This window comes from Panthera tigris, chromosome B3 (genome assembly GCF_018350195.1).
Source record: "Panthera tigris isolate Pti1 chromosome B3, P.tigris_Pti1_mat1.1, whole genome shotgun sequence".
In the NCBI taxonomy this organism is placed as follows: Eukaryota; Metazoa; Chordata; class Mammalia; order Carnivora; family Felidae; genus Panthera; species Panthera tigris.
In genome coordinates, this window is record NC_056665.1 from 123,708,582 (window position 1) to 123,780,670 (window position 72,089).

The window sequence follows — 72,089 nt, forward strand, 5'->3', positions numbered from 1 at the left end:
GAACTGTGAGATACGACCTGAACTGAAATCAAGAGTCAGATGTGGGCACCTGGGTGGCCCAGGTGGTTGAGTATCTGACTCCAGCTCAGGTCATGATCTTGTGATCTGTGAGTTTGAGCCCCAGGTCAGGAGCTGTGCTGACAGCTCAGAGCCTGGAGCCTGTTTCAGATTCTGTGTCTTCCTCTCTCTCTTCCCCTCCCCCACTCACTCTCTCTCTCTCAAAAATGAATAAACGTTAAAAGAAAAAAAAAGAGTCAGATGTGTAACTGACTGAGCCACCTGTGTACCCCAAGATTTTATTTTTAAGTAATCTCTACACCCAGTGTGGGGCTCGAACTCACAACCCTGAGATCAAGAGTTGTGTGTTCCACTTACTGAGCAAGCCAGGTGCCCCCTAAATAAGTTTTTAAAAGCAAATGGTTATTTGAGTAATAAAAACATATTATACTTAATATGCTTTAAATAAAGGCCCAGTTTGTGCTTTGTGGGATTTGACTTTTTTTAAAAATACCTATATTTATAATTTTACAAATAAGTTCTTTATATGAAAAGAAATTGCCTATAGTTATGAGTAGCTTGCTTAAAAAATTAAGCATCCAATTGTTTGTATCATTATTTATAATATTAAATAAAATGAAAAACATATTCAACAACAGGGAATTATTTAACTTATGTTACACCGTTAAAACAATGCAATTAAAATAATGACTTGCCTTAGCAGTACTTATTTAAATCATTTTAAAGACATTAAAATTCATGTGTATAACAATTTATCTATATGAGAAAAAGCTTTTGACATGATATTAAGTTTGAAAACATATAAAACAATAAACAACTGATGACAGGTACAGCTATGATTAGTGAAACAAAGATTGGAAGGCAAGTGCATCATGTTTCATTATTGCCGTGTTTTCTTGTTGAAATAGCAGGTGGTACTACCAACATTTTTAATAAAAATTACAATGATTACCATAATAAACATCCTCGTGGGAAAATTTTTGTTCTTATCATTTGTAATTGCCTTACAACAAATCCTATAAATAGACATATTAGATCAAAGAATGTTTCCAAAACTTCTTATCTAGTGCCAATTGCTACTCAGAAATTTTTATACAAATGTACAGTCCATCAGGCAGTAAATAGGATGCCCCCTTGTAACTTTCATTTTTATTTTATTTATTTATCTATTTCTGATTTATTTTTATTTACTTATTTTTTTATTTTTAATGTTTACTTTTGGGAGAGAGAGAGAGAGAGGCAGAGGCAGAGAGAGAGAAAGAATCCCAAGCAAGCTCCACACTGTCAGCTCAGAGACTGACATGTGACTTGATCCTATGAACTGTGGGATCATGACCTGAGCTGAAATCAAGTGTCGGATGATTAACTGACTGAGCCACCCAGGTGACCCCCACTGTAATTTTTAAAAAGAAAAGAAAAATGAAGTAAACCATCAACATTTGAGCCTTTTTTTTCCAAATGTGGTTCTAAGATCTACTGTGTTTTATGATTACTATGGAAAATATGCAAAGAAGTTGAGAAGACATCATTGTCATGTACTGCTGCTTTTCAGCATAGTAACAAGTGTGTTTGGAAATTGCCTGTTTTCTCTGATTAGGAAGCTTTGTAGAGATCTGCAGGAAATATATTTCCAATAGTTTCTGTAGTCAAGGTGAAGGAAGCCATGACTGCTCTGAGTGAGACCATTCTGTAATTATCGCCCCTTGAAGACTACTTCCAATCTCTGTAAGCTAGGTAAAGTAATTTATGTCTGAATATTTCTCATTTTTAAGAACAGTTCTTACTTTCACTGAGTTCTGTTTGTCTGGTTTTCCCATGCTAATGTTTAAATACTTTATAGAATTTTGGCCAAGTCCTTATTTATATCTTTTAATATAACTGTAGGATTTTTAAAAATGTAATCACAATATAATCACTTTGCATTTAGTCCTTCAGGAAATCCTAGGAAAATGACAGAATACCTGTTCAAAATGAGATGTACAGCTTTATTTAATTTTTTTGTTTGTTTGTTTCACCACAAATTGCCACACTTATCTTTGCTTTGGACACCGCTGCCTGAAATTTTCTGTAACTGAAACACACCGATGAAATGTAGAGTTTAAGGAGACATAATAACGTCTGGAACCAGGATACTTATATTTGACTTTTTCTCTTTATGAAGTTCCGGTTCCTTCATCTAACATGAGGATAATAATAGTAAGTGCCTCTAGGGATTTTATGACTTTCAACAAGATAATGTAAAACATACATTTCTACATATCACTAAGTGGGTGCCAGGTCTTGCTTCATTTATCATCATTATGATCACCACCATAACCAAACCTGTGGTGGATAAGCTTCTTAATCAGTAGGTCTCAGATACTGAAAAGTGGGTTTTGTTTTTGTTTTTATTTTGTTTGTTTGTTTGTTTTTTGAGAGAGAGAGTGCAAGTAAGCAATGGACAGAGAGAGAATCCCATGAGGGGCAGATAAAGAGAAAGAGAGAGAGGGAAGGAGAGAGAGAGAAGTGAGGCTCACTCAATGCAGGGCTCAAGCTCACCTGATGTGGAACTTCAACTCACGAACCATGAAATCATGACCTGAGTCTAAGTCAGATGCTTAATGACTGAGCTGCCCAGGTGCCCTGGAGAGGGGTTTCAAATGAAGATTCTTGGACCTCATGTCCAAAGATTCTGATTCAGCTTGTGGGGCTGGGCCCAGATAATTCTGATGTAAAAAGGTTCCACTGACTACATTTTGAACTTCTGACTTACAGCTGGTCTAAGAATTAAAATGACATGAGACAGATTAACAGGGGGAAATAAAATTTAATTTTGTAAATATGATGAATTCACACAGACGTGAGGTTCCAAAGACAGGCAAAATGAAGGACATATGCCGTCCTCATCTAAGAAGGGGATGAGGTATGGGACTTCAAAGAAAAGGAAAGCAATTCATGGGAAGATGAAAAAAGAGTAAATGTTTGACAAACAAACATTCACTGACCCACACGGAAACAAGGGGACAAAGAAAGGAATTTTAACAAACAGACTTTGCTAAATTCCTCCCTGTCTACTCTACCTAATTCATATTTTACTGTAGTTATCTATGGTGATAGCTTCCTTCCTGGAACAGGTCCTTTATCTAAATTATTTCAGGCAGTTAGGGGAAGATCACAATTTCTTCCTGGGTCATTTGGACCCTGATTGTTTTCTGTTTGAAATATAATCTGCATGCCAAAGTGGCACACTATGGAGCAACTTGCCCTTGGTCCCTACAAGGGTTAAGGTAAGGAGTTTAGCTCTCCTTTTTTTTTTTTTTTTTTTAAGTTCAATCACATGGAAGTAGAAAAAAACAGAAAAACTGTTTCAACAAGGCAACCTGTTTCCAAACTGATTATCCCATGTTAAATGTGAATAACTATTGATGATCTACCAAATAGTACACATGTTGGGAATAGAGAGCCCTCTTGCTTTCCTCCTGTTGCTTTCCTTCTGGGGAATTTTATTGCTCTGTGGGTGGTGGATCAGAACAGAAAAAGGAGTGGACCCATAGCGGGATGCCATCGGGAAGCACCCAAACAGTGGTCAAGATTGGAATACAGATGCTGCGTGGCCTAGGTACATTCTTAAATCCACTGTGGCTTAATCACTTAAATCCACTGTGCCCACTTTCTCATCTGTAAAATAGGGAACTAATACTATCTACCTTATAGCATTGTTGTAACAATTAAATGATGGGATTTTGAAATAGGATGACTAAAGTTGAAGTGCATTTTATTTAATCATCTTTGTTCAGCTGTCTTCCTCCCTAAAGGTTGGCAGTCATTGATCAAATAATATGTCCTATCTCTTCCTCTCCCCAGCCAAAGATGGTGCCTATGATACTGAATACAAATTATAAAAGGAAACATGGAACACTGGTCAAGCAAAATGTATTGCTCTGCCTGCAATTTCCCCTTCTCTACTCCAGATATTAAAAACTAATTCTCTCAGTTATTCATTGCTGGCAGAGATGATTAATTTAATCTTTATAGATAAAGTAAAATGTTTGGACGAAAGGAGCAAATACTCTGCTGAGGCTAATTGTAAGGCACATTCGGGTGAATAATTCATTGTGTGCAGTATAATGATATCATAGATGGTTAGCCAAGAACAAACATCAATTCTATAAAGAGAATTAAACTAAAACCAAGTCCATTTGGCAGCAGAAAATGAATATAGTCCTTACAACCAATATGGATCTCGCTTTGGTAGATCCTACCAGGGCCCAGAAGGATTCAACTATTAGCAATTTATGATAGTCTTCTTTCATGGTTGCCTTTATTTCTCAGTGCTGACTTTTCATATTCAACAAAATATTTTGAGTATCACCTGGTGTTTAGGATTGTGCTAGTGTAAGAGGGACATTGGAAAAATCCCATACTGCTGCTATGCGTGGTGGCTGTGTATGTGACTTAATCTCGATGAGCTTTCAGTTTCTCACCAGAAAAATGGAGAAAACAAACATGGGATTGTTATGAGGATAATATGAGATTTATTTAAAACATCACTTAATATAGTCCTGAGACTCTAGCAAATACTTGATCAGGGAGAAAGATGGAGACATGTAATATGTGTACATGGGTATATCTATAAAAATATACATGCATATTATAAATAACATTTCTGTCTATCCTACCATCCAGCTATCTTCCCTTTTACCACCCAGCTTTGTTCATTTTTCAAGGTATTTTCCTTTCTTCCACACATTTTATAATCCTCATCAACAAATACAAGAAGAAAACAGATGGAAAGATTCTTTTCCTCATTAGTAGTTAAAAATGCAAATTATAGCACCCTGGAAATGAGGATTTAAAAAAAAAGATAACATGAGCTGATGTGGCTAAGATAAACTAGTTCCTTACTAACAATACTTTACAATCTTTTTGTAAAGCAATATTTCAAAAGTAAGAGCCATAAATGTGCTCTTAGTCAGCATCCCTTCTCAAAAAGTATATCCAAATGTGCCAGAAGCAAAAATTTAGTGACACAATTAATATCTTCATGGGTAAACCTAAGATGGAAAAGTTTTAAAAAACAAACACCACAAATGGAAGACTATGTAATTTATGGCACAACCAAACAATGGAATGTAACAGAACAATTAAAAATGGTAATAACATATAAAACATGTAAAAACATGAAAAATATTTATGACAATGTAAATAAAAATGCTTAATAAGTTCTATATCAAGATTATGACTAGACTATGCATATGTGAAAGTTATAGCGAAAAAAATATATGAGCTTTTAACGAGGTAGAATTAGCAATTTTTGTGATGACAATTTTTTGGAATTTTTAAAAATCTTGGCATTTTTCTTTATTGAAAAGTGAAGATCAAAGTCTGACCTACTGTGCCACAGCTTCTCACTGAACTGAAATTATATGTACTTTCTTCCCTTTTTAAAAATAATACAATGCCATTTAGTTGTACTTCTTATTCTGGACCTTCCATATATTATTTTTTATTACTTCCATTGACTTCCTGCTTATTTATTTCTTCCCAGAAAGCCTTTAAACCCTTTAAGGACGGAGGTTGGGTAATTTCCATTTTACAAATAGCTCACAATATCTTGCCCTGACCCGAAATTCAGTAAAGATAAGATAAACTGAAGAGAATTGGCAAAAAATATGAATGAATCACAAAAGTATTACCAATAAATTTAGATAAAACTAATTTATCAATTTGGGAGTTGGTTAACCAAACCAAAATGCTTATTAGGCACCTTCATGCAGGATAAGGATAAGGAAAGGCACTTGGGGCTTTGTTCTCTTGATCCCTCAAGGTTCACCTTAAGTCTGGTGTCACTAATGTACTGTCTCCTGCTGCTGTTCTTTCCATCCTGGATTCTTACAGATGTGTTTATTTCCTTGATTTTCCCCAAACACCATTCAGATAAGCCATTTGCATCTATGTCAGACTCACTAAAGATTTGGCAAAATAGATACACACACTCACACAATGGGAACTTTTGAAAATGGAAGGTTAGATACTCTTTGTATCAGTCACATTCTAGTCAGGAAAGCAGAAAGCACACTAAACATTTAAACAGAGAGGACTTAACAGGGAATTATATGAACAGGCATTTGAGGTGAGCAACTGGGTATACAAATGAACAATGGCCTGGTATGTATTACAAAAGAACTCTGACCCTTGACCTCTGTAGAAGTCAGCCCAGCACAGTCAAGACTCGACCAATGAACACTAGTTTCCCTATTTTCTTTATCCACTATCCACCCTTCCCCCAACTTTGGGGAGTATGTCCCAAACCAAATATGCTCTCCAAATCAATCCCATGATACCCTGCTTCTAACTAGCCTGCCTCCAAGATTCCTCATTCCAACAAGCCCCAGTCAGAGCACACCTGAAACCTTCCCCTTCTTTCACCATAAAGATTCTACACTCTCAGTCTGTCTTGGAGTTGCTGCCAAGTGCAAGTGATGGTGGTTGACTCCTTTGCTATGGAAAGCATTGGATAAATAGCCTGTTTGTTCTCATTTTGGCGTTCTTTGCTTTTTTCCACAGTTTGGAATTTAAAAATGAGGTTACACTGAGGTAATACAAAGTTAATAAGCACTGCAAGTCACCACCACCCTTAGTGTTGGAGGAGAAAAAAGGAGATATTACAGCCTAGAAGCTCAGACCCCACACAGTTGAGGAAAGGGTTACCATCTGGCTGATGATAGCAAATCAGGATCTTGGAGAGGGATCTTGGCTTATGGCTGGGGCTGAGCCCTCTGAGACAAGGATGCTGCCCCTCTAGTCTGGTACATCTAAGAGGGTACAATGAGGCTGGTCCTGGAAATGCCAGAAGATAGACACTGAAGCTGACTGATGCTATTTGAATGAAGTTCTTTGTCAGGTGGATGGTTATAGAAATAGCAAATGGCTCCAGTGACAAGAATAGCAAACAAAGAGGAAGGAGCAAGTTCCCAGCAAGTCCCCAGACTCATTGTGGCAGAAACTAACAAAGGCAGCTGACAAAAGAAAATGCTTAGATATATAGCATCTAAGCAACACCATAGCAAAGTAGAGTATAGAAAGGCAACAGAGGAGAAAGACAACCTCTTAATAATTAACACCCTCTGTCCTTAAAAGAAGTTTAGCCACCCACATTGCCCAAAGCCATTATTAGTTAGCTTTTTCTTCCTTTGTTTTCTTCTCATTCCTTCCTGAATCATCTTTATTTTCTCCAAACTCCCAAGAAACATGACTCTTTCTTTTTTTACATTGCATTCTCCAAACTATGCCCTGGGAGACTCACTGTTTGTACCCTAAATCTGCCAAATGGAGGCATTTTGCTTTACAAAAACCTGCTGCTCTAGAGGGAAAAAAAAAAAAATTATACTACTCCCTTGGGAGACAGAAGCAGCTGCCACCAATTGGGACTTCTAAAAGCCTTTTTGTCCCTGTTTACTTTGTTATACATGTTTCCATGATATCTGTGCATATGTGCTGGCAGATGCTAGGGTGACTGCAAACGTGAGGTTTCTAGGAAGTGGCATCTCACTGTGGGAAAATGCATGTTAACAAAGGTAAAGGCAAGAAGATATAGTGGTAGGGGAGGGTAAAGGAATGCAGATATGGGGAATGAGGTCAAAGTTGGGAAACTCTCAGAGTCCATACCTGCGAAGAATGTTTTCTTCTGTTAACTTTTCAAAGTAATATAATTTGAAAAGATAATCCATGTTCATTGAAAACAACAAAACAGCATTGTTGGTATGTAAAGATGTTAAAATCCTCCCTCATCCTCCATTATTTCCACTTCCCAGGTATATCCACCTTTTATTACTTGGTATGTATTCTTTTTTTCAATAGGTAGTCCCCTCCCACACTGTCTTGGGTTTAGCCACATGACTTTAGCCAATGAGATGATAGCAAATCTCATACAAGTAGGAGCTTGAAAAACGCTCCTGCATTAAGGTTTGCCCTCTCCTGCTGTTGGCAACCTTTCTACCTCATGTGAACAAGCCTAGGCTGGCTTCCTGAAAGGTGAGAGACCACATGGAGGATGGCCTCAGTCACCCTAACCATCCCTGACTTTCCAGCAGAGGCCTGGGCATGTGAGTGAGGCCATTCTCGACCATCCATCCATCCTCAGCTAAGTGAGAACAACTCCATTCATTGACTCATGAGAATAGATGTTTTAAGTAACTGAGTTTTGAAATGGTTTGTTGCACATTGTAAGTTAGTTCATAAAGATGAAAAGATATAAATAGATTTTTATTTCTGTATATAAATATTACAGGTTTAAAAATATTTTTTTATTTATAGCCACATGAGTAATATATGGTTACATTCTTTAAAAATCCCAAGCATCCAGGGGTCCCTGGGTGGCTCAGTCGGTTAAGCATCTGACTCTTGATTTTGGCTCAGGTCATTATCTCACAGTTTGTGGGGCTCCTCTCTGACAATGCAGAGCCTGTTTGGGATTCTCTCTCTCTCTCTCTCTCTCTCTCTCTCTCTCTTCTTTTTCTCTCTCTCTACCTCCCCCCCCCCGCCCTTCCCCTGCTCTCTCTCTCTCAAAATAAATAAACTTAAAAAAAGAAACAGAAAACATTCTCTCTCTCCCTTTGCCTCTCTCCCCTTCTCATGTGCATGCTCTCTCTCTTAAATAAAAAAAAAATTTAATTTAAAAGATCACAAGCCTACACATAAGGTGAAAGAATCCCTTTAATCAGTAGCCACCATCCAAGTCATCAGTGGGTATGTGTTCTTCTGGATCTATACCTGCTTTGTGAATTAGAAAACAGAGATTTTACTTTCTTCACTTTTTACTTTATTCACTCAACAGTATGGCTTGGAAATATCTCCATCCCAATGAACTTAAGTCTATTCCTACACGCATGCACACACGTACCTTACTGCTTTACTACCTAAATCTTTATAATGTGAAATCTGTTAAATCAAGTTACTCTCAATTTATTCTTTTACAAAGCTGCCTTTACCTTCTTTCACATTTATTCTTTCACTTGAATTTAATATTCATCTAGTCAAGATAGATGAAATATCTTGTAGGGAATTCTGGGGGATTACACTGAATTTATTAAGTTTGAAAGACTCAAGTTTATCGTATTGCACCTCCCATTCACATATTATATTTCTCTTTTACTTAGGTCTTTTCATCACCTTCAGCAAAATTCTATAACTTTCTATATATTATTATACATTTATTTCTAGACTCCTTTATCGTTGGTTTATATATTGTGTTTCCATCAGAAGAAGGATCTTTATTTTGTTTAATGCTTATTTATTATTATTTATTTTGACAGAGAGAGAGCAGGGTGGGGGGGGAGAGAGAGAGAGAGAGAGGGAGAGAGAGAGGGAGAGAGAGAGGGAGAGAGAGAGGGAGAGAGGGAGAGAGAGAGAGAATATCCCAAGCAGGCTCCATGCTCAGCACAAAGCCTGATGTGGGGCTTGACCCTGTGAGATCATGACCTGAGCCAAATCAAGAGTCAGACACTTAACCAACTGAGCCACCAGGCACCCCAGAAGGATCAAGTCTATTATGTTCCACTGGTACATAGGAGAGCCCTAGATTTTTTTGTTTTTTGCGTTTATCTTTTATCAGGCCACAATACTGAACTTTCTTATTCATTCTAATAGGAAAACTAAGACAATCAACTGACAAACTCTAGAGGTAATCTTATCACTTGTAAATAATGATTAATTCTTCCTTTCACTATGTATATCTCATATTATTATTTTTTTATTTTATTAGATTAGAACTCTGGTGTAGAGTATTAAAGGTGTTAGTAGGCATCTTTAGCTTCTGACTTTGATGGGAATATTTCTAGTGATTCACCATTGATCATGATATTTGCTATGGGTTACTGGTAGAAATTTTATATCAAATTAGAGTTGTTTCTTAGTTCTCATTTTCTTGGAGTGTTTTTTTTTTTAAATAAAGAATGGTGCTGAATATCATCAGATGCTTTTTCACTATCTATTGAGATAGTGCTTTCCTTCTTATTTATGAGCTGAATTATCATAATAAATTCTATTATTAAACTACTCTTGCATTTCTGAAATAAATACTAATTATGTTGTATTATTTTCTAAAACACTACTATGCCTTTTTAGTAGTATTTTACTTTAATAAAATACTGTTCACAAATGAAATTTTTCAATAGTTTTATTTTCTTATTGTCTCCTTATCTACATTTAATAATAGATTATAGTTGACAAGAGGAACAAGAGGATTCGAACTGGAAGAGTCCATTTATATGTGGATTTTTTTTGATACAGTGCCGTAAATGTATTTTCTCTTATTATCTTTTTTTAATGTTTATTTTATTTTTGAGAGAGAAAGAGAGAGTGTGCACTCACAAGCAAGCCAGGGGAGAGGCAGAGAGAGGGACAGAGGATCCGAAGCAGGCTCTGCGCTGACAGCAGAGAGTGTGATGTGGGCTCAAACCCATGAACCATGAGATCATGACCCAAGCCAAAGTTGGGTGCTTAACCGACTGAGCCACCCAGGTTCCCCTCTTTCTTATTATCTTCTTAATAACATTTTCTTTTCTCTAGCTTACTTTATTGTAAGAATACAGTATATAGCATAACAAAATATGTGTTAATTGACTATTTATGTTATCTGTAAGGCTTCCTTCTGGTCAACAGTAGACTGTTCATGGTTAAAGTTTTGGACTTTCAGGGTGCCTGGGTGGCTCAGTCTGTTAAGCGCCCAACTTTGGCTCAGGTCATGATCTCGCCATTCATGAGTTTGAGCCCCCAGGTCGGGCTCTGTGCTGACAGCTTCAGATGCTGCTTCAGATGCTGTCTCCCTCTCTCTCTGCCCATCCCCCGCTCATGCTCTGTCTATGTCTCTCAAAAATAAATTTTCAGCTGCATGTGGGGTCGGCACCTGTAACCCTCATGTTGTTCAAGGGTCAGATGAAATTCAGCTCCTTTATCCTTGATGGTGTAAGAGTGGCTTATGGTTATCTCTAGGTATAAGGTACTGTGTTTGTATGTCTGTTTGTATGTGTGTGTTTTGTTCTGCCAGTGACATATCTACATTAAATTCATGCAAAGTCTTCTCATCTATCTCTCTATCCACCATCTTTCTCACTCTCCCCGTCTCTATAAATCTATCAAGTATTCATCTATATATATATACTATTGCCTCCTCTGAGTAATTTTGATTTTCATCTTCTAAAATAGCTGCTGAAATTTTTATTTGTATCTTCAGTGCCTCCCTTTTTTCTTGTGTTTTTCTCGGATTTTTGAGATAGCATTTGAAAATGGTAGTGAATACTCACATAGCTCTTTATAGACAGGCACTGTTCTCAGTGTTTTTCATGTATTGACTCAATTCAATCTTCATAGCCACCTACTTCTGGTTGAACATGATAAACTATATTAGTTGGGATTGACTTGGGAAAACAAAACACCCCAGATATTTCAGCAAAGAGTACTTAGGGTATTGGTTAAACAAGTTTGGAACACTGAAAAATCAAAATGAGAACAGTGAAGTAACCTAGAGCCATATGGAAGTAATAGTGGCAGAAAGTGGCTGCCACTTATAAGTGTAGGGAAATTTATGAAAGAGTTTCAGAACCTAGAAAGTCCATAGAATTGGAGGGCAGAATTCTGAGCAGGAGATGCCAGTGTAGGTCAGGTAGGCAGAGGAGGGGTCTCTTGGAGATGAGGCAGTGCCCACTGTATGGATATTGATGAGGGAGAGTGAAGAAGCTTGTTCTGGGATGCCAAAAGAAGGTAGAAGACTAGAACCAACTGCTATTTCCAGGATTACCTCCTATTGTTAGGACCCTGGTAACATTAACTACAAACAAACCAGGAAATTCCTACCCCTGCCTCTTAGTTGTGCTTTTTGTGCTCTCTGTGGGCATAACTTTATAGTTCATAAAATGACAAAGAGAAATAAGTTTACAAATTCATAGCTCCAGCTTCATAGAGAAAAGTATTGTAGGATATACTTAGAGTTTAAAGAAAAAAGCTTAATAATGAGCACCAAAAATTTAAATAATTTTTCTAATGTCACACAGCCAGGAAGTATAGACCTAGTATTCAAACCTAGGCAGTCTGTTTCCAGCATCTGTGCTCTTAACCACCACACAATATTACCTCTCCAACTGTTTAAATTCCAGAAAACTACTTAATTCTATCTCACTAGTTCCTCTCAAACTATGGTCTTTCTTCTGTTCTGCCCAACTACTGAGTATTATTTCAATGATGAGAGTTTTGTTTATTTTTAAATTTTTAAAATTTTATTATGGTAAGAACACTTAACATGATGTTTATGCTCTTAAATTTTGAAGTGTACAATACAGTGTTGTTAACTATAGGCATAATGTTGTACAGATCTCTAGAAGTTGTTCATTTTCTATTATTGAAACTTTATACTCACGTAATAGCAACTCCTCATTCCCCCCACCAGGCCCTGGCAACCACCATTCTACTCTCTTCTTCTCTGACTTAAACTATTCTAGGTAGCTTATATAAGTAGAATCATGAAGTGTTTGTCCTTCTGTGGCTGGATTATTCTACTAAGTATAATGTCCTCAAGGTTCATCCATGTAGTCACATATTCTTTTTTAAGGCTAAATAATATTCCATTTTTTTCTGTATAACACCCTTTCTTTCCCCATTCATCCATCAATGGGCATTTAAGTTGTTTCCACATCTGGGCTATGTGTGAATAGTGCTGCAGTAAATATGGAAGTACTAATATCTCTCGATTCTTTTTGGATAAATACACAGAAATGAGATTGCTGGATCATATGCTAATTTTATTTAATTAATTATTTGTTTGTTTGTTTAGTTACTTATCCTCAAGCTAGCTAACAATAGTGTAGTCTTGGCTTCAGGAGTAGAACCCAGTGATTCATCTCTTACGTATGACACCCCATGCTCTTCCTGAAGAGTACCCTCCTTAATGCCCATCACCCATTTAACCCATCCCCATCAACCCTCAGGTTTTATGGTTTGCCTTTCTCTCTGTCTTCATCTTATTTTTTCCTTCCCTTCCCCTATGTTCATCTATTAAGTTTCTCCACATATGAATGAAATCAGATGATATCTGTCTTTCTCTGACTTATTTCGCTTAGCATAATAGCCTCCAGTTCCATCCACATTGTTGAAAAGGCCAAGATTTCGTTGTTTTTTGTGAGAACTTCCATAATATTTTTCATAACAGCTACACTCTTATATTCTTATCAACAGTATTCAGAGGTTCCATTTTTTCCCCATATTCTCGCCAATAATGATGACAGCTTTTCTTTATATATTAGGTTAATTTTATTATGGGTCAAATATCTTCTTACATTTCTGAGGATATAAATAATACTTACCCTAAACTTCTTGTTATGATTATTCTAAGTCCCTGTCCTCATGATTAAGTTACTCTTTTATTGAGGAACAACAAACTACTAGCTTTCCTCAAGTGGTCGATGACTTTTTCTAAGTAAGTCACTTTAATGTTTTTTGTTTTTTTTGTGTGTGGTTTTTTTCTACAGTGGAATAAATAGTTCTCTTGGTAATTGCAGACATATGAGGCTCTTGGGTAGTATTAAGAAACATCTCAGTAATGCTGGTTTTCCTGATTGGCGTGTAGTCTTCAATAATTGTCAGGAGTTACTTATATGAAATTGATGTCAAAATATAGGGCCACATTTATGCATCCATTATTTTCAAGATTGCTGGTTACCTGTGGGTATAATTTCCCCCAATACTTTGCCTTCTTGTGTCCCAAGGTCCAACCTGCTCATGTTCACCTCAGTGACACTCCTTTGGTAATGATACCCAAAGTTGCATATAGTGGGGATAGGACATTCTTATTTATACCAAGTATTGATAGGCAAAAGGTGCTGTTCAGTTCAGGATGAGTTTACGTGCACTTTTGAAACATAAATCCATTGGCTTAATGAGTCTTTCATATTTAGGTGGTTTTTGAGTACAGCTATTTCCAACAAAGCAGACTTTAGTAAATATCCTCTTCCACATCTTCTCCTTTCTCCTTTCTGTTCAAATAACTTAATACTTCTGTTTCTTTCCAGACAGGAATTTGGGCAGAACTTTCCTGCTCTCATTTTTTGTTTTTGTTTAATCATATTAGAAAGTATTTTAGCTCAGGACTGTTCCCTTCTGTCCAGTGGATTTGTAGGTACTGCTCCTTGTGGAGTCTTTTTTTTAATCATTAGTTTGTTTGGTGCTTCTCTTTTCCTGCATCTTGGTAGTTTTCATTTGTATTTTCTCAGCATGGCTCTGTTTATGGTAGAGCTTAGCATTCAAACCAATCATCATTTTTGCCTTTCAACATTTATGAGCCTCTTGACTTTCCTTCTTTCTCCTTTTCTCATGCTAATCCAAATTCAATATGTTCCTTTTGTGGCATGGTGATAACTGCCAAGTGATCAGGTGTACCTGCCAGGTGCAAAGAAGCTCTCAGTTTTGGGATCTCAGAGATGTATGAGCTGACTCCACACCAGCCACCACAGGAAGGGGACAGTTGTAAAATGACCAGTTCCAGAAAAAGCATGATGTAATTGGTAACTATTGGTGTGCTTTAATGTCTATAGCCGAAATACCTTGCTGGATTGACTGTCCACTTATGGGGAGAGGTGAGATGAATTGCTGTGGCCTGGATTTAGCAGGTTTCTTTCAGAGTAGAGAGGCTTGGGTGCAATATGGCAGCCTTCAGCATTATCCCATTTCCTTGACCCCAAATTCTCACAGCCTAATACCCTCCTACCTCCATCTCACCTGAGTCTGAAACCTCTGTGGCTGTTCTCTGGACTAAGAAGGTAGGTTATGCAGAATCTGTCCTGCTTGGTTCCCTCTTCCGATAACCGTTTGGTTACTCTTAGTACCTCTCTTGAACTCAGAGTCCACTACACTTGGTTATGAAGCTCCCTTGGGACCTTTCCCAACTTTTCTAGAAGCAAAATATGTTCTATGTCTTGGGAACTTAAATTTTTTCTCACTTCATTCTTCTCATTTCCCATTTTTCAAGAATTTTTCACATGTTATGGTCCATTAAGAGTTTTCATTCTTGATCGACATACCAGATGTGAATTTTAAAAAGACAATACATAATCATTTGTAGAGATATTTTATGACATGGAGTGGCTAAAGTAGTGCTAAGTCTGCCATCCAGAATGAAATTTTACATCTTTTTTTTTAATGGGTTTTTTACTCTTCATAATATTTTGGAACATTTTTTTTTAATTTTTTTTTTCTTCAACGTTTTTTTTTATTTATTTTTGGGACAGAGAGAGACATAGCATGAACGGGGGAGGGGCAGAGAGAGAGGGAGACACAGAATCGGAAACAGGCTCCAGGCTCCGAGCCATCAGCCCAGAGCCTGACGCGGGGCTCCAACGCAGAGACCGCGAGATCGTGACCTGGCTGAAGTCGGACGCTTAACCGACTGCGCCACCCAGGCGCCCCATGGAACATTTTTAATGAATCAATTAAACACACTTCCATGAAAGGAGGTACATGTTATTTTAAGGTTGCAATAGTGTTGTAGATACGAATATACCACATAGACATTCCCATTGATGACCATTTTCATTTCTTTCCAATTTTTACTGTTATAAACAATACTGAAATAGTGCATCACACACTTTTGAAATTGTCTCTATAGGATTGATTTTTCAGTGCAGATTTATAAAGTCAAAAAGATATATTCATGCGATGTGATTTTCGGAGAAAGAGATCATTCTTTTTTCTCCATGTTTTTGTTAACCCCATTTGCATTAGATCGAGGTGCTTATTGTTCTGGCTATTTCAGTCCAGGGAGTTGAGTGACGGCCCGTCATCTCTAAGTATCCTCATTTAATCAGAGTAGTAGAACCAGGACAGAGATGGGTATTCAAACACACAGAGAAGCATCATGCAAAAAAGAAGCATCACCCATGGATTCCAAGAACATTAAAATGGGGCTACAATATCTGTTGATAAATAAATGACAGTGTTTTTCATTAAAATGTTTACTTAGAAATATGCAGAAAAATAACATGTCCTGAAGTCAAACAACTAATTTCTAAAAATTATCAGAAGCTTTACACACACCAAGAAACATTTAATCCTTTTCAGCAAAGAGATCTTTTCTTCACATCCTAAATCCTTTTTCTCAATAGACTCAAATCCCAACATCTGTTTTCATTCCTCTTTTAAACATCTTCTTACCCATTCTGGACTTCTTTCCAACAATTAACACTTTCAAGTTCTGTTCCTTTCTCTTATCCTCATGTATAAGCTCCAAAATGTCTGTGTCAGAACAAGCATCTGATAAACCTACCAGAATAACCCTGGGTACAAAAGTTATTAATCTGAGATGAGCTAATTCATAACAGATGACCAAAATATCACTAGAATTTGCTAGAAATGTGCTGTGTGTGACTTGTTATTTTTTCTAGAAACTATAAGAAAGCACAGGCAGGACATACAAACACACACACATACACACAGGAAAGAAGAGAAGGAAAAAGAAAAAGAAACAATTGCTTTGGCAGATGGTGTTTCAAAAGCCATGTTTCCAGTTCTACAATTGCAGAACCTTGCCATTTCTCCCATCAGAAGGTAGAGTCTAATGTTCACTCCTTGAATGTAGGTCAACATTTGTGACTGCCCAATAAACAGAATGCAAAGGAAGAGATACTATGTGACTTTTGAGGCTAGGACACAAAAGGTGATACAGCTTCCATCTGGGTCTTTCTCTGGGACCCTCCCTTTTGGACCTCAGCCACCAAATTTTGAGGAATCCAAGGCTCCATGAAGAAGCCACCTGTAGGTGATCTGGTTGACAGGCCTAAACCAAGTCCCAGATGAAAGCTATTATCAATTGCCAGGCATGCAAGTGAATAGCCTCCAGATGATTCCAGTCCCTAGTCTTCCTTGGTAGTATCTTCCAGATGAGGCTTCATCAATATGGATCAGAGACAAGCTATCTCTCCTGTGCCCTATTCAAGTTCCTGACACATAGAGAATCTGTAACAAATGGATGTTTTTGCCTTATTTGGGGAAATCATGGAAAAACAACTTTCACCCTTATAAAAATGGAATACTCACGTTGAGTTATTGAAATTAATAAATATTGAAGCATATATGTTTAAAACATCAGGTTTGAACAAGGCTGGACACATTCACACCCTTCCATCACCAATGCTGGTTCTAGTGTAGAATTAATTATTTTACTAGAGATATGAATCAATATCAATGGATCTCAGATGTTTCAGGTGGGCACTTCTTCCTGTCCTTTGGTATTTTCTCTCCTGTGTAGCTGAAAATGTTTAAAATTGCAATAGATTCTCCTAATGTTTAATTGAAAATTTCCCTTCCTATGTTTTAAGGCATTGTCTCTAAGGTTCCTATCTAATGTCAGCCTTGACCCTCCTATTGCATGCTGTATACTCTACTGAGATTCATTTCTCTTTCTTGGCACCTGCATTCTCTGTTAGGTTGGTAGAGTTGAATGAGAATTAATAATTTATTCATTTGGAAGGAATTGATAAGTTTATTATTTAGCAAGTATATTTCAGAATGCCTTAGGCTTATCTATTAAGGATTCCTACTCCTTTAGATCATAAAAAAAAAGCAGTAAGGTTTTACCCAAGACACCTATTAGGTCAGCCCTGCAAAAAGAAATCAAATTGGGTAAGACCTTGTTTTGTTTTTAGTTTTAGTGAGCAAGACTCTTTGCTTGGACTCAAAGCTTGGTGCAACAGTTAATGGGAAATTTTATCTCTTTCTGATGATGTGCAAATAGTCACACAGGTGAGTGTGAGTCTTATATTCAATCAAAGATTAAAGCCTACGTTCATTTATGGTGTCTCGGGTTCTGTTTTGGTAATGAAATTCAGTGTTTTAAAAAAATTTACTCTGCAGCTTGTTCTAACACAATTGCTATCTGACTACATTTATAACCTACACCATACCATTTATGGATAAAATAATGAAATTTCACAGAGAATTAATTTAATGTTCTCAGGGGAATTTTCCATATCTGTTTTTTTCTTTACTTACCAAATATGGCTGTGTGAATAAGGGAGGGGAAAGACATGGGAAACTAGATTCTATTCCATTGCTGCGGTTTGATCTAAAGCAACTAAGAGACATTCTTTTTTCAGGTTCCTCAGATGGAAAATTTGCTACTCATGTTGGTCCTTTATCTTCCTAGGTGAGGTATAGATAATGAATGGGATACTGTTGCTGATTTGAAGATGAATATGTTAGAGAGGTGTTAGGATTAAATAATAATTTGTAATTTGTGGTATTAAATAGTCCAGTGTTACTTTTAAATCACTACCTCATAAATTAGAGTTGCCAAAAGTGATCTAAAATTGGAAATATGTAGGGGCATCTAGGTGGCTCAGTCGGTTAAGTGTCAGACCCTTGATTTCAGCTCAGGTCATGATCTCACAGTTTGTGAGATGAAGCCCCATGTCAGGCTCCATGCTGACTGCACAGAGCCTGCTTAGGATTCTCTCCCTCTCTCTCTCTGAAAGTAAATAAATAAACTCTAAATAAAATGAGAATATGTAGCATTAATACTCTATTCCTTGTGTCTTGAAAACCAGACATGTTTGCTGCTACAGCTACTTTATGATTCTTGGTGTGCATGTATATATACGTGTGTATGTTTACAAAATGAAACAAAGACCAGAGAAGTATATCCTTTGAGAGAAAGTGCATACAAATAGGAAAAGCTTTTTACCCTGAGGTTATTGATAACTTTCTCTCCAGTTCCTTTCAGGATTTTTCCTTCAGATAATCATGGAGCTGAGAGAGTAGGACAGAACTCACCCATACTGGATGTTACACTTGCTGGATGTTTTCTACTCCTTTAGTGTAGCTTCTTATCTCAAGAAGGCTTCCTTTTTGGCAGTGTCCAATCATGACAGAACTATGTATGTAAGAGAACTCAGAACATAGACATAGCTAGAACGTCTTCATTCGTTATGAGCTAAAATATAAGTGTGCTTATATGAAACGTGTCTTTGTGTTTGTTTTGGTTTAAAATAGGTTTCTCTGATTCTGGGTTGAGCTTCATATTCTAGCCCATGAAAATAATTTTCCAGATGGATTTCTTAGGCAGTTAATTTAGTACTTTCTAGTCATGGCAATAGAATTTTGAAGTGGCCCTATTTTTTTCCCTCTTTTTGGACTACTGTAAAATATCCTCCACTCAGTCAACACTTAACTGTGAACTATGGTGTGTGACCAACTCTATTGGTGAAACTATCTATTCTTGCAAGAAATAAGGGCATGCGGATTTGGGAGATTAGTTTGTGCTCCACAGTCACAATTCTTTTTCTTTTAATGAACTTAGGACATTATTCTCAAAGCATTCAGGGGGCAGGTCTTTCCGGCATTTTTTCTTATAATAGCCATAATCACCATTAGTACTACTGTCACTGCATTCTGTTTTGTGGATACCTACCAGATGTCAGACATTGCTCTCCACGTTCAATATGTTATCTTCTTAAACTTTGTGAAATAGATATAACCCCTTGTTTTACAAATGAGTAAGTCATAGTCACCAAAGCACAGTGGCTATAGTAAAATTATTGGTGTCACAGAGACTTGAACGCAGTCTCTGCCACTTCAGAGATGTGGTATTATTGCTTAAGTCACTGGATTTTTTTTTTAATCTCAACGTCATAAAAGATTTAAAAAAATGTTTGGTTTGAGGGAACCATGAAGCAAAAAACAAATGAAAGAAAAACAAAAAGCAAAAAACAAAGCAAGCAAACAAAACAGACAACCAGACTTTAAAGATTCTTTCCCCACCCCACCCCCCTTCAGGTGTCTAAACTGTTGTAAAAATGACCAACACCCACGTTGATCAGGTGAACTTGAACTTCTGATTAATTTCCCTTGAAGTTTAATAAATCAGTCATTCTTACTGATAAGCTGGCGTGTTTAAGTAACCAAGGAATTCATTTTATGTGTTTTTATATATGTATTTAAATTCTAAGCGGCCTAAAAATATTATTTTTGTCCTAAGTTTAAGCTACCATGAAGTTATGACTGAATCTCTGGTTAATCAAGAGTTTTTATCATTTCAGTTTAAATCATTCTCTTATAGAAGAAAACAAGTATTAATTGGAAAACTGAAGTATTAACCAAAGTTGATTTTAAGTTATCATGTCTCTTGGCACCCTTTCTTTTCAAATGAAGTTCCGTTAGCTTTTTCACTTACACTTTAAACCAAGACATTTAAAATTTTTTTTAACGTTTATTCATTTTTGAGACAGAGAGAGACAGAGCATGAATGGGGGAAGGTCATAGAAAGAGGGAGACACAGAATCTGAAACAGGCTGCAGGCTCTGAACTGTCAGCACAGAGCCCGACGCAGGGCTCGAACTCACGGACCGCGAGATCATGACCTGAGCCGAAGTCAGACGCCCAACCGACTGAGCCACCCAGGCGCCCCTAAACCAAGACATTTAAACTGACAATAGCCAGAAAAATAAAGAGAGAGACACTATGGGGTTTTTTAAATCTCAGCTCTGGAAAACCAATATGCGTATTCAGTCTTCCAGGATTCATACTTAGTCTAGAAGACACAGTCCAGATGTGCAATGCTCTTTGGTGAGATTTAAAGTCTTCATCTGGCCCAGGGTATGTGGAATCTTTGAAGCTTCCTCTGAACAGAGGTATATGCAGTAAAATATCACCTCTGGTTGCCCACAAGAGGAGCCTCCTCACCTTCTAATTTGGCCAGATTTCTGTGAGAGCCTTTGTTCAGAAAGGATGAGTTGTGTATTAATGGGTACTAAATACCTTATACTACCAAAGAGTGTTCCTTTTCATCTTCTGGTATCAGATGATCACAGTAATCTAGGGAGAACATTATTTTGTGCTGAGGTGACTTTTTCTTCTGAATACTTCAAAGTGAAACTATCATTAAACCTGAGTGGCAGTCATTATTTGCCTCTAAAACCCAAATGAGCAGATGAGTGGGGACTGTCTAAATGGCAAAGGGCGTGACAACTGACAGAATTCTAAACCTGATGCTCAACCTATCCCTTGTCATGAGGACAATGATATGGAGATAGATTTTATACTATGGAGGGTCCACATAAGAGAGATATTCCCCAATTGTGGTCTGTCAATTAAAAAACACTCAACAAGAATTTGTTTAATGCCTACCATGTGCAGTGTTGTCCCTGAGCCACATCACTCTCTGGGAACTGTTCTTCAGAGCAAACAATAAGCCACACTCATGAGCAAGTTCTTAACAGCTATGACCTTAAAGGATAGAAGTGTGGTTTCACATTAAAGTTTTCCAACTGGAATTAAATGCTGGAAAAGGCATGGGAGTCAGAGACACAGCTAATCCCACATCCTATAGACAGATACAGAAGACTTACTTAGAAAAGACTTTGCTAGAAACATGATTCACCCCAGTTTGAAATGTCTTAAAGGGAAATGTTCACAATTTTCCATGGAAGCTCAAATTCATGGTCTGTTAGAAGCTGGTATCCCCCTATTTCCTTGAATTTAAAGGAGAATATTTTTCTTTCTCTTTTTGAATCTTTCGCCTCCTGTTATTTCCTTACAGTGTAATGCTTACCCTATTCCATTATCATTTCCATGTAACTGTGGTTTGGAAGTTGATACCTAAGGATTTCTAAAAGTTGGCCAAATATCCTTGGAAGGTACCTTGATGATTATCTCAGATCCACTAAGATATCTGCATTTTATATCGCATACAAATTAAAAATAAGTGCATTTTTGCTATAAAAAAAGGCTGAAAAATCCTATTTAAATAACCCTGTGTGGAACTCTTTTATAATCAATTCTTTAAATTATTCCCTTACTAAAATTTGAGGTAAATGAAGGTAGCAAGGTTCTCTGGCACTTGGATCATTAAGTATCTGCCTTCCTTTACCATATCATAAAAGACAGTCTTTTGCCTTGGTTTTCTTTCCTGTGTCTATTTAAAGAATGCTTTGCCTGCATGCCTTTGACACATTGCATTTCATATCCTGCTTAGCCTTTGCTGGTCAAGAGAGCTTGGGTTTTCTTTTTTAGAAGGTCCATTTGCTTAGAGACAAATTATATGAAATGATATCAGTAAAGGTGGCCTTGGGTGATGAACATGTGCTCATATCATTCATGTGCATGCCCTTCAACCCAGTACAAATTAACTTTTAATATGTTAATTAAATCACTGTCTCCTTAAGAACAGAGAGCACATCTCTATCCTCCCTTCTCTCTCAGTCTTTCTGTCTTCTATCGTGCCTAGTAGGGTGTTGTACACTTTGTGATTGCACTGAGGAAAGGGTGCTGGCACACTTTGAAGACATAGTAATATAATAATAATAAAACCTTCTATTTTCTTTTCTAGTTTCCTAATCTAAACTCTGTATCTTTCTATCAATCACTCTTATGGTTCCCCTCAGCTCCCTTCATTTCAATTGTATTCTTCCCGTAAGAAAATGAACAAACCAATGTCAATTTTCAGGTGGCAATCTCATGCATTTCCATGGCTTTATTTACTATGTATGCAGGTGACAGCCTGCTCATTCCATCAATCACAGAGGTAAATTCCCATGAGTCCCCGAGATGCCTCGATTTATTATCCCTGGACTATTCCCTTTGAGAGATTTATCAAAGAAAGGGTGTTTCAGAGAAACCTAACAATCCTTGCATTGAGGTTCACTCAATCATTCAGACAGTCTAAGGAATCACATTTGTGAAGCCTCTTGATGCATAAAATAATGCAAAGAGAGGAATAAAACTTACCCTGAACTTGCACTAGTGGGAAAGCCATGAATTGTAGTGATTAAAAACACAGACTTTGGATTCAGCCAGTCTGGATGCAAATCACAGCACACCAATTACTGGCTGTGTGATGAGGGCCAGTTCCTGAATCTCAGTTTCCTCATATGCGAAAAGAAGTAAGAATATCTACCTCATACGACTGCTGAGAAAATCGAATGAGATAATGGTTGTAAATATGAAACCTAGTAAGATGTGCATTTTCCCAAAACTGTAACTATAGTTATTCTTAAAGGCTGCAAAATGGCCAATCTCATTATGAGAAGGTTTCTTATTTCAGTTTCACAGATTCCTTTAGTTAAATCTCATTTTTCACAATATCTCTATTGAACATGGTAGGGAGCACATATTATCAGACACCACCAGTCCTGTTTTGCCATCTGCAGCATTATCAAGGGGCAGGGGAGCCATCTCATCACATTACGAATTTGGCAGAAGGATTAAAGATGTATATAGTTTGAATCATAGGCTATGTGTTAATTAGTATAAAAGCCAAAGGAGTACTTGATTTAAGTTCAACTTGAAATTTTTAATTTATTTCTCAGTTCAGTGGGACAGTAATATTAATAGCTAGCATTAATGGAGTGATTACTCTGTGCCAGGCACTAGATTCCCTAGCACAAATATTTCTCAATTTAGGGGAACATTCTGTAGGTGTCTGGGACAACAATCCTTGGGTAGGGAATAATTATTGTGCCTTCTCCTCAAGTGAATCAAAATTCAAATTAAGTTCTCCTTTGACTTTAGATATGCCAACATCTGGCATCTACTTTGACATCTATGTCTCACCAGGCCATTTATAACTCTCTGATTTTGTCTTCATTCTGAAGGCTGCTTTTTAATGAATTCCTCACCAATGTACAAAGGCCTTAAAGTTCAGTGCATTTTCACAGTCAGAGGCAGATTTTTAGGGATCAGCTGTGTTATCATGTTGGGTCATTTGCGACATCACTAGGATAGTCCTTATTGCCCAATTTTTATTTATTCAATGAAAAAGCAGAGGACAGTTAACACTAAATGACACATCTGAAAGACTTATAAATAGGGTAACTAAGGGGCTACACTAGGCTGAAAGCAGTAATTTCATGGCAGGAAGAATGCCTAAAGGGCTTATTTCAAATTCTGATGATGCAGCAGATCTAGATGCTAGCATTTTATAGTAATGCCTGAACTGACAAACATTAACCAGAGATCATTGCCCATGATACAGGTGGCAATCTATCATGGTAAATGTCAGTCTGGGGAAGACTTTAAAAGCCAAAAAACAAAAAAGATCAGACACAAAGCTCATCCAATTGGACTTTGCTCCCTAGAGGACTTGTAAATTCAGATTATAATTGGGTGACCTCTGCTCTTTATAAGTTCTCAAAAAGTCCTCTCGCTCTGGGTGGTACTGTTTATTGCCCTACATGATTACATATCAGTAGAAGAGAGGCAATCTTTGCATGACACAAAGATTTCCAGGTTCTACATGACGGCCCATGTATTCCAAGCTACATTCAAGTCAATAAAATTTCAAAGTAGTACAAGTGATGGAGTTGGATTCATCCATGTGAATCAGTATTAATAAAATTTAACTCTCAAATTTATTTTTTTTTTCAAATCAGAAAGCTAATCTAAAGATCCTAAGCAGAATATATCAGCTTCCCCTTTTAGATCGAATATCCTTATTTCAATCAATATTATGATAGAAATCTCCTATTAATATGTTTTTAAAACATAAAACTGAAATACAACACTCAACTGATTAAAAAATTCTAGGACTCTTGTTCCAGAAATAAAGCCCAAATCACTGGCAGAACACAAAATCTTTCAAAATGACCTCAACTTAACTTTCCAATCTTTTTCCTACATTTCTACTCATCTCCAAAATTTATACCTAAACTATAGCTACATGGATCTGTTGCAGTTTCTCTAAAATTTCATGGACTTTTACCTGTTTCTTGCACTTAAATGACCCACTTCCCTTCTCTGTATGAATGATTCCAAATCAGTCTTCAAACTCCAGCTCCACTACAACTCACAGAGCTGGTTGCCTCCTCCATCTGTGCAGAGTCGATCTATCAGAGCCTCTGCCACATTGTGCTGGCCTCTGACCACATCACAGAGAGTGAAAAACTCTACTTTGCCTTTGTATTTGCAGTACTCAGAATTTCATTTAAGAGTCAGTGGACAATAAATAATATATATATTTTTTTCTGAATGAATCATTCCCAGGGATGTTGTGTATATCTGTGCAGGTTATGCATAACATAACTCTGAGAGCCCCAATTCAGATAGATTATGATGTGAACAGGAGGCCTGCAGTTGTGAGGTGCACACCAGGAGCAACAACATGTGGCAGACTCAGTCATTCAAGATGAAAGTTCTATATTCCCTCATGCTGAATGTTAGTATTTTACGCTACTCATGCCCTCTTCCATTGGTTGCCAAATCCTGATAAATCAGGATTAGCTAGGTTTTGCTGTAGTAACAAACAGTTCCAAAATCTCATTATTTAACCCAAGAAAAGTGACTCACTCATCACACATGTCCAATACAATTCTTCTCAAGATTGTCTTTCAGAGAACCAGACTAACATAGGTTACAGCTTGACATATGGTCATGATCCTTGAGATGTTAGAATCAGAATGTGGCAGATGATGTACTGGCTTTTTGAGCTTCTGTTTAGATGTGGCACATATCACTTCCAGTAACATCTCAGTGACCAAAGAAAAACATGTAGCCATGATACAAAGGTCAAAGAAAATGAAATTCTACCACATATTCTAAAGAAGGGGAAAATATTCATAAATAGGAGTATCTCCTATTTCTATTCCATTCATCTGGTTTAATTCCTTCTTACTTTATCCTTGGACTATTAGAATCACCTACATAGCCTCCCTGCCTCCCTTTTCTTTCCTCTATCTTGCCCTCATACCTTCTTTCCATCAATGGCAGACTGATCTTCTTAAAACACAACTCTTTCTTCTTTCAAAGAAGACATTTTTAATTAAACACCTTTAGTGATTATTCCACTGATTACCAAATTAAGCCTCAATTTATTCATCAAATCCCTCCTTTCATTCATTCTACAATTTTTGTGTTCTTAATGGGAATCAGGCATTTAAGAAACAAAGAAAAGAGTTCCTGAATTTAACATAGCTTATAGCAAGGCATAAAGAGAAAATGAGGGCATTTCAGAGTGATGCTATAGTGGCATAATTCAGTGGTAAGATCAAGAAGTAAATAACTTTGATTGGAAGTCAGTAAAGGCATCTCTGAGGAGGAGATGCTTAAGGTGGTTCTTGGATTTTTAATATATGCTTTCTAGGCAAATATAGTTGAAAATAGGCAAACCAGGGAGGAGTGAAGGAAGAGGGAAGAGAGTAGATAAAGATAGATGGAGGCATGAAAATTGGTGTGTTGTAAGAAATGTAAATGGTGAGAAGGAGCCAAGATAGTGGAACAGCATGGATGTTTTTTGTGTGTTTCGTGTCCATGAAATACAGCAGACCAACACTAAACCATCCTACACATCTAGAAAACTGATTGGAAGATTAACACATCAATCTGCACAACCTGAACCACAGAATTCAGCATGTATGCAGTATGGAGAAGTGAATTTGGGGAGCAGGAAGCCGCAGAGGGTAGGGAGCCACTTTTGTGGGCGGAGAGAGGACAGAGACTGGGGAGGGGGGAGCATATCGGAAAAGCACCCCTCCCCAAAAGCAGCTGAAGAGAAAGTGGAAAATTGGAAATAGCCACAGGGACTAAATTAAAAAGGGAGAAAGGAGAGAGGAGAGGGTTTAAATTCCACTAAGACTGTAAACAAGGGGAGCGCAAAGGCTGCAGCTCCGCAGCTCCATACCTGGCGGTGCTCTGGTGGGAAGGGCGAATCCCCAGGAACAGAGTGGGGTCCGGGAGGTTCTCAGGCCACACAGGGAAAAGCAGTCCCACTGCTGGAAGGACACTTGGTAGAGAATGTTGAAGCCACCTGGTCCCAGCAGACCCTGGAAAACAGCCACATTCGCTGGTGTTGAAACAGGTTCGTAAGGGTGAAGCCTGGTGCCAGATGTGTGTTGTGATTTTCCATAATCCCTGAAACGCCGCTGCTACACTATCTCATGAACTTTTTCTAGGGCGGGCTGGCAACTGGCCATAGTCTCAGGGACCAGCAGCAGCAGGGTCCAGCAAGTGTTCCTGGGTGCAGCCGATATTCGGCCATTGCTCAGTGAGACCCTCCCACAGAGGATCAGAATGGGTCAAAGCCACAGTCCTTCAGAAGGAAGGGGCCAGGGAAAACAGCCACATTTGAGACAAAACTTGGGAGAGAGTTACTGCCTGGGGCCTGGTCACGGAGAGTGAAGAAGCGGGGAGTGGATGAAAGCTGTAGACAGAGGACCGGTGCGTGATTGTTGATCCCGTAGAACAGACTGGGTAACTGAGTGGCACCATCTTCACCGCTCCCGCGCATGTGCATATGCACCTACAAGCCTTGCAACAGTTCACCCCAGTAGGCTAGCAGCACCATCTAGTGGAGAGCGGAGCTGTTACACTGAGCCCTGCCAAACTGGGCTGACTTCGCTCTTCAAGAACACAAGTCTTACCGCGTGCTTAGTTTATGGACTATAAAGCGCTACATAGACAGACTTCTAGGGGAAAAGGAAGTAATTTCAGTCCTACTTCAATCTGTTAGCAGGTCCATCTATTCAATTTTCTCTCTTTTCTTTTTTTTCAAGTTTAGAATTCTTTTCCTTTTCTTGAATACAGAAAGAGAAAAAATTCATTTCTATTTTCATTTTTTAAAAATATTTTTAATTTTTATTACTGTTTTTAACTTTTGTGTAATTTTTTCAAATTCTATTTTACTTCCATCATTTTATTTTAGTCTGCTTCAGTGTATTCAATTATTCAAAATCTCAAACGATTTCTTTTTTTTCTCTCCCTCCCATTTTTTTTCTCTAATCTGTCAAACCATTTTCAATACCCAGACCATAACACACCTAGGATCTAGCATCATATATTCAATTTGTGTGTGTGTGTGTGTGTGTGTGTGTGTGTGTGTTTAATTTTTTAAGTTTAATATTTTTTTTAATTTATTTTTTTAATTTCAATTTTTCTACCTCATTAATTCCTTTTCTCCCTTCAAAATGACAAAATAAAGGAATTCATCCCAAAAGAAAGAGCACGAAGAAACGACAGTCAGGATTTAACCAACACAGGTATAATAAAGATGTCTGAACCAGAATTTAGAACCATGATAACAAGAATAATAGCTGGAGTTAAAAATAGATTAGAATCCCTTTCTTCAGAGATAAAAGAAATAAAAAATAGCCAGAATGAAATTAAAAATTCTATAAATGAGCTGTAATCACAGATGGATGCAGCGACAGCCAGGAAGGGTGAGACAGAACAGAGAATCAGCGATATAGAGGACACATTTATAGAGACTAATGAAGCAAAAAAAAAAAAAAGAGGGAGATTAAGGCAAAAGAGCATGATTTAAGAACTAGAGAAATCAGTGACTCATTAAAAAGGAACATCAGAATCATAGGGGTCCCAGAAGAGGAAGAGAGAGAAAAGGGGGTTATGTGAGCAAATCATAGTGGAAAACGTTCCTAACCTGGGGAAAGACACAGACATCAAAATCCAGGAAGCACAGAGGACCCCCATTATATTCAACAAAAACCAACCAACAACAAGGCATATCATAGTCAAATTCACAAAATATTCAGGCAAGGAGAGAATCATGAGAGCAGCAAAGGAAAAAAAAGTCCTTAACCTACAGTGGAAGACAGATCAGGATTGCAGCAGACCTATCCACAGAAACTTGGCAAGCCAGAAAGGAGTGGCAGGATATACTCAGTGTGCTGAATCAGAAAAATATGCATCCAAGTATTCTTTAACCAGTAAGGCTGTCATTCAAAATAGAAGGAGAGATAAAAAGCTTCCCAGACAAACAAAAATTAAAGGAGTCTGTGACCACTAAACCAGCTCTGCAAGAAATTTTAAGGGGGACTCTCTGAGGAGAGAAAAGATGAAAAAAAATATATATATACATATATGTGTATAAATATATACATATATGTATAAATATATACATATATACATATATGTATATATGTGTGTATAAATATATATATCAATATTTATACATATTATAAATATATTTATATTTATATAAATATTTATATACACAAATATTTATATTTATATATATATAAATATTTATATATATATAAATAAATGCCAAAAGCAACACAAGATTAGAAAGGACCAGAGAACACCACCAGAAACTCCCACTCTACAAACACCATAATGGCAATAAATTCATATCTTTCAGTACTCACTCTAAACGTCAATGTACTCAATGCTCCAATCAAAAGACACAGGGTAACAGAATGGATAAGAAAAAAGATCCATCTATATGCTGTTTACAAGAGACCCACTTTAGACCTAAAGACACCTTCATATTGAAAATAAGGGGATGGAGAACCATCTATCTTGCTAATGGTCAACAAAAGAAAGCCGGAGTAGCCATACTTATATCAGACAATCTAGACATTAAAATAAAGACTGTATTGAGGCACCTGGGTGGCTCAGTCAGTTGAGCGTCTGGGTTCGGCTCAGGTCATGATCTCATGGTTTGTGAGTTTAAGCCCTGCGTCAGGCTCTGTGCTGACAGCTCAGAGCCTGGAGCCTGTTTCTGATTCTGTGTCTCCCTCTCTCTGCTCCTCCCCTGCTCGTGCTCTGTCTCTTTCTCTCTCAAAAATAAATAAATAATCATTAAAAAAATAAAAAAATAAAATAAAGACTGTATCAAGAGATGAAGAAGGGCATTATATCATAATGAAGGGGTCTATCCACCAAGAAGACCTAAAAATTGTAAACATTTATGTGCCAAATGTGTGAGAACCCAAATATATAAATCAATTAATCACAAACATGAAGAAACTCATCGATAGTAATACCATAACTGTAGGAGACTTCAACACCCCACTCAAGCAACAGACAGATCATCTAATCAAAACATCAACAAGGAAACAATGGCTTTGAATGGCATGCTGTACCAGATGGACTTAACATTCAGAACATTTCATCCTAAAGCAGCAGAATATACATTCTTCTCCAGTGGACATGGAATGTTCTCCAGAACAGACCATATACTGGGACACAAACCAGCCCTAAGTAAATACAAAAGATCGAGATCATACCGTGCATATTTTCAGACCACAATGCTATGAAACTCGAAATCAACCACATGAAAAAATTTGGAAAGGTAACAAACACTTGGAGACTGAGGAACATCCTACTGAAAAATGAATGGGCTAACCAAGAAGTTAAAGAGGAAATTAAAAAGTATATGGAAGTCAATGAAAATGATAACACTACAACCCAAAACCTCTGGGACACAGCAAAGGTGGTCCTAAGAGGAAACTATATAGCAATCCAGGCCTTCCTAGAGAAGGAAGAAAGGTCTCAGATACACAACCTAACCTTACGCCTTAAGGAGCTGGAAAAAGTACAGCAAATACAACCCCAAACCAGCAGAAGACAGGATAAAGATGAGAGCAGAAATTAATGCTATTGAAACCAAAAAAAACCCCCAAAAAACAAAAAAACAAAACAGTAGAACAGATCAAAGAAAGCAGAAGTTGGTTCTTTGAAAGAATTAACAAAATTGATAAACCACTAGCCAGTTTGATCAAGAAGAAAAAGGAAAGGACCCAAATAAGTAATATCAAGAATGAAAGAGGAGAGATCACAACCAACACAACAGAAATAAAAACAATAATAAGAGAATATTATGAGCAATTATATACCAATAAAATGGGCAATCTGGAAGAAATGGACAAATTCCTAGACACATATACACTACCAAAACTGAAACAGGAAGAAACAGAAAATTTGAACAGACCCATAACCAGTAAGGAAATCGAATTAGTAATCAAAAATCTGCCAAAAAACAAGAGTCCAGGGCCAGATGGCTTTCCAGTGGAATTCTACCAAACATTTAAGGAAGAGTTAACACCTATTCTCTTGAAGCTGTTCCAAAAAATAGAAATGGAAGGAAAACTTCCAAACTCTTTCTATGAAGCCAGCATTACCTTGATTCCAAAACCAGACAGAGACCCCACTAAAAAGGAGAACTACAGACCAATTTCCCTGATGAACATGGATGCAAAAATACTCAACAAGATATTAGCCAACCGGCTCCAACAATACATTTAAAAAATTATTCACCACAACCAAGTGGGATTTATACCTGGGATGCAGAGCTCGTTCAATATCCACAAAACAATTAACGTGATTCATCACATCAATGAAAGATAGGACAAGAACCATATGATCCTCTCCACAGATGCAGAGAAAGCATTTGACAAAATACAGCATCCTTTCTTGATAAAAACCCTCAAGAAAGCAGGGATAGAAGGAGCATACCTCGAGATCATAAAAGCCATATATGAACGACCCAATGCTAAATCATCCTCAATGTGGAAAAACTGACAGCTTTCCCCCTAAAGTCAGGAACAAGACAGGGATGTCCACTCTTGCCACTGTTATTCAACATAGTATCGGGAGTCTTAGCCTCTGCAGTCAGACAACACAAAGAAATAAAAGGCATCCAAATCGTCCAGAAGGAGGCCAAACTTTCACTCTTCGCAGATGACATGATACTCTATATGGAAAACCAAAAGATTCCACTAAAAAACTGCTAGAACTGATCCATGAACTCAGTAAAGTAGCAGGATATAAAATCAACACACAGAAAACAGTTTCAATCCTATACATCAATAATGAAGCATCAGAATGAGAAATCAAGGAATCCATCCCATTTATAATTGCACCCAAACCAGTAAAATAACTAGGAAAAAAACCTAACTGAAGGGATGAAAAATCTATATGCTGAAAACTATAGAAAGCTTATGAAAGAAATTGAAGAAGACACAAAGAAATGGAAAAACATTCCATGCTCATGGATTAGAAGAGAAAATATTGTTAAAATGTCTATAACTACCCAAAGCAATCTACCTATTCAATGCAATCCATAGCATTCTTCACAGAGCTAGAACAAATTATCCTAAATTTTGTATGGAACAAGAAAAGACCCCAAAGAGCCAAAGCAATCTTGAAAAAGAAAACCAAAGCAGGAAGAATCACAATCCCGGACTTTAAGCTATACTACAAAGCTGTGGTCATCAAGATAGTATGGTATTGGCACAAGAACAGACACTCAGATTGATGAAACAGAATAGAGAACCCAGAAATGGACCCACAAATGTATGGCCAACTAATCTTTGACAAAGCAGGAAAGAGTATTCAATGGAATAAAGACAGTCTCTTCAGCAAGTGGTGCTGGGAAAACTGGACAGCGACATGCAGAGGAATGAACCTGGACCCTTTCTGACACCATAGACAAAAATAAACTCAAAATGGATGAAAGACCTCAATGTAAGACAGGAAGCCATCAAAATCTTCAAGGAGAAAGCAGGCAAAAACCTCTCTGATCTTGGCCACAGCAATTTCTTACTCAACACATCTTCAGAGGCAAGGGAAACAAAAGCAAAAATGAACTACTGGGACCTCATCAAAATAAAAAGCTTCTGCACAGAGAAGGAAACAATCAGCAAAACTAAAAGGCAACAGACAGAATGGGAGAAGATATTTACAAATGACATATCAGATAATATCAGACATATCCAAAATCTACAAAGAACTTATCAAACTCAACACCCAAAAAACAAAGAATCCAGTGAAGAAATGGGCAAAAGACATGAACAGACACTTCTCCAAAGAAGACATCCAGATGGCCAACCGACACATGAGAAAATGCTCAACATCACTCATCATCAGGGAAATACAAATCAAAGCCACAATGAGATACCACCTTACACCTTCAGAATGGCTAACATTAACAACTCAGGCAACAACAGATGTTGGCGAGGATGCAGAGAAAGAGGATCTCTTTTGCATTGTTGGTGGGAATGCAAGCTGGTGCAGCCACTCTGGAAAACAGTACAGAGGTTTCTCAAAAAACTAAAAATAGAACTACCCTATGACCCAGCAATTGCACTACTAGGCATTTATCCCAGGGATACAGGTGTGCTGTTTCGAAGGGACACATGCACCCCCATGTTTATAGTGGCACTATCAACAATAGCCAAAGTATGGAAAGAGCCCAAATGTCCATTAATGTATGAATGGATAAAGAAAATGTGGTATATATATATATACAATGGAGTATTACTTGGCAATCAAAAAGAATGAAATGTTGCCATTTGCAACTACGTGGATGGAACTAGAGGGTATTATGCTAAGTGAAATTAGTCAGAGAAAGACAAAAATCATATGACTTCACTCATATGAGGACTTTAAGAGACAAAACAGATGAACATAAGGGAAGGGAAACAAAAATAATATAAAACGAGGGAGGGGGACAACACAGAAGAGACTCATAAATATGGAGAATAAACTGAGGGTTACTGGAGGAGTTGTGGGAGGGAGGATAGGCTAAATGGGTAAGGGGCACTAAGGAATCTACTCCTGAAATCATTGTTGCACTATATGCTAACTTGGATGTAAATTTTAAAAAATAAAAAAAAAAAAAAAAAAAAAGAAATGTAAATGGTTCTGTAGGCTGGAAGAGAAGGAGTTCATGTGTTAGATTGGATCAGTTCTGAGGAGTAGAAAGTACACTTGGAAATAGAGATTGAAGTCAGGTGAGAAATGGAGGAGGCTTACAGGTGGTTTTAAGGAGTTTGTCCTTTGTCCTTTGGGAAATGTAGAATAATTCAATAGTTTTAAGCAGGATATGATGTAATCTGATTTGCACTTAAGGTTTACTCTGGTGTTAGTATGAATGCTGAAGTGAAAGGCAGGGAAAATCTATTTTGGGGATACTTTTACTGAGTGTGGTGGTGAATTTTATGTGTCAGGGCCATAGCGTGCCCATATATTTGGTCAAACATTGTTCTGGGTGTTTCTGTGAAGGTGTTTTGGATGAAATTAACATTTAAATGGGTAGACTTTGAGTAAAGCAGATTGCTGTACCTAATGTGGCTGAGCTTCATCCGGTCAGTTGAAGACCTAAGTAGAATAAAAAGACTGGTCTCCCCTGAGGAAGAGAGAATTCTTCAGCAAACTGCCTTCAGACTTTATCTGCAACATCACTTTTTCCTGGTTCTAGAGTAGAGTAGTCTTAGACTCAACTGGAACATTGGCTCTTCTGTGTCTCTAGCCCATGAGCCCACTCTGCAGATTTTTGACTTGTCAGCCTCCATATCAGTGTAAACCAATACTTTATAATAAATCTCTCTCCCTCCCTTTCTCACCCCCTCCCTCCTTTCTCTCTCCCTTCTCTCTGTCTCTCTTTTCTCTCTCTCTCTCTTTTCTCTCTCTCTCTGTTGATTCTGTTTCTCTGGAGTATCCTGACTAGTATAAATTTTGGTACTGGGAGTGGTTCTGGAAGAACAGAATCTTAGGGATGAATTTTCTGAGTTCACAACAATGTGAATGTACTAACATTACTGAATTACACACTTGTAAGTGGTGAAGATGATGAATTTTATTTTATGTGTTTTCATCACAGCTAAAAATAAAAAGTATTTTTTATTAGTGAAAAAAAAAAGAAAGAATCTGGGTGGCCACATATATAATACTTTTGGATGTTTTTGTCAAAGTAACAATCTTAAATGGTTTAGCATTTGACAAGTCAGGAAATAGTCTAAGAAAACTTAATTGACTTGCCCAAGGCACCAAAGCTTAAAGTGGAGGAGGTATGTCTTGAACTTACATTTGCTGATGTAGTTTCCTATATTTTCCTATATTTTCACCCATTACTCCAAAACTGAAGGAAAACCTTGATTTCAGTCCAAGGACTTTACATTTGAATTACAATTTGCAGTTCTCTGGAAATAGCTCAGTACTTTCCAGGATGGCCACAATGTAGATGCTGACTAAGGATTTATTAACAATGGAGGTGGGCATGATCTGATGGGATTAATCAGGTATGGGTCACACTGCCCCAGAAGTAATTTCCATAAACTACACAGAAAACCTAATTATGTAAATCACTTTAGAGATCCCCAACTGACCTTCTTGACAAGACCTAACCAGCAGTAATGAGTGGAAAAAGAAAATACTGAAAACTGGATCATTTCCTCAGACAAATCCAGAGTTGACTACAATGCTTCTTGAATTTGAGTGCTGTAGTTGCATACTGGGGACTACAATTGCTAATTCAAACTCCCTGAATGTGACATATAGATTCACTAGGAAGTAAACTAAAAAAAGAGCTGTTTTCTGTTTCTGAATGACCTAGCTTTATTAAAACTTGAAATGTTTCTCAAAGTGATGGTAAACAAACTTCTTGAACTGGCAAGGAAAAAAAATCACTCTGTATTTTCTAATCAAGGAGGATTAAAAGGCTGTGAAACTATATCTAATGCACAAATGTTGTAATTACGATAAATATTTGTCCTTTCTGTTTTCACTACAAACTCAAAAATCCTAGAGTCTGTGTTTGGCACATGCAGGAGATTACAGCCATCTGCTGAGAGACAAAGCTGTCAATTATAAAACAATCTGGCTTTCTATTTCATTCCATTTCCAGGTTAAATGTGGCCCAGCTGAGGTAGAATCATACTATTACTACTATTAAAATTGAGAAATTTGTGATGCCCTCTGCCTTGTAAACCTATTCTCAGGATCCCAAGAAATTTGCAAATCTCTGAACTTGGACTTTCAAACTCAAGGTCAGCATGTCTTGTACAGGCCATTAAATAAGGGAAGACTATGAGCTTTATATCTAACTTGAATACAAAATGATGTTTTTATTCATTTAAAATGTACTTTAGGCTAAGGGGAGAAATTATGGCAAACAGAAACAACTAAATGGAGATAGGGTTGTTCTCTCTCAGCAGGACTGGTGAACATTTAAAACAGAGGCTTTGAGGTTAAAAAAGAATAATAAAACAATGAAACACAGGGGGCTCCTGGTTGGCTCAGTTGGAAGAGATTGTGACTCTTGATCTTGGGATTGTGAATTCGAGCCCCACATTGGGTGGTAGAGATTACTAAATATACAAACAAGTAAACAGACAAATAAATAAATAAATAATAAATAAACTTAAAAAAACCAATGACACATGAAAAGCAGAATGGTCAATTTAGTAACTTAGGATTTGGCAACATTGAGGAGGGACAATTCAAAACCATAGCAGAGACATTTTAATGGAAGAGGCAGTAGTCCTAAAATTGTGGCCATTAAAGATGAAATGGAAGTGAGTTTGCCTTTGTTACAGCCAGATTCCATATTAGAAAATTCACTCTGCTTTCTGAATTTTTCCTACAGTTTTACTGGAAACAGTTATCTTGTGTTTTGCCTTAGACAGTTAAATTACATTTTAAAAGACTGCTCAGAAACTCTTCCATTCCTCAGCAGCAGTGGAGGAAGAATTGGCTTTTAAACAGACACCTCACAGTAGAGAATAAACATTTTCCCACCTACATCTGGGTGTGGGTCAGGCCTGAGGACACTTCCAAGTGGCCATTGAGAGCCTAGATTAAGACTCTCTTTACATAATGCTAATCATAGTGTTTTCTGGAAGAGTTCTTCCTCAAGGCCATTAGTGACCAGACAGAAATGAAAGAGTTTGAATTTTCTCAAGTGCATGATTCCTCCCCTTAACTCAATTTAACAACCATACTTTGCATTTCATACCAATCTTGGGTCAATAATTTCACCTACTGACTCTTGAAATCAAAGCAAAAAAAACAAAAAAACAAAAAAAAAAACACTCTATTTTTTTATAATTGAAGGGCCCACTGAAACATAATTCATAAAGTTGCTAATGCTTCTCAGTTAACTATAAAAATGCTTATCTAACAGGATTCAGTATAAAGCAAATTGGGTAACAATTAAGGCATCTGGCTCTAGCCTGCAGAAGCAAATTTGGCCTCCTGGTTCAGGGAGAAGGTTAAGTTGGATTTCAAAGTTACCTTCTACTTTCCAGCTGGCTCTGTCCTCCCATATGGTGACTGCTTATCCTAGCAGCATCCTCACTGTTACTATTTCATTTTCTCTTCTCTCTGTTTTGTACTCAACCATCAACACTGTGTGTCCTGGATCTTATTCCATCCACCAGATTAAATGTTAACCCTATGATAAAAAACAGTCGACTAACCTTATTGTTTAGTGCAGCTGTTCTCAGCTTTCAGTGTCAATATATTCCTGGACCACAATCAACTGTGAAGTTTATTTATTTACTTTTTTAAAGTTTAATTATTTTTGACACAGAGCACTAGTTGGAGAGGGGCAGAGAGAGAGAGAGAGACAGAGAGGATCCAAAGTAGACTCTGCACTGACAGCAGAGAGCCCAATACAGGGCTTGAACTCATGACTTGCAAGATCATGACCTGAGTCAAAGTCAGATGCTTAACCAACTGAGCCATCCAGGAACCCCAATAAACTGTGAAGTTTACTATAATTCATTTGACACCTATACAGAGACTCCTCTACTTAAAGACTTTCAACTTCAGACTCTTTTGGACAAAAAATTTTCACTACAGAATCATCAACTTTTCTTTCCTCAACAAATGATAATATATGGGGGATCCTGCAGATAGGTATTGAAGGATCAGATATACCACCTAAAAATATACCATCTTGACATAAGGATTACTTTGAGTTGAAGGCAATTGAGAACTAACAGATGCAGAAAGTGTTCTCTGCCCTCCCCTTATCTGCCTAAAAGCAGAACATAAATTTCCCTTTGTGAAGGTTACCTCATTTTATCAGGAAGAGAAGAGTGACTGTCACCTGAGACAGAGAGCCAAGGTGAGTTTGCGCAAACTTTACTAAAAAGCCCTTATCTCCCATCCATTGCCCCATATATTCCCTAGTCCCTTCCCCATAATTTATTGCCCTCTGAAGCTCAAACTTCCTTTCTTTTGTTAAAATGGTATACAAACCCCTGAGTCTAACCACTTTTTTGAGTGTCATTTTTCTATGAACTCTTATGTATGTAACTCTTAATAAAAATTCTGTGCCTTTTACCTCTTAATCTATCTTTTGTTAACTTCACAGACCACCCCTTCAAGACTGAATGTGAGAATTATGATATGGAAGAGTTTCAACACTGCGTGCCTAAGGTTGATACAGGAGAAGGACAGGAGTATGTTTGAGACTTAATTCCTACATGTAGTAAAGTTACTGCTGATGGAAATTTTTCTGGGGACTATGATGTTGGTTCACACTCAAGACAATTTGCATCTGCACATCATTAAGGCTAACGGTAAGATGGAAAATAAACTTGTGAAGTTTATTAATGACATGTGGCTTCCACTGCTTGTTAACCTACAATATCTGTTTTCCTATTTTTAATTCATAACTTGAATTTCTTATTCATAATGAATTTTTTATTTATAACCCTTACTTCCTTATCAGCTCTGATTTCATTCCAAGTAGCAGTGATTCACTGTTTAGGCCAAAGAAAAGAACTTACCACCTTAGGCCTCCTTGAAACTAGAGGATTATATGGCCCAGGTGTGGCTAATGAGGGGAGGTCTCCAAGTGGAGATTTTGAGAATAATATTGTTTTCCTGTCAAAAGAGACAAACTCATTTGACATGAATCATATGAACCGTTTGCTGTTTATTTTTCTCTTTTCCTCTTGCTGGAATACAGATTCAATGTCTGAAGCACGGCCATCTTGCAATCATGAAGTTAAAACAAACAAGCTAAGACCAAGAGGAAGAAGGAGCCTTGCTTTTGATGACTTCCTAGAACAACTGTCCCAGTTTTGGACTGCCTGTATCTGGAATTCTGGTCATGTGAGAAAAGTCTCTGTTTGAGCCACACTTGAGGTTTCTGTGATATGAAGCCATTTGTAGTTCTGAGTGATACAAACTGCTCCAGCAGATTTTAATATTGACAAAAAGTGGTCTATTTGGGGGGAAAATGCTTGGAAGGTCTTATTTTAAGACTCTGAGGACTAGCTCAGACTTCTATGCAGGAAAGGGTACTGCATAGTACCTTGAGCAAGTTCAGTTTCTCTCTGAAACTACAGACTTACATAAAGGGAAGAAGAAAAAGACAAACAAATTTTGGCTATTCTTTCTTTGCCAAGGGACTGGCATTAGTAAGTTATTTCTCTTTATGCAAATTAAAATGCATTGAATATTTTTCCCACAATAATGCCTCTTTCCTTCACTTGTCAATTGAAGTTCCCTACTAGTGATAGAAGGGAGGAACTTTAAGTAGCACTCCTGGAATCAAACACACCCTGGGAGTTTATCCTCCAAGGGAATCTCCTATGCTATATTTGTCACAGGGAACTATTTAAAAACTGCTGGAATCGAACAAGCAATCCTAAAATTCATATGGAACAACAAAAGGCCCTGAATAGCCAAAGTAATTTTGAAGAAGAAGACCAAAGCAGGAGGCATCACAATCCCAGACTTTAGCCTCTACTACGAAGCTGTCATCATCAAGACAGCATGGTATTGGCACAAAAACAGACACATAGACCAATGGAATAGAATAGAAACCCCAGAACTAGACCCACAAACGTATGGCCAACTCATCTTTGACAAAGCAGGAAAGAACATCCAATGGAAAAAAGACAGTCTCTTTAACAAATGGGCCTGGGAGAACTGGACAGCAACATGCAGAAGGTTGAAACTAGACCACTTTCTCACGCCATTCACAAAAATAAACTCAAAATGGATAAAGGACCTGAATGTGAGACAGGAAACCATCAAAACCCTAGAGGTGAAAGCAGGAAAAGACCTCTCTGACCTCAGCCTTAGCAATCTCTTACTCGACACATCCCCAAAGGCAAGGGAATTAAAAGCAAAAATGAATTACTGGGACCTTATGAAGATAGAAAGCTTCTGCACAGCAAAGGAAACAACCAACAAAACTAAAAGGCAACCAACGGAATGGGAAAAGATATTTGCAAATGACATATCGGACAAAGGGCTAGTATCCACAATCTATAAAGAGCTCACCAAACTCCACACCCGAAAAACAAACAACCCAGTGAAGAAATGGGCAGAAAACATGAATAGACACTTCTCTAAAGAAGACATCCAGATGGCCAACAGGCACATGAAAAGATGCTCAACATCACTCCTTATCAGGGAAATACAAATCAGAACCACACTCAGATATCACCTCACGCCAGTCAGAGTGGCCAAAATGAACAAATCAGGAGACTACAAATGCTGGAGAGGATGTGGAGAAACGGGAAGCCTCTTGCACTGTTGGTGGGAATGCAAATTGGTGCATCCACTCTTGAAAACAGTGTGGAGGTTCCTCAGAAAATTAAAAATAGACCTACCCTATGACCCAGCAATAGCACTGCTAGGAATTTACCCAAGGGATACAGGAGTACTGATGCATAGGGGCACTTGTACCCCAATGTTTATAGCAGCACTCTCAACAATAGCCAAATTATGGAAAGAGCCTAAATGTCCATCAACTGATGAATGGATAAAGAAATTGTGGTTTATATACACAATGGAGTACTACGTGGCAATGAGAAAGAACGAAATATGGCCCTTTGTAGCAACGTGGATGGAACTGGAGAGTGTGATGCTAAGTGAAATAAGCCATACAGAGAAAGACAGATACCATATGGTTTCACTCTTATGTGGATCCTGAGAAACTTAACAGAAACCCATGGGGGAGGGGAAGAAAAAAAAAAAAAAAAGAGGTTAGAGTGGGAGAGAGCCAAAGCATAAGAGACTCTTAAAAACTGAGAACAAACTGAGAGTTGATGGGGGGGTGGGAGGGAGGGGAGGGTGGGTGATGGGTATTGAGGAGGGCACCTTTTGGGATGAGCACTGGGTGTTGTATGGAAACCAATTTGACAATAAATTTCATATATTGAAAAAAATAAAAATAAAAAAATAAAAACTGCTAGAATAATACATGCAGCTATGATCAGTTTTCTAAATTCACACGCTGATTTTAATGATCCTTTCTTTAAACGCAAAGTCTTAACCCAACAAAATTCTGTAGAAGAATGAGAAGGTGGGTGTTTGGGGAACTGGTCCTTTCAGTATTCAAAATTGGTTCGCCTCCATGGGTAATCCTCTTTTAGAATATGAATGCTAGATGGAGGTAAGTTGGTGGAAAAGCGAAAGGGAGAGAGGAAAGAAGTGGCCTCCATCATAATACTTTGCATATGGCTCCCAAGCTTTCTCAGTAGGTTTATTTGTACAGTGATCATTCTTTAGGGCTCCCTGCACTAGGTAAAGATTCCATCATTAGGTTTGTGACTTGTAAAACTCCCTTGCTGCCTCACTCTCACTGGAAGGGACCAAATGAATCAATCCGCATCACTTTCCCAAGGCTCTGTTTGCAACCAAAAGGGCCAAAGGTTTTCTTGTTTATGATTAGCAAAACATCCTGCTAGAATGAGCTCCACAAGAAGGTTTGCCAGCATCACACATCCTCATCCCTACATCCAACTCATAAAGAATATACACTCTTTGTGGTGTATAGGATGGTGCTTAGCAGCTGTTTAACAGCACAGCAACTGTACACAGGACTAAAAAGCAAAGGAAAATACCAGATTTGATTGAACCTGCAGGGAAAATTTCAGGTGGCATAATGTAATTACCTGAGTTAGGATATTGAGGTTAAATAACACCTATGCTCTCTTACCTAAAAGTATCTAGGATCTATACCAGCCATAAATGACTTGGATCTTAGTTTTATAACCTGGTAGTGGAAAGGGAGGCAGTTCTCCAGCAACACAGCAGTCTCTTGTTGGAAACCCTGTTTCTCATCCGGCACCACCTGTGTGTCCCCTTGGCTGCCCCCCAGCACAAGGCACTGATGCAGCCAAACCCACTGAGCCTGTGAGAGTGGCCAGAAACACAGCAGAAGGTGTTGGCTTCCTGGCCTCTCGTTGAGGCCATCTGGACCTTCTAACACACCTGTTTGGGAGGGTTTCCGTAGCTTCGTTTACAAATGTAAGTGCAGCTCAAAATGTTCCAGTCCAGTGCTGATCATTCGCCCTTACTTTTTGGGATGTTAATTATGCAACAAGATCATTTCTGTGCCCATTTTTCTCCTCCGTTATAAACTTTAGATGACAAAAATGTGCTTCTCAGTATGTTTTTTTTTAGTAGAATGAACAGATGTAAAAGTGTTTTCAATTCCTTAATAAAGGTGACATTAGGCCAGATTTGATATTACACTAAGTCCCACATAACATTTAAAAATGGGGTTTTTCAACCATAAAATTACTAATTGATCTGTCTTGTAAAAAGATAAAGGAAATGAATGCCTATTTGAGTTTCATTTCTGTCAGGCTTCCGATTCCTTATTTTATGTAGTGCAAAATGAATTTTAATGAACCAGCCTCCAAATTTCAAAATATGCCATTACCCTTCTGAAGTAATTGGCATATTTGACTGCCTTTTCCTTTCTTAGAGTCTGTCTGACTTTCTAATCTTAAAGTCAATGTTCCATTCAACATGTTCTTGTGCATGCCATCTAAAAGAAGTAAATTAAAACAAAAGGAGAGACTATACCAGGAAGAATTCATTCATTGAGCCACTCAACAAATATTTATGGAATTCCTGCTGTAGGTCAGGCACTGTTCCAGGTGCTGCAGAAAGAGGGGGACATAAGTGAAAAATCCCTGTTTTCATGGAGTTTCCATGTCAGTGCAGTAAGTCAGTATAATAGACACACAAATATATAATATTCAGGTGATCAGAGCTACAGAGAAAAATAATGAATGTTGATGTGTAGAAAGGCACAAGATGGAGAATCTCAAGCAGAGACTCAACTAAAGCAAAAGTGTGAGCTATTGGGGGATGAGAATCAGCAGATAGAGTAGCCTTTCTTCTTCCTCCCATTTAAAAAACAATTGTTTAATGTTTTGTTTTGTTTTTTTGAGAGAGAGAGACAGAGACAGAGGGTAAGTGGGGGAGGGGGGGGGAGAGAGAGAGAGAGAGACAGACAGACAGACAGACAGAATCCAAGGCAGGCTCCAGGCTCTGAGCTGTCAGCACAGAGCCCGATGCAGGGCTTGAACTCATGAACCGTGAGATCATGACCTGAGCTGAAGTTGGACACTTAACCAACTGAGCCACCCAGGTGCCCCTCTGATCTCAGCTTTTTGCCTACTTATATACATACAAAACATTTCTGGCTGCATTGTCTAATCTGGGAGGGAAGCTACAGAGGGCATGAGGAGAAAGGCAACTTTGATTGAGTACCTACTTGTGCCACAATATGTATATTTCCGTTTTGTGAATCTGTGGGGCAACCCTCTGGTCTGTTGATCTGATCCTTATTTTACAGCTGGGGAAGCAAAAGCTCAGGGACATCAGGTAGTTCGGTGGACAAATGTTCTAGTTATTTATTGTTGCCTTACAAACTCCTGAATTTTGTGGCTTAAAATAACAATTATTATTTATGTTGCTCATAAATATGCAATTTGGGCAAGACTCAAAAGGGAAGGCTTATGTCTGTCCCCTGTGGCATCATTTGGGGAGCACAATTTAGGGCTAAGGATCCATATCCAAGATGACTCATTCCCATGGCTGGCAAGTTAGTGTTATTTATCCAATTTATCCAATGACTGTCGGAGGGCCTGTGGGCCTCCTTTTCTCTCCATGCAGACTGGGCTTCCTCACAGCATAGTGACTGGGTTTCTAAAACAATGTTCTAAGAGAAGCATAAGATAGAAAAACATGGCATTATGATGGTGTAGTCTTGGAAGCCCATTATGCCCAGGTCTGCCTCTCACTAGTGTTGGGTCCTTAGCAAACTGACATCACCCCAGAGGGAGGGCATTTTCCCAAATAACAGGTTTCTCTGCAACCATTTGTTTAGTCAACAAGCATTCCTGAGTGCCTCTAGCACAATAGAACTCTGCTCTGGAGTCCAATTGCTTGACTTTGCATCCTAGCTCTTCCACTTGCTTGCTGACAAATTAGGAAGATTTACTCAATCTCTCTTTGCCTCAGTTTTATTAAATGTAAAGCATCAGGATTTAAGGAAAGTCCAGAGAACTTCTCATGTACCTAATAAGAGCACTAATTTCTACCCCTGCAATACCATCAGCTCAGCCCCAATGCCTTAAAATATCAATCCCAAGAAGGAAGGTAAAATTAGAATTAATGGCCTACCTTCTCCAAAATTGCCATACATTTTATCTCCACAAGAGGTCCAAGACTTATATGATATCTTTTACAAGAATTCCTGGGGCGCCTGGGTGGCTCAGTTGGTTAAGCATCCAACTTCGGCTCAGGTCACGATCTCACGGTCCGTGAGTTCGAGCCCAGCGTCGGGCTCTGGGCTGATGGCTCAGAGCCTGGAGCCTGTTTCCGATCTGTGTCTCCCTCTCTCTCTGCCCCTCCCCTGTTCATGCTCTGTCTCTCTCTGTCTCAAAAATAAATAAACGTTAAAAAAAAATTAAAAAAAAAAAAGAATTCCTATTCCCTTATGTTTTTATATAACCCTGAATCTAATGCAAGCTCTCGTCTACCATTACCACCATCACCCTTGCCCCAGCAGAGCACCAAACTCTTCCACTCTTCCTTTTGGAATTCATGGGCATCATAAGGGCAAAAACAAAAACAAACAAAAACTTCTTTTCTAAGCAATCTCTTCACCTTCTTTAAGGGAAAATGGTTTCCTAAAGCTCTTCTCTGCAGTGGCTGTTTCTTCGTTTCTCTTGTTTCTGTTTGTTTGTTTGTTTGTTTTGTTTTGTTTTGTTTTTTACCACATCACCCCATGTGGTGAAGGGCTTTGTGGTAGGATAATCATCTTTCTTGATCTTTCTTACTGTGTCTAAATCATTTCTTTTCTCACCATCCCCAAATCCAATGTTCTTCAAAGCAAATGCCATAAGACTATATTATATTGCCTGCCATCACTACATAACACAATCATCCATGGATACCATGCTTTTTCCTTACCATTCACTTGGGACTTTAGCACCTGCCTCAGTCAATAAGTTTTTCTCTGCTACTGTATCAGTCACTATGTTATCTGGTTTTACCACATGTACAGATAATCCACCCATTATCCTGGCCTCTAACAATAAATTGTCCTTCCCTCTTCTAAAAGTCTTGTCTTTTATCCCATCTCTACCATGCACTTTTACAGCCATATTTTGGATCCTATCTTTTCAGCTTAGCACTGGTTCCAATAATTCTTAGTTCATCAAGAATTTTAATCCACTTTTTTTCAACATTCCTATCTTCCTTCTTCTTCCTCCTTACCTTGCTATGTAGGTAGGATTCTACAGTCTATTACTAATGACCAATCCTTTTCATAGTCCATCAACGACTTGACCTTTATTTCCTATGCAAACACAGTGGTTTGAAACAACATTCATTTGTTTATTTCACAGTTCTATAGGTCAATGTCTTGTGGGTTCTTACCTGGAGACTCTGAGGAATTATCCACTTCTAAGCTCATTCAGATGTTGGCCAAACAATTCCATACAATTGTAGGACTGTGGTCCCATTTCTTTGCAGGCTGTTGGCTGGGAGCCACCCTTAGCCCCTAGAGGCCACTGTCTGGTCCTTGCATGTAGACCATCACATTTCAAAGCCAATAAGTTCCATTGAATCTTTCTCATACTTAGAATATCTCTAATCTCTTCTTCTGCCTCTCTGCTTTTAATGTTTCATGTGTCTACATTGGGCCCACCTGGATTATGCAAGATAATCTCCTTATCTTAAATTCAGCTGATGAATAACCTTACATCTTCAAAGTTCCTTTATATCAGGAGCTAGATTAATGCCTGATGGAATAACCAGTGGATAGGATCCTGGAGAGTCATCTTTAAAATTTTGCCTACCACCATCCATGTAACTTTTACATGACAAACTCTAACTCTGTTTAAACCTGGTTCTTGACCACTTTGCAGCTACTCCATAGCATCTCAGTATGGCTGAAGAAAAACATTCAATATTCTTACAGGGACATTCTGAATTTGTGATGGCAAACCTCAAGCAGGACTCAGCACAGTCCAACAATCATTCTGTGCTTCCCTAGGGACACCAGCATATAGAAGATGTTTAAGACATTGGGACTAATGAGCTCAACAATAGAGAGAATGTTGATAGAGAACAGAAGAGAGCTGATGATTGAGCTCTGAGGAAGTCCAATATTTAGAAGTCAGGAAGAAGGAGAATCAAACAAAAGGAACTGAAGAAAAAAAAAGCAGCCACAAGTACAAGGAGAGTACAGTGATCTAGACAATAAATAAAGAAGGTGTCTTAGGAACTGGGGATTCATCAACTGTGTCAGATGTTGCCAAGAATTGGGAATTGTTCATTGGGTTTGGCAAAATGTAGGTCCACAGTGACCCTGAGAAGTGGAATATTAGTAAATGGTAGGGGCAAAGTCTGACTGGAATGGTTGAAGAGAAAATAGCTATTGGGGAAGTAAAGAGAGCAAGAGTGGACAACTTTCTAAGGAGTTTTGCTATAAAAATGAGCATAGAAATGGGGGCAGTGCTGTAGGGTTTTGTGGGATTTAAGAGCAAAGAAAGATTGGTGGGAAAGCAGAGGGGGGTGTTTGTATTGACTACTAGTTGGTGTGAAAACCCAAAAGAATCCACTTAGAAAATTTTAATTTCAGCTTTTTACTGTTAATATTTTCAAATTACTGAACATTGAATGTGTGGATACTTGCTTAGATCTTTATGCATTACTGGACAAGTTCTAGCACAGTGTAGAGTAAGAAGGCCATAACACATTACACTGTACCCAGGAACCATATATCTTTTCCATGACAAAATCCAGGGAGGATTTTTTTTTTAATGGGAGAAATTTCTGTATTTTGTATTGTGAGGTTAGCAATGCAGCAAAGAGAGAAAAAGGATGCAGAACAGAAAGTACAATTGTAATTGGAAAGTCATAGAATAGGCAAGAGGGGATGAGATTGAGTGCATCCTGGGAGGTTGATATTAAATTAAAGCAAGGAGTTAAATAGGAGCAGGGAAGATGAATATTTGCATAAAAATGCAACAGATGACAAGATTTGATAATGGGGAAATGCCATAGATTTTGTCTGATTGCTTTGAATCTTCCTCCCAGTGAAATAGAAGTTGAAGCCATCACCTGGATATATAATATGAATAGAGTATTGAAGATTAGAAAAACATGTGAAATGCCATGTGGGGCAGTGGAAGCATCCCATCTCAATCAGGCTTTGCCCCTACCATTTACTGATATTCCACTTCTCAGGGTCACCGTGGACCTCTACAATGCCAAACCCAATGAACAATTCCCAATTCTTGGCAGCATCTGACACAGTTGATGAATCGCCTGTTCTTAAGACACCTTCTTTATTTATCTTCTAGATCACTATAATCTCCTGGGTTTTCTTGTACTTGCACTTTTGGCTGTTCTTTTTTAGTTCCTTATGCTTGGTTCTCCTTCTTCCTGACCTTTAAATATTGGACTTCCTCGGGGCTTAGTCGTCAGCTCTCTTCCATTCTCTATCAACATTCTCTCTATAGATGAGCTCATTAGTTCCAGTGTTTTAAACATCTTCTATATGCTGATGGCTCCCAGTTTTAGATTTCTAGTTCTGACATATCCCCTGAGCATTAAACTCATTTACCAATTGCTTACTCAACATCTCCACGTGGTTGTCTAATAAGGTTCTCAAAATTAGCATGTCTAATATAACACTCATGCTCCTCTCCATTTGCTCTCTCCCCTCCCCACCACAAGTCAGTTCTCTGCCTGTTTCATCTTCATCAATGTTACAATTCACCTATCTGCTCAGATCAAAACTGTGTTAGGGTTCTCCATAAGGCAGAACCAATTAGATGTGTAAGCATGTAGAAAGAGAGATGTCTTTTAAAGAATTATTAGCTCAGGCAATTGTTGAGGGATAGCTAGTCTGAAATCTGTAGGGAAGGCCAATAGGCTAGAAACTTGGGGAGGAGTTGAGGTTGCAGCTTAAGTCCAAACACAGTCAGGAAGCAGAATTCCTTCTTCCTTGGAGAACCATAGTCTTTGCACTTAAGGCCTTCAACGATTAAAGGGTACTGCCTCACGTTATGAAGGGTAATCTACTTTACTCAGAGTCTATTGATTTAAATGTTAATCACATTAATCATGTTAATATTTATCTAAATGAAACTTAAATTTAAATGTTAATTTAAAAAGTATCTTCACATCAACATCTAGCCAAGCTGACATAAAATTAACCATCACCGTCCACCCCTTATCAACTTGACGTCCATATGCACCTTCTTAAATCATATTTAATCTCCAAACAAAGGCCATAAGGTCACACTTCTGCCTAACATGATAGAGATATCCTATGTACAACCAAAACACACTCATAGTTTTCCTAGAAAAGGATGCAAAGTCCTTAGGTGACATTCACTTTTCTTCTTTATATCTTGTATTTAAATACTGTAATGTAAAATCTGTACATCTTATCTTATGTGATATGATAAAGAGAGAAAAGGGAAAAAAACAAATATTTTATATATATTATTTATGTTTATTATATGTATTCATATCTATTTATTAAATATTATGTATATGTAATATTTTTGGTGTCAATGCAGAGCTTGTGTCCAATAATCTTAAACGGTCGCTATTTTTAGTTCTCCCTTGTAGGAGGCCCATAGGCAGCAACCATGGCACCCATTCAGAATGACATGATCCTGAAGCGTGACTTTCACAAGGACAGGCCAGGGCACTTGGCCATGTGGTTCAACCAGCTGGTGCAGAAGATCCACAAATACAAGACCTGAGAAGCCAAGGCATGCCACAATGCCCAATGCCCTGCATGTGGGCCCATCCAGCCCACTGTGAGGTGCCCTATGGTGAGGTATCACACCAAAGTGCGAGCTGGCAGGGGCTTCAGCTTGGAAGAGTTAAAGGGTGGAAGGGTGGCTGGCATTCACAAGAAGGTGGCACAGGCCATTGGGATCAGTAGATCCAAGAAGGTGGAACAAGTCCTTAAACCTCTGCAGGCCAATGTGCAGCAGCTGAAGGAATACCACTCCAAGCTCATCCTCTCCCCCCAGGAAGCCCTCAGCCTCCAAGAAAGAAGACAAGTCTTCTGAAGAACTCAGATTAGCTACCCAGCTGACAAGACTGGTCATGCCTATAGGGAATGCCTATAAGAAGGAGAAAGCCAGAGTCATTATAAAAGAGAAGAACTTCAAGACCTTTTCCAGTGTTAGCATGACCCATGCCAATGCCAGGCTCTTTGGCATCCAGGCAAAAAAGACCAAGGAAGCTACAGAACAGGATGTTGAAAAGAAAAAGTGCCACTGACAAGTTGTGGGAACAAAGGGCATTATTTTATTTTCCTCAGTACATAGTCACCTTGATAAAAGGCCATATATCCCTTTGGAATACACTGAGAGAAATATTAACAGTATACATTTTTGACAGTGTGGTGAGGTCCTTCCACAAGGGGAACTGTCCTCTCTTTCATTCAATTCAAGGGGTTCTTAGTCTCTATAAACTGGCTTGGAGTTTAGGAATTATGGGTCTGTGATTCTGCTTTTATAATTAAAATTTGTCTCTTGTTCCTGTGACCTAGGTCTCTCTGCTTATACAAATCAAGTAAGAATTTAGTAGACTTACCATGTGTTTTACTCCTAGAAATACCATGATCAACTAGCCAATACTGGAGGTCTCCGAAAGTCATAATATTCTGACTGCTGCTTTGATTCTGCTGTCCATTATAGTAACCATGCCCACCTTGCCTTTGGTGATTAAATAGCACCACTTGGCCTCTGACATCTTGGGATTCAATTACTTCTGTTGCATTTAGGTTTTCCAATTCAGTGACAGATGTTCCCACTATAATTTCTGACTTAGAAAATCAGGGGCACCTGGGTGGCTCAGTAAGTTAGGCATCTGATTTCAGCTCAGGTCATGGTCTCACAGTTCTTAAGTTCGAGCCACATGTCAGGCTCTGTGCTGACAGCTTGGAGCCTGCTTCAAATTCTGCCTCTCTCTTTCTCTCTCTCTCTGCCTCTACCACTCACACTCTGTCTCTCTCTCTCTCTCAAAAATAAATATTAGGAAAAAAAAAAGAAAATCACAGAGCTCCTCAAGAATGTTGGGGCTCCCCTCACAAACTTGTTGTTCATAGTCATAGTGAAAATTATGTCCTTTGTACCCTCCTAGGGTGGATGAGCATATCTTAAATGATAAATCCACTCTAACATTCCAGTCTCCCTAAGCTTTTGAATCTCCTCCTTTCTAGTTTATCAAGGCAGTTCTGGCATTTCAGTTCATTTAGTGTCAGTCACTTGTTGGTTTGTGTTTCAGGTAGCCAACCAACCAACCAACCAGTTAGAGCTTTTTCCAACCCTCTAAGTTGCAACATTAAATCCAGATCTCTGCTTAGTGGGCCTAAATAAATCTGCCTGATCCAATTTTATGGTCTTTCTACCACTATGCCACACCTTTAATATTTACTCCTACCCACATTTCTTGGATTTCTCTTTATATAAATTGGAAAAATCAAGTAGTTCTTGTGGAGTGTACTCCACCTATTTATGGGTTACACTTTGTACCTCACCATTAGGGGCCTACAGGAACTTGAGTCCAGTGATAAATCTAGAAGCAAAGAGGAGTGGTGGGGGTAGGTTCTGAGGAGAATCAGCAGTGTCTTGTAAGGCAACTACCTTAGGGGAGACCATTACAATTTGTTCAGGCAGAGGAGGGTTAATCTCCTCAGATAAGGATGGAGTGGTTTCTTCTACTGGCAAAGAAGACTCATGGGAGTTTAAGGGTTCAATGTCCCCAGCTTTATCAGGATCTTCCCATATGTCCCCAATCAAATTTTCAGGATCTCATTCCTTCCCAATCTATGCCCTCACTTTAATAGCAGACACCCTGTGAGGTTGAAAATTCAATTTGCATTGTAATTCAACCACTTGCGGGATGAGACTCTGAGTTTAGTTTTCAGCAATCTCAGCTCTTTGGCTACAGGTGATAAGGGTTTCTTTCAGGACAGACAGAGATACTTTTAGGTCATTTATGCAGCACATGATCTGGGAATTTTTTATCCTTTTATTTCCTTTCATTTCCTCATCCTTTTATTTCCTCACTTTGTCCAGTGCAATTAGGAGCAACTAGCCAATCTCATACTCATTATTTTGATAAAAAATGTTCTAAAATATTAAAAACATGGCCACTCAGAAACTTGTCTAAGAGTTTGATTAGGAGTATCCAATGGCGATACTTCATGAACCTCTATTGTCACATCACACCACAAACTATCCATGCTCTGTTTACTAATGGAGTAGTCATCAGTGCCTTTGAATTTAGTAAGATTAGAGAACCAATTCCAAAAACTGGGCACCATGCTCCAGCTAACTTGACGCATAAAATTAAGCATTATAAAAACCTACAATCCTTAACGTTTTTCATTCTTACCACATTTGATCCATCAACTCCACTTTCAGAGTATACCCTGCCTCTTATCATTTATCACATTCAACATTGTTGCCATCCTCATCCAAACCATCATCATCTCTCACCTACACTCTTAAAATAGTCTTTTTGCTTTCTTTGCTTTCACTCTGCCTTCTATCCCACTGGTCCCACATACACTCTGAGTCTGTAATTTATGCAGCAACCAAAATGGTTTAAGATCTAAATTTAATCATTTCACTCATCAGCTCCAAAACTCCAGTGGCCCTATCAAACGCAAAAGTAAAACTCAAACTTCCTATTGTTTACAACTCTCTGCAGTCTGACCCTGCCTCTTTCTCTGATTTTACTTCCATATTCACCAGCATTTTTATTAACTTCCTAATTTCCAACTATAGGTGTGTTGTTTTTTTTTTAATGTTTCTTAATGTTTATTTATTTTTGAGAGGAGGAGACACAGAATCTGAACCAGTGAGCAGAGCCCGATGCGGGGCTAGGACTCACAGACCACAAGATTATGACCTAAGCTGAAGTCAGATGCTTAACTGACTGAGTCACTCAGGCACCCATCAACTGAAGGTGTTTTTGTTCCTTTTGCCTGGAAACCTCCTCTCCCAGATGTTTATATGGCTCCATTCAGATCCTTGCTCAGAAGTCACCTCTTCAAAGTCCTTTCAGGGTCACTCTATTAAAATTAAACATTATACACTATTCTCCTATGCTGATTAACATTTCTTCATTACCCTTATCACTGCTTAGCATATTATATGTGTATTTGTTTGATGTCTCCCTTACCAACTAGAATAAAACCTCCAAGGGGACAAGGGCTTGCATGCTTTGTGTCCTGCCAAATCCCAAAGCCCTAGAACTATATCTAATGTACAGTAATGTACAATCATATTCGTCAAAGAAATGAATGGTAGTAATAACAGTACCCTAAGGTTAGTACTTATAAGGTTGTTTAGATGGTTAAATTTGATAATACACATATGCCAAAGACTGCTAATTATCTTCTAACGTCAATTCTTCTTTCCTTCTTTCCTAATAGAATCCCCAATTTTTATTTAGTCATATGGTTTCAATCACTCTGAACTAGTGCCATGCCTGGAATCAGACTGCAACCACTGTTGCACCCACCACCTCCTGTTGCCTCTGGACCATGGACCCCACAGTGAACAAGCTTCGGGCCTTGGTGAAAATGTGCAGGCAGGATCTGAGTATTCTGCACACTGAGGAAATGCACTTCCTGCATGAGTGGGTGGAGAGCATGGGGGTAAAATACCACCTGCTATTTATAAAACTACATCAGAAGACAATATCAAAGAAGAAAAAACAGTAAGAAGGAGGAGGAAAACAAAGACAGACAAATCATAAAGTGAGGAAAGTGGTCTAAAAGTTTACAGTGAAGTGTGATTGAACCAGATACTTATGCCCCTCAAGAAATGGGAGATGAAAATGTAGAGATGACTGAGGAAATGATGGATATGGCAAATGATAAAAATGTAGCTGCCATTGATGCCCTAAGTGATGGTGAACTAAAGAAAGCCATTGACTTGTTCACAGATGCTATTAAGCTGAATGCTTGCTTGGGCACTCTGTATGCCAAGAGAGCCAGTGTCTTCATCAAATTACAGAAGCCAAATAAATACTGCCATGCAAGACTGTGACAGAGCTATAGAAATAAATCCTGATTCAGCTCAACCTCACAAGCAACAAGGGAAAGCATAAAGACTTCTAGGCCATTGGGAAGAAGCAGCACATGATCTTGCCCTTGCTTGTAAACTGGATTATGATGAAGATGCTAGTGTAATGAGGAGAGAAATTCAACCGAGGACCCAGAAAACTGCTGGACATCAGAGAAAGTAGGAGAGAAAATGTGAAAAGTGAGAGATCAAAGAAAAAGTAGAAAGGGTTAAGAAGACTTGGAAAGAACATGAGAGAGCCTAGAGGAAAGAAGAAGCCAGAGGACTATCAGGAGCTCAGGATGGCTCTTTCCCAGGTGGCTTTCCTGGGGGGATGCCTGGAATGACAGGGGGCAAGCCTGGAATGTCAGGAATGCCTGGGCTCAGTGAAATTCTTAGTGATCCAGAGGTTCTTGCAGGAATGCAGGATCCAGAAGTTATCATGGCCTTCCAGCATGTGGCCCAGAACCCAGCAAATATATAAAAATATCAGAGCAACCCAAAGGTTATGAATCTCACCAGTAAATTGTCAGCCAAATTTGGAGGTCAAGAATAATGCCCTTCTGACAAATAAAGCCCTTGCTGAAGGATAAGCAACTTAGATCACCTAATGGACGTCACAATAACACAAACCAGCGTACCTCTGGCCTTCTCATGGAGAAAGCTGGGGTGCTGTGAAGATAATCGCTACCCCTCTGCCCAATATGCAACTGAGACATTTTACAGTGGTTTCCCATTGGGGTATTCATTCAGATAATATTTTCCTACTAGGAATGACAAACTTTAAACACTTCTTAAGTCTTAAAAATATTTGAAAACCATTTAAGAGGGTGTGTTAATCCCTACATTTTTCCTTACTAATCATTTCAGTTTTTTTTTTTTTTTCCTCTTTGGCTTAATTGAGCAAGGAAGATATTTCAGTATGGAAGATGTATTGCTTAGTCTGAGTGAAATAAAGGTTTATTAGCAGGAGGCAAATCTCACATTTAAACACATAAAGTTTAAGTTGGTTACTCAGGCATTTTGACTTCTTTTTAAATGTTTTATTTTTAAAACATGATTTATTTGATAAAATCACTGGGACCACCAGTATTGCAGTAGGACCTGGGTAAGGACCAGAAATACTTGACAAGGCAGCAGAAACCTTACTCCTTTTATAGAGCATGCATCCTTGTGCAGATGCATTGAAATATTGCACTGTGGTTAAGGGATAGTTTTTATAGTGCTGCAGTAGAGTTGGATTACTTAGCTGTGTTCTTGTCTGATATAGAAAATGAACATTTCACATCATTTGCACACAAAAAAAGACTCCATTTCCCACCATGCCTTTCAGTTAAGAATGCTCATGTGACTAGTTTCAGCCAATATGGCATAAGCAAAGTTCCACATGAAACTTCTGAGAAGAGATCTTAAAAGAAGTAGGTGAAGAGGAGGAGTTTGTCCCCCTTCTCTTTCTTGGCTGACAGCAATTCAGGCATGATGGCCAGATCTCCAGAAGCTCTAACATCCATCTTGAAGCATGAGATGACCTTCAGAATAGAATTCTACCATGGAGGATCATAAGATACAAAGGGCCTGGGGTTCTGCTACCACAGAGTGACATATTATGTCTAGCCTCTGAACTTCTTGACTGTGAGGAAAAAAGTAGACTTCTTTCATTCTTAACTCATTATTTTGAGATTTTCTGTTTCTTTCAAACAAGAAACAATTTTAACATGTAAGTGACCAAGACAAACTTTGGACTATAAAACCTTAATAAGTATTGTCTTTTAGTTGGTATTACTGTCATTATTTAAAAAAATTTTTTTTAAATGTTTATTTACTTTTGAGAGAGAGACAGAGAGTGAGTGGGTAGGGGGAGAGAGAGAGGGAGACACAGGATCTGAAGCAGGCTCCAGGCTCCGAGCTGTCAGCACAGAGCCCAATGTGGGGCTCGAACTCACGAACCGTGAGATCATGACCTGAGCCAAAGTCAGACACTTAACCGACTGAACCACCCAGGCACCCCTCCTGTCATTATTTTTTTTCCTGTTTCTGTATCTCCTTGTTAACATTGTTGTTATTTTTATATGCTGTATACTGTACCAAATTTTAGGAATATGGGCAAGAATAAAATAGAGCTTTGATTTAAAAGACATTGTGTTTTGGGAAGGGTGAGATAAAATGACAGCACAATGTGAAATGTGCTTTAATGCTTTAATAAAAACATGCTATGGGAACACATAGGAAGGAAAGCATAAGTCTTCCAGGAGGAGTAGAGGCAGATTCATTGCAGAAGACATAAATCTTGAAACAAGATGTAAATATGTATAGCAAACTATCATGAGGACAGAAGGTTGGGGAGGGCAGAACGAAAAGCAAAAGAAATGACTGCATATGGGCTTCCCTATCTGGTGAGCAGGAGTAATTTGGACCTTACCAAAAAAAGTATAGCTGAGACTCTAAGCTTTATTGACTCTAAGAAAGCTGAGACTCTTATCTTATCCAATATTTCATTGCAAATGTGAAGTCACTGTATTAAACAAACAAACAAACATTAGCATCAGTTTGATTGATTACAAGATGGGTTGGTATCTTAGAAAGCAAAGAAGTGATTTCCAGATGGAATGTATATAATCAGGTCTATTAAAAGAAATGACATATCTTTGTTGGGCTTTTTGGGGGATAGAGGTGGAGGAAAGAGGTGGGGAGGTAGCAGGAGAGAATATATAAATGTATAAAATTAGAAAGTTCTTCCAAGGGAAGGATAGCCACTTAAGGTTCTTAAGTCAACAATTTTTAAAGTAGTTTCTAAAAATTAAACTGTAAGTACTCCCTAGTCTGTTCTTTATATTGACAAGCAATAAGGAGCTTAGGATAGTATTCATTTGACTTTATTTTTCAAGGCAATTTTTTTAATAAATTTAAAAATCCTCACCCTAACCTCCACTGTATGTTTTTGTAGTGCAAGTCAGAGGGTAAAGGAAGAAGAACTAAGACAGGAAAACAAGGATAAACAGTTGGGGATTTCCTCCTTAAGACATCTTTACTGCTGCAACCTCAGTGCTTCTGCTGATTCCAAATTTGGACCCTCAGGATTCTTGACATTGTCTGTTTAACCTCCCGAAACTAAGCTGACCTTAAATTTTCTCCTGGAATTTCCTTTTACCTCTAACACTAGATTTAGCATTCATTCACAGCTTCTCTAATACTCACTCTTGATTTTTTATCTTGATACCCTGTCCCACTAGCAAATTATTTTAAAAGTAATTTTTAATATGTCTCAGAGCCAAGTGTACTCTGAAAATGCAATGGAAATCTATTGAAAACTATTAGTTGGTCTATAAAAGTCTGATTTACAGATACTAAATTTCAAGAATGACTGTATAATAAAAACAAAACAAAGTAAACAAAACAAACAAAAATACTCTAAAAGGCAACTGTTAAAGGAATTGATTTCTGGGACTGAAGGGAAGGGAAAATAACATTTGCTTAATATTAACATATTATAATGTATTCTTCACCTCAGCTTCTCTTTGCCACATTTTAAAGCCGCAACCCTTTTTACTGACCATATAATTCAAATCTTTCTTTGGAGAAATATGCAATAGTTGGTAATTGCATGCATTCTAAAGCATCTCATTTTATGCCCCCCAAATGCATGATTTACTTTGAATGATAAATATGGCTATGAAATGGAGTGTTTCCGGCATTCACAGATCAAATGTAACTAGGGAGAAATAACTCAGATGCATCCTGATGTTTTATATTTCCATGCACTAATATTTGCTTCATACCATATGTCACAGTAACACAAGAATGTGATAAAGTAGAACAGCCCAGTGGTTCTCTCTTCCAACATCTGGTCTTCTGAGGAAGTCTAGCACTTTAGAGATTCATATTTAAATCCCCAGATAGGTGGGATAATCAAATGCCTTGGTGAGAGGAAGCAAAGAGAGTACTGGAAAGCCTTCTTCCTATTATCAAATTAGCATCAGTGAATACTGTAATAATCTCAATTGAATTAAACAAATAGACCTAGTAGTCCAGTGGATGCTCCCTGAAAAGCCACACACAATGTCCATTCCCAGAGCAGTAAAGAAAACCAGATGTTAGCTTTTAAAATAGTGGCCATTCGTCAAGCCTTCTGACTCTTTGTTTTGTTCAAAGCAGCTGACCCTGGAGGGACCACAGCTACCTAAGGAACAATGGCAAAATCATCTTCCTAAAGCTGGCATGGCCAGTCTCCACAGAAAAAGATCAAGACCACATCAGCTAAATTGATAGGATTTGTAACACATACTTATCTCTCCAATCCTTTATAAAAAGGGGGGGGGGGATATGCTTTCATATTTCCTACTCCCTTTCAGGAGTAAATTAACTATATTTGTTCTCTTCATTTCCTCACATGCTCCTTGTTCTTCATGTGGGCACAATATGGCCACCATCCCTACCATTTCATGGAAGCTACCCACTGAGTTCCCAAATGGCGACCATATAAGTGAGATTTCACATACCCTTTCATTCTTTATTTTGTATCACCACAACATTTAATATTGTTGGCTGCTCTCTCCTTCTTGGAATATTGTTTACTTCATGAAATGCCAACTCTCTGCTTTTGTAATCACTCTCTTTAAGTCTTTTTATTATTATTATTATTTACTTTTTCTAGACACACACATTTTGATGTTTGGCAAACCTTGATCTTAGGCCTTTTTGTCTGCATCTCTTCCTGGATGATCTATTTCTCTCCCAAAATTCCAGGCCCGAATCATTTGTGTGCTGCGTGTGCTGGTATCCTCATTTGCTCCTCCAGGTCTATTGTCCACTCTTCTCTACCCTGTTCTGTGCTGTGGGAAACTGACCTCTTACGATGTGCATCATCAGTTCTTTGGTTGGTGGTTTACTTTTGTCAAGGAAAATACCAGTAGGAAAGTAGATAGTAGGAGGGGAGAGGTAAGATATTAACATTTTTCTGGCTCCTTCCCTGCCAGGCTCTGGGTTACCAGTGGTTGCATTGCTGTACCAGAGACCATTCCTGTTAGGCAGCTTTCTCCTACAGCTATAGCTCTTGTAGTTTCCAGTAGCTTCTCTTTTCTCTTTCCCCTCAAGCCTAGAGGTGGTAGCAGCTTTCAGTTGTTGCTCATTCCAGAGTACCTCCTCACTCTTGCTGTGTTCCTGAACCCAGCCAATAACTTTGTAGAAAGTTCATTAAGGGCTTTTCTAGTGACCTCTTTCCAATACACCATCTATTTTGATGTCAAAACTCTGACCCACCCTATGAAATTACCTTACTCTCTATCTCAAGTTCATCTTTCTTGCCTGAGATCAACATCCATAACACTGACTACTGTGGCTACTAACAAGCCCATCTGAATTTTGTGGAATATTTAAATACTAACATGAACAGCAATGAACACATCAGCTTCTCCTGCTCTTTGTATATTTCCCTACTCAGCAAATGACATTGCTATTTTCAAAGCTCAGTTTTTCAAGCCAGAACATGGAAGTCACCTTTAACCCCCTCTCTTTCCTTCACTTCTATTTTTCCAGTGAAATACTAAGTTTTACTGAGTCTGCTCTAAATATTTCTTGAACCCAGTCATTTCCCTCATTCTCATTGCTTTTCTGCTAAACTGGACTACCTTCAACTTTTGTCTGCTTGTCCCTATGATACATTTTCCACAGGGAAGCAAGATCTTTCCAAAAGTCAACTTTCATTATGTTGAAATTCTATTTAAAAAGTCCTTAAAATGGACTTTTCCTTTGGATAAAATCTGGGCTCCTTACCATGGTTATGTCCTCACCCACTACCTGATCTATGCAGTGGTATACCATTTATTACACTTTATTGTAAGTTATTTAAATGTTACCTGCCTCCACATTTAGAGTGAAAGTCCATAGGTTAGGTATTAGGATTGAATTGTATTCCTCTAAAATTTGTATGTTGAAGTTCTAATTCCCAGTACCTCAGAATGTGACTTTATTTGGAAATAGGATCATTGAATATATAATTAGTTAAAATGAGTTCATACTGGAGTAGGGTAGGTTTCTAATCCAATATGACTGGTTTCCTTATAAAAAGAGGAATTTGGGGGATCCTGGGTGGCTCAGCTGGTTAATCTGACTCTTGATTTGGCTCAGGTCATGATCTCACAGTTAGTGAGTTCAAGCCCCACATCAGTCTCTGCCCTTACAGTGTGAAACTTCCTTGGGATTCTCTCTCTCCCTCTCTCTCTCTGCCCCTCCCCATTCATGTACACACTCTCTCGCTCTCTCTCTCTCAAAATAAATAAATGAACTTTAAAAAACAAAAGGCAAATTTGGACACAAACATAGACACATGTACAGGCAAGTTGATATAAAGAGACAGGGGGAGATGTCCATCTACAAGCCCAGAAAGGAAGCCTGGAACAGATCCTTCCCTCACAACCATTGGAAGGAATTAATGTGTCAACACCTTTATTTTAGACTTCTAGCCTCCAAAACTATGAGTCTATAAATTTCTTTTGTTTAAGCCACCTAGTTGTGATACTTCTCTAGCAAATGATATAGCAAGGAACATGTCTGTCTTGATTATTGTGGTACCCTAAGTCTCTGACAGTGTCTCAAACATGCACAGTAGGTATTCTATAAATATTTATTGAATAACTTAATGAATTCCTGTAATTACTGTAAAGTAGAATTATATATTGGGCAGGTAGAACAGACCAATTTGATGGAGCTTAATTATTGAAGTATCAAGAATATCTCATTAAAACCTGAACCCAAATTAAAAATTTAAGGAGAATGATTTAGTCAAACCTCGTCACATTCAATATTAATTAATCAAGCAGGAAAATAGAGTAAATTTTCCATCAGAAAAAAAATGCTAAGGATCATTACTCAGCTAGAATAATTTATTTTTAAAATGCCATATCAAAAAATAAAATAAAACAATAAAATACCATATCAGCTTTCCCTTGTTCCATTCATAAGCTGTTTAGATTTTACTTAACTAAATAATAGAGTCATTATTGTCATTTAGGGACTTACACATAGAGGGTGGAAGACTTTGAATGGGTCCTTTGTCATTTTTACTTATATCTCAGGCACCAGGCTAGAAGGGTTATTTAGTTGCTACTTTTTGAGTTTATCTTTTCCTAAGTCAAAGGTGAGAGTTTCAACACCCCCAACAGAGTATTTATGGGCTGAAGTTTGGAAACCCTGTTAAAATTTCATGAATCTGAATCGAATATATTGGTTCATTCAGCTTTCCTTACTGCTCCTAAGGCTCAGATGGTTCAGCTGAGACATGGCCTGTGGATTTCTTAATGAATAGTGAATACTGTAAGTTTATGTATACTCCCCCAAAATCACATCGCTTAACACAATATCACATGTTAAACTTAGCTAATATCTTGAAAATCAGAGCCTCCGTGCCCTTTGGAGTACCACAGGTCAACATGTCACAAATGAAATAATCCTCTTTACTTAAATAAAGACTAGTCATGGTGATAAGTGGTCAATATAATTTGAATTAAATTATATCCTAAATAGTTAAGTCTAGAAAAATCAGCAGCCTAATAAAACTCATTAGTATTGACTTTGTACTTGATGACATCAATGATCTTTCAATTTTTATTCTTCAGGTGTAAAAAGACATACATGACATTCATGTATGTCTTATGAAATGTCATCAAGCTTTTTCCTTCAAAGAATGGATAGTACTTAAATTTAGCCTCTTAATTTTTTTATCTTTATTTTTTAGAGAGAGAGAGAGAGAGAGAGAGAGAGAGAGAGCGCGCGCGCGCGCACATGAGCAGGGACAAGGGAGAGAAAGAGAGAATCCCAAGCAGCGGGAGCCCAATTAGGGGCTCAATCCCACAACCAGATCATGACCTGAGCCAAAATCAAGAGTTGGAAGCTCAACTGACTAAGCCACTCAGACACCCTGAATTTAGCCACTTTAAGTAGCATTTCTTTCTTATTAACTACTATTTTATATACCCACGGCACAAGTCAAGCCGTTAAGTGCATTTGATATTTACCATGTCATACTAAGATAATTCTATAACCCTAGTCAAGTCTTCCATGAAGAGAAACTAAATGATCAGAATCTGGCACTTTCTTTAAATAATGAATCTGTTTGCACCATGTGGCTAGCTCTCAAGCAGAGAAGTCCTCACTCACTAGCATATTCTTGGCCTATATCCAACTCTGTCTCATCAGAAATGGAATTCTTTTTCTTAAAATGTTATTTGAATCACCATTTTCTTGAGTACCCCAGGCCCCTTCTCTGATGAGTGACAATGCTTTTTTGCCATCAAATTTGGCTACTATACCCAGCTATGCACAAGACCCCTCATATGGTATCACTCTTCCTCTAGCCATGCAGATTTCACTCTTAACTTGAGCAATTCAGATCCCTATACCTTATCACACCATCGGTGTGTAGGCAGAGATTTATGTAGTCCAGGAAATGGGAAATAAGATAATAATGAAAGAAGTATAGTTTGCTTTTGTTACTAATCTTGGGCTCCCTTCTCTACATCCATGGACCCTTAGGATCCGGGTTCACAAATTCATGGATATATGTTGATGCCATAATGGTTTCTCCATGGACTCCTACCTGAGTCAGAGTATATAATTTTAGAAAGTTTGTAAGTGTTATAGAATGCTTCTTCCGTCAAAAAATATTTTATAATCTTCTCCCTCTTTTAGCCTTCTATCATCATAGCAATTAGAAGACTGATTAGTACACTGCTGCCTGGGACACAAATTGGGAGATAATTTTCCTTGAAAATCTAGCTTAATCCTTGTTGGAGCCATTAGAAAATTGGTTTTCTATTACTTGCAAATAAATGATTTCTAGAAAGTCATCTAATTCAGTCTTTCATATCAAAGAAACTCTAATCCTATTTTAAGATTTTAAGAGTTAGGGAAAGGAGACAAAGACAGGCAAAGGAGAAGAGCAGAAAAGGAATCTGAATGACTAATTGACAATTTCCTGTGTCTTTGAAACACCAGGGCCAGTTTAACATTTTGCAATATTGTCACATTAAGTATCCTGGTCTCCTCATGATTCAACTGGTGTTTTCAGGTAGCTTATCAAGGTATCCATGAAGTGATCACTAAATCATTGCATCTAATCAGCATGAAATAAAATTATTGTTTTTAAAGATCCTTAAATATTCTTAATTCTGAGCATTCGGAGCTTAAAAAAATACATCCAAAGAATACATTGTTTTTGAGTTTTGATATGAATTAGCAGAAAACAGATTCTGACACTGACCTAAGCTATTAACAAAAAGATTTAAGTATCAATGAATAAAAGTGGAGCATAGTTAAGGATGTTTATTATATCTTTTAAAAGAAACACCTTCATCCAGTGAAGAAATGGGCAGAAAACATGAATAGACACTTCTCTAAAGAAGACATCCAGATGGCCAACAGGCACATGAAAAGATGCTCAACATCGCTCCTCATCAGGGAAATACAAATCAAAACCACACTCAGATATCACCTCACGCCAGTCAGAGTGGCTAAAATGAACAAATCAGGAGACTATAGATGCTGGAGAGGATGTGGAGAAATGGGAACCCTCTTGCACTGTTGGTGGGAATGCAAACTGGTGCAGGCGCTCTGGAAACAGTGTGGAGGTGCCTCAAAAAATTAAAAATAGACCTACCCTATGACCCAGCAATAACACTGCTAGGAATTTACCCAAGGGATACAGGAGTACTGATGCATAGGGGCACTTGTACCCCGATGTTTATAGCAGCAGTCTCAACAATAGCCAAATTATGGAAAGAGCCTAAATGTCCATCAACTGACGAACGGATAAAGAAATTGTGGTTTATATATACAATGGAATACATGGGCAATGAGAATGAATGAAATATGGCCTTTTGTAACAACGTGGATGGAACTGGAGAGTGTTATGCTAAGTGAAATAAGTCATACAGAGAAAGACAGATACCATATGTTTTCACTCTTATGTGGATCCTGAGAAACTTAACAGAAGTCCATGGGGAGGGGAAGAAAAAAAAAAAAGAGAATAGAGAGGGAGAGAGCCAAAGCATAAGACTCTTAAAAACTGAGAACAAACTGAGGGTTGATGGGGGGTGAGAGGGAGGGAAGGGTGGGTGATGGGTATTGAAGAGGGCACCTTTTGGGATGAGCACTGGGTGTTGTATGGAAACCAATTTGACAATAATTTTCATATTAAAAAAACACCCTCAGCTTATTAATCTTCTAATCAAAAATATTCATAATTATATCTAAGAGAAAGGATAAGTTATTAATAATCATACATTTAGAAGACTTTGAAAAAAAAGGGAAACATTTTCTAGTGGAGCAAATTCTTCAAAATGCAGGTAAATGTGATCTAGCAAAAACATCGCGAACTCAGGCCTTTTATAAATACATACATATAATTTCATATTTACCTTTTAATAAAACATTGGAAGGTCAGAATGACAAAATGTGCCAGAACTACAGTTCATATTTAGAGGAATAATGATCGTATCTTTCCATGCTTCTTTTAGATTGACATTGGAATAATTATACAACAGTCCACAAATCGATAATACACTGTATACGTATGCCTTGTTAGAATATCAAACCCTAAAAGTCTGTTCATAATTTGGTTGGTCAACACAACCCTTAATTTTCTTGAAAAAGCCACACACACACACACACACACACACACACACACACACACAAAACAACAACAACAAAACAAAAACAAGCAATTTTCTCCCTTCCATGTTGGCTTCCCAAATAATGTCTGCATGGAGCCTGCAGGGAAACTTAGGAATTGGAACTCTTTTTCAATTAGTAAAGGAAAATCAAAGAGAATTTCCAGTAGTGACTCAATTAATCCAAGCACAGCAGGGAGTAACATCCTAATAGTTGGAATAAGAAATGGTGGGAGGATGCCGAAAATACATTTCTAATTCCAAAGCTTGAAAACTGAGTGGCCTAAGGCAATTTTACCTGCCTACCAGTCCTTCATGTTTCCCCATTGTCAAAATAAAAAACTGAAATTTAATTTAGTTTCATCATGTAGCAAGTGTTCAGAACATTTACATGCTCTACTAATGGGGTTCATAGAGCACCACAAAGAAGGGGCCTAGAGACTGACAAGACTATTAAATGCTACTTATGTCCTAAGTTAAGTTTGTACACCTCAGGTCTTCATTGATGTCAAGAATATTTTCACATCTGTCTTCAATTCTAAGATATTTCTACTTTTCAGGATGGGGAGATATTTATCAATGTACCCGAGACAGTTTTGATAGCATAAGTTTCAGTTTTAAACCTCTCTTGAGAGGCTCTCACATTTTGCAGGTTCACCTAGGCTGATTCCAAGGAAGTCTCTTGAGTAACTATCCTCGGGCCATCTGCATGCATTTTAGCTTCTAGCTGAGATCCCACTGAGTTAACAGTTTGTTAAAATTGTTTTTAGAAATATGTTCCTGAGTGGCAAAGCTCCAAATAACATCTAAATTATCATTTGTGAGGCATGAAGGGGAGTGTGGCTGTCTCCACCACGTCCCCCACAGGCCAAGGTCCACCCTGACAAAACACAGGGTGAAGCTCTCATCACACAGGAAATACGCAATACCTACAGCAGCTTCAACTCAGAGGCAATGTGACAGCAGAGCTACAGGGTAAACACAGCTCATTAGGACAGTGGAGTTTTGCTTGCTTCCTCTTCCCATCTTCTCATTTTCCAATCAAAATGCAGATTTGCTTTGAAAGTTCAAACTGGTCCCAACAGAACCTACTGAGTAATATTATTTTACGTTTATTGCTATGTAGAAAGAGTCATGCTAATTTTCTGTTTTTGACTCTTCACACATATTCTTTCTTCTGTTTGGAATGTCTTTCCTCTTCTCAACTTGGGTAAAGTCCAATCCTAAAGGAAGAAAGTCTTCCTTGGGAACCTTGTGCCCTCCCCAGGTAATTTGAGTACCCATCTACGGACACACAGGCCCTCCTTTGGCTCCTATTTCATAGCACTTTTCCCACAATGTTTGGGTCACTTTCTGGATCACTAGATTGTAACCTCCCTGAAGTAGAGAACAGATGGCATTACCTTAGTGTCTACAGGGTCTTTAGCACAATTCCTAACACGGAGGTATATACTAAAATAAGCATGTTTATTGAATTAATATACCTAGCACTATCCAGCAATAAATGTTGTCAGTGACTAACAGGATTTAGATTCATATATTCTATGTAATTATTTCAGCATTTTCAACACACACACTAGCATGTAGATAATAGATTATCTTTAAACTCATCCTTTTCTTAGATTGTCCTCTGACTCAAATGTGCTTTCTTGTAGCCATAATGTATTCTCATTTATCTTTTTTATTAGACTTTGAAAAAAGGGACTGTGCCCTGCTTCCTATGGCTATCAGGGTGCAAAAATAAATATTTTTGGAATGAATAACCAACCAAATCTGAAAAGATAATTGTTGATGCCCATGCCTAGGAAGAGGGCATGGCTATTGTGGATTGACTCAACAGATACACAGCTAATCAGAGGTGATAACTGGAGTTAAGAAGGGAGAGTAGGGTTGGAACTGGCATAAGGAGTTTAGGAAATTCATAATAAAAACCCTTCCATAGACTAAATAACACTAGCCACAGTCAAAATAAAAGAAATTATCTCCTATATAAAGATGTTGCCATAGTAATAGGGGGTGTGAGGAGGAGCCAAGATGGCAGAAAGGCATGGAAGCTTTTTGTGTGTCTCGCATCCATGAAATACAGCCAGACCAACGCTAAACCATCCTACACACCTAGAAAACCGACTGTAAGATTAACACAACAATCTGCACAACCTGAACCACAGAATTCAGCAGGTACGCGACACGAAGAACTGAACTTGGGGAGCAAGAAGCCCCGAAAGTAGGGAACCCCTTTTGTGGGTGGAGAGAGGACGGAGACTGGGGAGGGGGGAGCATATGGGAAAAGCACCCCTCCCCAAAAGCAGCTGAAGAGAAAGTGGAAAATTGGAAACAGCCGCAGGGACTAAACTAAAAAGGGAGAGAGAGGCGAGGGTTTAAATTCCATTAAGACTGTAAACAAGGGGAGCGCAAAAGCTGCAACTCCGCAGCTCCATACCTGGCGGTGCTCTGGTGGGAAGGGCGAATCCCCAGGAACAGAGTGGGGTCCGGGAGGTTCTCGGGCCACACAGGGAAAAGCGGTCCCACTGCTGGAAGGACACTTGGTAGAGACTGTTGAAGCCACCTGGTCCCAGCAGACCCCGGAACGCAGCCACTTTCGCTGGTGCTGGGGCAAGGTTGTTGAGGGTGAAGCCTGGTGCCAGATGTGTGTTGCGATTTTCCATGGTCCCTGAAACGCTGGGGCTACACTGTCTCATGATTTTTTGGGGGGCGGGCTGCCACCTGGCCGTAGTCTCAGGGCACTGGCAGCAGCAGGGTCCAGCGGGCGTTCCTGGGTGCAGCTGACATTCAGCCATTGCTCAGTGAGACCCTCCCGCAGAGGAGTGGAGCGGGTCATAGCCACAGTCCTTTGGAAGTAAGGGGCCGGGGAAAAGAGCTACATCTGAGACAAAACTTGGGAGAGAGGTACCGCCTGCGGCCTGATCACGGAGAGTGGAAAAGCGGGGAGTGGACGAGAACTGAAGACGAAGGACCAGTGCGCGATTGCTGATCCGGGAGAACAGACTGCGTGGCTGGGGGGCGCCATTTTTCACCGCTCCCGCGCATGCCACCATCCACCTCAGTAGGCTAGCAACTCCATCTAGTGGAGAGCGGAGCTGTTACACTGAGCCCCGCCCAGCTGTGCCATCTTCCCTCTTCAAGAACACAAGCCTCACCTGCGGCTTAATTTATGGACTACAAAGAGCTACATGGACTGACCTCTAGGGGAAAACGAAGCAATTTCAGTCCTACTTCAATCTGTTAGCAGGTTCACCTATTCAATTTTTTTTTCTCCCTTTTTCCTTTTTCTCTTTTACAATTCTTTTCTTTTTCTTGAATACGGAAAGAGAAAACACTCATTTTCATTTACAATTTTCATTAAAAATATCTGTCTTTAATTTTTATTACTATATTTTTGACTTTTCTGGAAATGTTTTCAAATTATACTTCACTTCCATCATTTTATTTTAGTCTACTTCAGTGTACTCACCTTTTCAAATTTTCAATTTCCTTTTTTCTTTCTTTTTCTTTTTTCTCTTTCATTTTTTTTCTTTTTCTTGAATGCAGAAAAACTTTATTTTTACTTTCAATTTCGTTTAAAAATATTTTTATTTAATTTTTACTCTATATTGCTGCTTTTATGTAAATTTTTTCAAATTCTATCTTACTCCCATCATTTTATTTCAGTCTACTGCAGTGTATTCACTTTTTCAAATTTTCAAATGATTTTTTTGTCTTTTCTTTTTTCTTTTTTTAATCTTTTTTCTCTTTTTCATTTCTTTTCTTTTTTCTTAAATACAGAAAATGAAAAATTCATATTTTTTTCTTTTTAATTTTTATTAAACATATTTTTCTATAATTTTTTAAATATATTCTCTACTTTTGTGTATTTTAGTCTGCTTTAGTGTATTCATTTTCTCAAATTCTCAAATGATTTCTTTTTGTTTTTCCTCTCACCCCCCCCTTTTTTTTTGTTTCTCTAACCTGTCAAACCACTTTCTACACCCAGACCAAAACACACCTAGGATCTAGCATCAACTATTCAATTTTTGTGTCTGTGTGTTTTAAATTTTTAGTTTTAATATTTTTAAAATTTTTTTAATTTCAATTTTTCTACCTCATTAATTCTTTTTCTCCCTTCAAAATGACAAAATGAAGGAATTCACCCCCAAAGAAAGAGCACAAAGAACTGACAGCCAGTATTTAACCAACACAGACACAAGCAAGATGTCTGAACCAGAATTTAGAATCACGATAATAAGAATACTAGCTGGAGTCAAAAATAGATTAGAATCCCTTTCTGCAGAGATAAAAGAAGTGAAAATAGCCAGAATGAAATTAAAAATGTTATAACTGAGCTGCAATCATGGATGGACACAGTGGCGGCAAGGATGGACAAGGTAGAACAGAGAATCAGCGATATAGAACACAAACTTATAGAGAATAATGAAGCAGAAAAAAAGAGGGAGATTAATGCAAAAGAGCACGATTTAAGAATTAGAGAAATCAGTGACTCATTAAAAAGGAACGACATCAGAATCATAGGGGTCCCAGAGGAGGAAGAGAGAGAAATAGGGGTAGAAGGGTTATTTGAGCAAATCATAGTGGAAAATGTTCCAAACCTGGGGAAAAACACAGACATCAAAATCCAGGAAACACAGAGGACTCCCAGTAGATTCAATAAAAACCAACCATCAACAAGGCATATCGTAGTCAAATTCACAAAATACCCAGGCAAGGAGAGAATCATGAAAGCAGCAAGGGGAAAAAAAAGTCCTTAACCTACAAGGGAAGACAGATCAAGTTTGCAGCAGACCTATCCACAGAAACTTGGCAGGCCAGAAAGGAGTGGCAGGATATATTCGGTGTGCTGAATCAGAAAAATATGCACCAAGAATTCTTTATCCAGCAAGGCTGTCATTCAAAATAGAAGGAGAGATAAAAAGTTTCCCTGACAAACAAAAATTAAAGGAGTCTGTGACCACTAAACCAGCTCTGCAAGAAATTTTAAGGGGGACTCTTTGAGGGGAGAAAGGATTATATATATATATATATATATATATATATATATATATATATATATATATATATAAAGCAACAAAAGATTAGAAAGGACCAGAGAACACCACCTAAAACTCCAACTCTACAAGCATCATAATGGCAATAAATTCATATCTTTCAGTACTCACTCTAAACGTCAATGGACTCAATGTTCCAATCAAAAGACATAGGGTAACAGAATGGATAAGAAAACAAGATCCATCCATATGCTGTTTACAAGAGACCCTCTTTAGACCTAAAAACACCTTCATGTTGAAAATAAGGGGATGGAGAACCATCTATTATTCTAATGGTCAACAAAAGAAGCCCGAGTAGCCATACTTATATCAGACAATCTAGACTTTAAAATAAAGACTGTATCAAGAGATGCAGAAGGGCATTATATCATAATCAAGGGGTCTATAGACCAAAAAGACCTAACAATTGTAACCATTTATGCACCAAATGTGTGAAAACCCAAATATATAAGTCAATCACAAACATAAAGAAACTCATCAATAGTAATACCATAACAGTAGGAGACTTCAACACCCCACTCACAGTGATGGACAGATAATCTAATCAAAAACTCAACAGGAAACAATGGCTTTGAATGACACATTGGACCAGATGGACTTAACAGATGTATTCAGAACATTTCATCCTAAAGCAGCCTAATATACATTCTTCTCCAGTGCACATGGAATGTTCTCCAGAATAGACCATATACTGGGACACAAATCAGCCCCAAGTAAGTACAAAAATATCGAGATCATACCATGCATATTTCAGACCACAATGCTATGAAACTCAAAATCAACCACAAGAAAAAATTTGGAAAGGTAACAAATACTTGGAGATTGAAAAACATTCTACTAAAGAATGAATGGGCTAACCAAGCAGTTAAAGAAGAAATTAAAAAGTATATGGAAGTCAATGAAAATGATAGCACCACAACTCAAAACCTCTGGGATGCAGCAAAGACGGTCATAAGAGGAAAGTATATAGAAATCCAGGCCTTCCTAAAGAAGGAAGAAAGGTCTCAGATATACAACCTAACCTTACGCCTTAAGGAGCTGGAAAAAGAACAGCAAATAAAACCCCAAACCAGCAGAAGACAGGAAATAATAAAGATTAGAGCAGAAATTAATGCTATTGAAACAAAAAACAGATCAATGAAAGCAGAAGCTGGTTCTTTGAAAGAATTAACAAAATTGATAAACTACTAGCCAGTTTGATCAAGAAGAAAAAGGAAAGGACCCAAATAAGTAAAATCAAGAATGAAAGAGGAGAGATCACAACCAACACAACAGAAATAAAAACAATAATAAGAGAATATTATGAGCAATTATATGCCAATAAAATGGGCAATCTGGAAGAAATGGACAAATTCCTAGACACATATACACTACCAAAACTGAAATAGGAAGAAACAGAAAATTTGAACAGACCCATAACCAGTAAGGAAATCGAATTAGTAATCAAAAATCTGCCAAAAAACAAGAGTCCAGGGCCAGATGGCTTTCCAGGGGAATTCTACCAAACATTTAAGGAAGAGTTAACACCTATTCTCTTGAAACTGTTCCAAAAAATGTAAATGGAAGGACAACTTCCAAAGTCTTTCTATGAGGCCAGCATTACTCTGATTCCAAAACCAGACAGAGACCCCACTAAAAAGGAGAACTATAGACCAATTTCCCTGATGAACATGGATGCAAAAATCCTCAACAAGATATTAGCCAACCGGCTCCAACAATACATTAAAAACACTATTCAACACGACCAAATGGGATTTATACCTGGGATGCAGGGCTGTTTCAATATCCGCAAAACAATTAACATGATTCATCACATCAATAAAAGAAAGGACAAGAACCATATGATCCTCTCAATAGATGCAGGGAAAGCATTTGACAAAATACAGCCTCCTTTCTTGATAAAAACCCTCAAGAAAGTAGGGATAGAAGGAGCATACCTCCAGATGATACAAGCCATATACGAGTACCCCAACACTAATATTATCTTCAATGGGGAAAAACTGAGAGCTTTCCCCCTAAGGTCAGGAACAAGACATGGATGTCTAGTCTTGCCACTGTTATTCAACATAGTATTGGAAGTCTTAGCCTCTGCAATCAGACAACACAAAGAAATAAAAGGCATCCAAATCATCCAGAAGGAGGCCAAACTTTCACTCTTCGCAGATGACATGATACTCTATATGGAAAACCAAAAGATTCCACTAAAAAACTGCTAGAACTGATCCATGAACTCAGTAAAGTAGCAGGATATAAAATCAATGCACAGAAATCAGTTGCATTCCTATACACCAACAATGAAGCAACAGGAAGAGAAATCAAGGAATCGATCCCATTTACAGTTGCACCAAAACCCATAAAATACCTAGAAATAAATCTAACCAAAGAGGTGAAAAATCTATACACTGAAAACTATAGAAAGCCTATGAAAAAAATTGAAGAAGACACAAAGAAATGGAAAAAGATTCCATACTCCTGGATAGGAAGAACAAATACTGTTAAAATGTTGATACTACCCAAAGCAATCTACATATTCAACGTGATCCCTATCAAAGTAACACCAACATTCTTCACAGAGCTAGAACAAATAATCCTAAAATTTGTATGGAACAAGAAAAGACCCCGAAGAGCCAGAGCAATCTTGAAAAAGAAAACCAAAGCAGGAGGCATCACAATCCCAGACTTCAAGCTATACTACAAAGCTGTAATCATCAAGACAGTATGGTACTGGCACAAGAACAGACACTCAGATCAATGCAATAGAACAGAGAACCCAGAAATGGACCCATAAACGTATGGGCAACTAATCTTTGACAAAGCAGGAAAGAATATCCAATGGAATAAAGACAGTCTCTTCAGCAAGTGGTGCTGGGAAAACTGGACAGCGACATGCAGAGGAATGAACCTGGACCACTTTCTGACACCATAGACAAAAATAAACTCAAAATGGATGAAAGACCTCAATGTAAGACAGGAAGCCATCAAAATCCTCAAAGAGAAAGCGGGCAAAAACCTCTCGGATCTTGGCTGCAGCAACTTCTTATTCAACACGTCTCCGGAGGCAAGGGAAACAAAAGCAAAAATGAACTACTGGGACCTCATCAAAATAAAAATCTCCTGCACAGAGAAGGAAACAATCAGCAAAACTAAAAGGCAGCAGACAGAATGGGAGAAGATATTTACAAATGACATATCAGATAATATCAGACATATCCAAAATCTACAAAGAACTTATCAAACTCAACACCCAAAAAACAAAGAATCCAGTGAAGAAATGGGCAGAAGACATGAATAGACACTTCTCCAAAGAAGACATCCAGAGGGCCAACCGACACATGAAAAAATGCTCAACGTCACTCATCATCAGGGAAATACAAATCAAAGCCACAATGAGATACCACCTTACACCTTCAGAATGGCTAACATTAACAACTCAGGCAACAACAGATGTTGGCGAGGATGCAGAGAAAGAGGATCTCTTTTGCATTGTTGGTGGG

General features: G+C 38.1%; 3 pseudogenes; 2 read left to right on the forward strand and 1 right to left on the reverse strand.

Moving 5' to 3' along the window:
• Window positions 1-13,639: 13,639 nt before the first annotated feature.
• Window positions 13,640-44,924, reverse strand: LOC102956909 (annotated as a pseudogene).
• A 3,504-nt stretch (window positions 44,925-48,428) lies between these two features.
• On the forward strand, window positions 48,429-49,074 carry LOC102956627 (annotated as a pseudogene).
• A 3,277-nt stretch (window positions 49,075-52,351) lies between these two features.
• Window positions 52,352-53,430, forward strand: LOC102956341 (annotated as a pseudogene).
• Window positions 53,431-72,089: the final 18,659 nt, after the last annotated feature.